At 33.4% G+C, this 71,658-nt stretch overlaps 7 protein-coding genes across 10 annotated transcripts; 4 read left to right on the forward strand and 3 right to left on the reverse strand.

The window, feature by feature from the left end:
* Window positions 1-15,541: 15,541 nt before the first annotated feature.
* Window positions 15,542-18,107, reverse strand: LOC115957561 (LOB domain-containing protein 1-like). Its single transcript, XM_031075832.1, has 2 exons — window positions 17,692-18,107; window positions 15,542-16,184 (listed from the first exon to the last, which is right to left on the reverse strand). Exons 1-2 carry the CDS (start codon window positions 18,037-18,039, stop codon window positions 15,861-15,863), a joined length of 672 nt encoding a protein of 223 aa, XP_030931692.1. The 5' UTR covers window positions 18,040-18,107; the 3' UTR covers window positions 15,542-15,860.
* Window positions 18,108-34,416: 16,309 nt separating this feature from the next.
* On the reverse strand, window positions 34,417-42,778 carry LOC115958538 (pentatricopeptide repeat-containing protein At2g16880). 4 transcript variants are annotated; one of them, XM_031076951.1, is made up of 4 exons: window positions 40,211-42,778; window positions 38,820-38,911; window positions 36,861-36,968; window positions 34,417-34,728 (listed from the first exon to the last, which is right to left on the reverse strand). In XM_031076951.1, the coding sequence occupies exon 1, from the start codon at window positions 42,637-42,639 to the stop codon at window positions 40,282-40,284; it is 2,358 nt and encodes a 785-aa protein (XP_030932811.1). In that variant the 5' UTR covers window positions 42,640-42,778; the 3' UTR covers window positions 34,417-34,728; window positions 36,861-36,968; window positions 38,820-38,911; window positions 40,211-40,281. The 4 variants fall into 4 exon arrangements, with proteins under 4 accessions (XP_030932811.1, XP_030932812.1, XP_030932810.1 ...); XM_031076952.1 differs by having other exon boundaries at window positions 36,861-36,997; XM_031076950.1 differs by having other exon boundaries at window positions 36,861-37,148.
* A 43-nt stretch (window positions 42,779-42,821) lies between these two features.
* Window positions 42,822-45,502, forward strand: LOC115958539. The gene is made up of 3 exons (XM_031076955.1): window positions 42,822-43,021; window positions 44,669-45,017; window positions 45,244-45,502. Exons 1-3 carry the CDS (start codon window positions 42,861-42,863, stop codon window positions 45,307-45,309), a joined length of 576 nt encoding a protein of 191 aa, XP_030932815.1. The 5' UTR covers window positions 42,822-42,860; the 3' UTR covers window positions 45,310-45,502.
* A 533-nt stretch (window positions 45,503-46,035) lies between these two features.
* Window positions 46,036-52,640, reverse strand: LOC115958167 (Golgi to ER traffic protein 4 homolog). Its single transcript, XM_031076555.1, has 12 exons — window positions 52,350-52,640; window positions 51,666-51,745; window positions 51,456-51,534; window positions 50,816-50,897; window positions 50,409-50,559; window positions 50,095-50,185; window positions 49,186-49,269; window positions 48,643-48,689; window positions 48,087-48,215; window positions 47,071-47,155; window positions 46,800-46,880; window positions 46,036-46,422 (listed from the first exon to the last, which is right to left on the reverse strand). Exons 1-12 carry the CDS (start codon window positions 52,395-52,397, stop codon window positions 46,405-46,407), a joined length of 975 nt encoding a protein of 324 aa, XP_030932415.1. The 5' UTR covers window positions 52,398-52,640; the 3' UTR covers window positions 46,036-46,404.
* A 1,524-nt stretch (window positions 52,641-54,164) lies between these two features.
* On the forward strand, window positions 54,165-56,479 carry LOC115957470. Its single transcript, XM_031075716.1, has 3 exons — window positions 54,165-54,317; window positions 55,316-55,570; window positions 56,003-56,479. The coding sequence occupies exons 2-3, from the start codon at window positions 55,349-55,351 to the stop codon at window positions 56,114-56,116; spliced, it is 336 nt and encodes a 111-aa protein (XP_030931576.1). The 5' UTR covers window positions 54,165-54,317; window positions 55,316-55,348; the 3' UTR covers window positions 56,117-56,479.
* A 3,194-nt stretch (window positions 56,480-59,673) lies between these two features.
* Window positions 59,674-60,018, forward strand: LOC115954736 (low temperature-induced protein lt101.2-like). Its single transcript, XM_031072664.1, has 2 exons — window positions 59,674-59,754; window positions 59,883-60,018. The coding sequence occupies exons 1-2, from the start codon at window positions 59,674-59,676 to the stop codon at window positions 59,964-59,966; spliced, it is 165 nt and encodes a 54-aa protein (XP_030928524.1). The 3' UTR covers window positions 59,967-60,018.
* A 2,306-nt stretch (window positions 60,019-62,324) lies between these two features.
* Window positions 62,325-64,287, forward strand: LOC115958617 (40S ribosomal protein S23). Its single transcript, XM_031077043.1, has 4 exons — window positions 62,325-62,432; window positions 62,901-63,056; window positions 63,155-63,281; window positions 63,798-64,287. Exons 1-4 carry the CDS (start codon window positions 62,428-62,430, stop codon window positions 63,936-63,938), a joined length of 429 nt encoding a protein of 142 aa, XP_030932903.1. The 5' UTR covers window positions 62,325-62,427; the 3' UTR covers window positions 63,939-64,287.
* Window positions 64,288-71,658: the final 7,371 nt, after the last annotated feature.

Genomic DNA, 71,658 nt, shown 5'->3' on the forward strand with positions numbered 1-71,658 from the left:
GTGCAGCACACGACATCTCTATTTTTCTTGATACTATTCGTAAACAAAGTAACAACTTTCCACACCCACTACCAGGTTTGTAATTGGTTAATCAATTATTCATTATAATGACATATTGTGTGTGTGTTAATACAATTGAATTTTTTTTTCTAGGAAAATATTATGTAGTTGACTCTGGATACCCAATAATGAAAGGCTATTTGGCACCATACAAGGGGATATCTTACCATCTTCAAGAATTTCGAAGGAGAGGTGGAAGCCCTAGAACTAGACATGAAAAATTTAATCATGCTCACTCATCTCTTCAATGTGTGATTGAGTGCACTTTTGGTGTGTGGAAGAATAAATGGAGAATTATCAGAAACATGCCATCTTTTCTATTCCATATCCAAATACTTATTGTATATGCTACTATGGCTCTTCATAATTTTGTTAGACTAAATGATAGGGATGACAGGGGCTTCATAAATGCCAATCGAGATTCAATTTCTAAAAGAGAACATAATAGTGAAGCAGGTAGTAGTTATGACCAGAACTCAGGATCTTTAATAGACCCTGCGATGGTGGTTCTTCGTGATTCCATTGCTAATTCCATTTGGGGGGATAATAATTAATAGTTGTCTTTTTTTATTTTATAATATCATGTAGTACAATTTAAACTTGGGTTATTGGTATGTATTTTATCATCTTTTTACATTTTTATGTTGTACAATTTAAACTTGGGTTATTGGTATGTATTTTATATCTTTTTACATTTTTATGTAGTACAATTTAATCTTGGAGTATTGGTGTTTATTTTATCATATTTTTACATTTTCATTTTGTGCTTCATGATGATAAAAATTATTTAGATTTAATTAATATTGATAAGAAGTCATTAATAGTAATAACAAATAATTATGGCACTAAAAAAGAAAAATTGCCCAAACATTATTAGAATAATACTAATAATATATTATTATTGTGGGGCCCGGCCCAGAAATAATGGGCTATTCCAAACTCAGGCCCGTCCGAGGAGCTTCCTATCCGAAGAGAAACCACGTATGAAGCATTACTCAAACCCATAAACGCCAGGGAAACATGTCCGAGGAGTAAATCCTCCTCGGACATCACGAAGCCCAGACGAGGAACTCTCCCCAGCCACTTCAGTTCATCCTCCCAACATATAAAATGAATAAAATCTAAAATATCCTAGGGAGAGCTACCACCACATTAATTGCGCCCCAACCACCCACTTGGCCGCATTAATGAGGAAATGACCCCTGAACAGTACCGCCTTGGCCTCTGCAACTCACATGGGGAGAGATGAAGGCGTCTGATGGGACAGCCACTCAAGTAGGTGCTTAGATAGTCAACAAGTGTAGGGTTGAGATAAGAGAAGGGAACTATATAATGTAGTGGAGTCCCTTAGAGAAGGGGACGAAAATTTCTGTATGAGAAACTAAAGAAACAAACTTATACGTGAGAGATCCATTCTGGTGTTTTTATTTTTTTGTAACAATGCTTTCCATGTATTAGACCGAACAGACTCACTGAGACCAAGTTCTTTGACCCATCCTCTACAAATATTTATTGTGGGTTGCGCTTTGGGCCAGGGCCTGATCAAACGAATTTGGGCCAGGAAAATCGTGCAACTACAATTATTATTATTTATTTATTTTTTAGTAAGTTTATGAAGTAGTTAATTTAAGTATGAAATAAACTCTCTTATATATACATTGTCCTTTTTGGCAATTTATCTCTCAAACTGCCACTTTTATAAGTGCTAGCCAAACACTCAACTTTTTTAAAAAGCACTTTTTAACCGTTTTTACCAAATACTCAGCTTTTTGAAAAATCACTTTTTCATTATGCACTTTTTGAAAACTCCACTTTTTCGAAAAAACACTTTTTTCAAAAAGCTGAACCAAACTCACCCTTAGTGCTTGGTTTCTCTAGGCATCATTATTTGAACAGAACAATCTTAGATGAAAAATTTTGTTTATTCAACAAATGCTTTAAAACTTGAATTCCAGTCACCTAAATAAAAAAGGGTTAGGGAAGAACTGTTTTCTCAAGCACAACAATGAGCTATTATGATCTCTATAAACCACATTATAAAAGATGTACATGACATGTCACTTGTTTCAAACTAAAAAGTAGTTAACATGTATTAAATCTAAAACTTTAGTAAAGTCTCAGTAACTTCAAGATACATGACTTCAATCCATCATGAATGCTTCAAAACCTTTTATTAGCAATGTGGCTTAGTTGGGGCTCTATCATCCTGCAACTTTGAAAAACAAATTTCAATTAGTACAGTAATATCCAAGAAGCCGAACCTCTATTTACTTGCAAAGATTCTATATGTTTCTTTGGTTTCAAGTGAAATAAACCAACAATTTGATTGGAACTTGAATTAGAGAAGTCAAATAATAAGCAATCAGTGGAGCAATAAGTATATAAAGCACATTCCTTGAAAATAGTTGCAAAGCATAAATGCTGTGGCTGCCTATGCTTGTAAATTTGACAAAAACTAAAAGTAGTGAAGTATACTCTTACACTCTAATGTCTTCAGGCCTAAGTATTTGTAAACATGTGCCAAAAAAAGAAAGGATTCTCAAGCTAATACCTAAAGGAAAAAATGCGGGTAGCAAAATTTAAGCCAATACTAAAAGAAAAAAGGGGGCATGGGAGTTTTACATCTTCATGATAAATTGAAGTAAGTAAAAACGATAGAACTATTAACAATTAATGGGTGCCAAAGCAAATTGCTCAAAGAACCAAGAACCTTTATTTTTTTGGTTGGAGTTCAAGAAATTCACATGACAAAACACTTAAATTACAAAATATTGAATAAATAAGAGCTAAAAGCACCATGTTTTATTGATCTTCTTTGAAGAAACTATGAGAGCAACAAGTGGAAAATAAAAACTAAATTGGTAATACTTGGCTCAGTGACATGAACTATGGACTCATTTCTTCATATATATATATATATAGTGGATTATTATGGAAAGGAAAAACAAGGGAAAAGCTCCTGCACAGGACTATTCTCAAAACAAAGGGTTCCCAGCGGGACGACCTTTTAAAATGCATGAAGGCGCATCTTCTGGTGTAAAACCCAGTGGATCAATATCCCTTCAAGGAGATGTCCCGGCAGAGGTGACATACTCCAATGGTGATATATTAATTGCTTTACAGGAAGTTTTGTCAAAAAATCTACAATTCCACAATGGAACCTATTCAGAATTACCAAATTCTATTAAACTCATCCTTGATAACCTTCAATTTGCTTTTATTGGAAACCACCATGATCTTTTCCAAAAAATTCTCAGAAACCTTGAAATCCATCTTGTTAACCTTATTGCTCAAAATAAAGCTTATGCGAGCCACCAAGTTAACCCTATTTCAGAAAATGATCTTGCTTTAGAAAATAACTGTGCTTCAAAAAATGACATTGTTTCAAAAAATGAGGCTTTTGAAAGCCATCCTGTTAACCACCCAAATATCAAAGATGAACCCAATACTAGTCAACTCTTTGGCAAAGAGGACATCCATTCAATGGATAAAAAGACTATTATGGGCACTGATTATGCAAGAATGAGTCTTAAGACCCAATCTTTGTTGAAAAGTGCTATTGCCAACTTGCCAACAGACATACAATCTCGTATTCTGGAAAGCAAGGCTATGTTTAAGTCTTCTGACTTATGGTTCGAACATTTCAAGATACTTGTTACAACTGCTATTCCTGATCCTGCTAATTCAGATGATTTTAGTGACATCCTTCAACAAGTTGATTGGAAAGAACACTTTGGGAGTAGTTTCAGAGTGTACGAAAAGAAACACCCGTTTCCCGACCTTCTAGTCAATTATGATTATGGTTCAGATGATGATAAGAGGAGTCCTGATTGGCTCTCCCAAATGTTTGAGTATGGCTTTATTAGGCTCATAAGACTAACAAGCCATGACCAAACCAACCAGCTCCCACAAATCATTCAGATTGCTATTAAAAAATTTGAAAGTCCTTTTGTTTCGATCAGATGCTGGAGCACTTTTCCTCAATGGGAAAGAGATAACTGGATGAATGTCCAGCCCTCAAAACATCTCATTCTCATTAATGGATACATGCATCAAGGGCAATGGTATGAAGGAGACTCTTATTTATCCTTCAAAAATCCTTGGGCTCTCGCAGACTGCTGGAGTAATTATTTTAACAATCAAATTCGTGAGGTTGCTCAGAATTTATGGAAGAATTATCACTTTATGGGGAATTCAGGCAGAATTTTTGTTTTTGGTCCAAGACCTTATGCTAATGCCATTCCTCGTTTGCGGATAGCAGATCACTATAATCCAAGAAGTTTTCTCACTCCAGGAAAAACTCCAGAGTTTGAACCACTTCTATACTGTGGATTTTGTAACCAATATGTTCTCTATCATGAGCATGAATGTAATGATGATCCTCCATGGGAACTCTACGATGACTACCCATCAGATGTTACTTCCACTGATTAATGAGTTTATTCCCGAGGTTACTACTATTACAAGACTGGTGCTACTTTATTTGTTTGGCTTGCACAAAAGCCAAAATATTTCATTGTCCATGACGGATATGAAAATCTGGAACTGTTTCAAGATACTCCGGATTTTGCGGAAGATTTTGATTCCTGTATTTGTCTGGCCTGCACAACGGCCAATGCTTCAATATTTGCTACTGTTGGAAACTTGTTTCCCACCAATATGATGCTTTCAAAGGTTCCCAAAGACCAATGTTCACGTGAAGACAGCAAAGTGCATGCCTATTAGTTCCTTTTGTTGGCTTCTTTCTTGTTGGCTTCTTTTGTCTCTAAAGGACACCAATAATGAGGCCTTGTTCCTACACTTATAGACCTATTGCTGATCTCTACGGAGGATTCCCATAATCTTGTGGATTCCTCACAAGATTGGGTCAAAAAAGAAGAGAAATTTCATTTTACTATTCAGTCACTATTCACCTGTCACTATTCATCTGACACTATTCACTGTTACTGTTCATCCGTTACTGTTCATGACACTGTTCACTCCGAATTTTGCCTATTTAAGGGGGGTTGTCCCTTATGTTTGGGGGCTTCTAAAGCAAAGTTTTAGTTCTGATTTCTCTTCTCTTAGAACTAGCCTTCTTAGAGAGAGAACCTACTTGCTTCTACTACTACTACCATCTTGTTTACTACCTTGTTCACCCTTGTTTACTACAAGCCTTGTAATCTTACGAACCTTGTAACTAGGACTAGTTCAAGTTTTGTAACTGTTAACCTGTAACTGTTGAGATCTTGTATTCACTACTACTACTGTAAGTGTTTATCCTACTTTCAATAAGAAGTATTTTCAGTTCTATGTTCATTACTTTACTTGTTGCTACCACCACCTTGGACGGATTACCGCCATACCGGATGGTTCTAAATTGCTTTCATTTATTTTGAACTATTGTTCTTATTTACTTTGAATTATTTTGATATATACTGCTTGGCTGGTTCTACCGCCTTATTATTGTTCTTACATTCAAGTTATTTACTTTCAAGCTATTTACTTTCAAGTTACGTACTTTACTTCCATTTACAATATTACTGTGCTTCCGTCTCCTTCTTTTCAGCAGTACTTTATTTCCATTTACATTCATATATATAAATATTTATATATATATATATATATATATTTTTTTTTTTTTCATTCAAACCCACCCAGCAGAAGCAAAAGCATAAAGCCAAAAGAGAAATGTCAAGCAAACAGGCATTTTCACAAACACCTTAAAGGCAATCTTTCATGAGGAAGCTCACATAAACCAAGCCCTATCAATTTGAACTTTGATTTACACAAATTCAATAAATTATAAACATCAATTGCATGAAATACTTAAAATTTAAACCCCTAAAAAGGCTGTGTTTGTTGCACGAAATCAAAGTCTTGGAATAATTAAAAAAAAAGGAATAGTATTGTAGAGAGAAAGAGCTAAACCCAAGAGAAGGATGGAGATCTCATCAAGCCTGAGCCTGAAGCGAGTTATCTGAGAGCTGAAGGAGTAGAGGTGGACTGGAGACAGAGCAAGTTTGTAAAGTTTTGATGAACAATGAAAAATGAAATTTGAATGCTTTGAGTTTTGAGATTGAAAATTTTCACTAACCCGCCCAATTCTATTCTAAATTTTGAATTTGCTCTTCAGATTTTGACGGGGTTAACAGATGTTAAGGAATAAGGTGGGTGGGGGTTTAACTTTAATTAGCTGATGTTGCTGATGTATGTTTTTGTAAGCAAAATTTAGTGAGTTGTCTTAAAGTTATTGGGACTACAAGATTAGCTTGCTGAACTTGTAGTCCCGGACCACCCAATAATTTCCCCTTTTCCAAAATGCATATATTGTTTATAGAATATTACTAATAATACTTGTTATGGTTGCACCTGTAGAAAGAGGTTTTTCAAAATTAAAATTAACAAAATCTTATTTAAGTTTTACTATGTCACAAGAAAAATTAAGTGGATTAACCATATTATTAATTGAAAAAGAAATGTTCGAGGAACTTAAATACAAAAACTAATTTAGTAATTTTGCATCTCAAAAAGTAAGAAAAATACATTTTAAATAAAAAATAAAAAAATTCAATAAATATTATTTAATTAATATTTAAATATAAAAATAAGATTCACTTAAAATTTTCACCTAAGGCCCCTAAAGTTCTTGAGCCGGCCCTACATATATAAGATACAATTTATTTTTGAAGTCAATAAGCTAATGAATTTAAGCTATCTTAAATTTACACTTAATCAAGTAAAGTGTTATAATCGACTAAAAAAAATTCCATTGTTTACAAATAATGTTGCAAGAAGTTTAAAATTTGTAAGAATATGTTCATTGCGTATACTACACTAGCACATATAAGATTAATTATAAATTATGTATTAAGCCCCATTGTTTTATGGTAGTTTCAAACTAAGACCTCATATGTTCAAAAGTTTTAAATTAAAACCTAATAATATTTTAAATCTTTTTGGATATATACCATTATCAGTTTTTTTTAAGATTTTCTTCTATCTCCCTGTGTGTGTGAGTGTTAAAAATATTCTCAAAAAAAAAAAAACCTCATCACATTTTGGACTATGTTTGGGTTGGGCTAATTTTTATTATTATTTATATTTGGGTCTGGGTCCAAGATATTGGGCTGGCTGAGCTGAACATGTTATTAATTGAGTCCAGACTCATTTGGTTTTGACTTTTGGGTTTTTGGAGAAAGACATAGGAATTGGACTGGACCGAATTGGGCTCAGGTGTAAAATGAATTGCTTTCCCAGGACCAACTTGCTATGGGCTGACGTGGCCTAATTTTTTTTATACTATCTAAACAAAAACAAAAAAACTATAGTATATTTATTAAAATAATTTGAAATAAATAATGAATCAATTTTTAAATTTTTATGTATTAATTGGGCACGTAAGATGATGTGTAATACTTACGTTGAACCATGTTATAAAAGCATGTGTAAGACCCAAATTTCATTATCAGTACAAAAACGTATATATTATTAAAATGATAAAAATGAAACAACAAGCTTCTTTGAATTTTTAAAAACTTTTAATAATATAATTATAATTGGAGTGGTATTTTTAAACTTTTTGAAAATTTTGGCAACAAGCTTTCACTTAGAATGGAACATTTTAATAATTTTAATCTACTTATAGTGTACCACATGACATAAGAAGAAAAATGAAATTAAAGTATAAAGTCAAATGTAAAAGACATACACTTGACATTATCACATAATATGAGATATACTTTAATTTTTAAGTCAAAAAGCCAATGATTTAAGCTATCTTAAACTTATACTAAATCAAGTAATATTACAATCGACTAATGAAATTCTATTGTTTACATATAATGTTTTAAGAAGTTTAAAATTTGTAAGTATTTGATAGTTCATCGTGTATACTACACTAGTACGTTACTATATATATATATATATATATTTATATATATATATAAAAGATAAATCGTAAGTTACGTATTAAGACTCATTGTTTTTGTGGTAGTTTCAAATTAAGTCCTCATATTTTCAAAAGTTTTAAATTAAAACTTACAATTTAAAAAAACGCCACAATTCAAGTTATAACTTATAAACCCATTATCTTTACGTGTAAAGTTGTTAATGGAAACACTTGAATAAAATGATGTAGTGTGACTACATGATATAATGCATATATGATATAGACATGTATGCAAATAACCGCACATCATCGTGTTGTTTAAGCAAATGTTTTTTTGTTTCTCCAAAAAAAAGAAAAAAAAAAGTTTTTTTTAACAATGCCGTATTTTAGTAAGTTTTGGCCAAAAATATCAAGCATGAATCACATGTTTTTTTTAGTAATGTTACGGACACAACAAATTTTACAATTTTTTTCACAATTTATTGAGTTGGCATAATATAATTGATTGCAACATCATTCTCATCTAGAACCACCATTATCATCACTTAATATTATACAAATTAGAGACTTTCAACTCAATATTATTCTCATCTAGAACCACCGGTATTATCATATAATGTTACACAAATTATAAACCGTCAGCTTAACATCATTTTCATATAAAACTATCACTATTTCCAATCAAAAAAAAAAAAAAAAACTATCACTATTATCATTTAATATCACACAAATTACAGTCTGTCAATTCAATCACTTAAGTTCACACAAATTACAAATTGTCAGCTCAATAGTCAATACATGTAAAATTTATTGTCAAATTACTACTTAGACTTAACTTTTTTTTTTTGGTAAATTATTTATTAATTAATTTTATTTTTTACGGTTTGTTATGCACGAAGCAAAAGTTGAGGTGGAATTTGACTTGGCATCAGTTGACTGTTTCATACTCGTCAGTCGGTCCAATAACATAGTCCTCCAAGAGTACACTTGGTCCCATATTAAATTAAATTATTTTATTTGGGACCTAACGGTACGGTAGAACATGCATAGAGTTCACCATAACTAACAACTTCACCATAGTAATGAGTAAAGCGTTAAAAAAACGAAGGTGAGTTAGGTGTGGTTGGAGATTCTCTTAACCAAAAAAAAGTGAGTTTGGTGGTTAATATATCAAATTAATAGATTCAAAGAAATTGATTTAAAGAGTTTTTGGGTTGGTAGCATGAAATCAAACCTAACCACAAAGTGAAAAAAACTGTAATTAACCCTAAAGCTTAGGGTTTGATGGTGAGTATTGGATGCAATGGCTCTCTACCCAAGTTTAATCCGGAACAATAGGTTGTGAGACACGGAACCCCTTCGTAGTTTCCCTGTGAGACACGGAACCCCTTGAACAAGAGGAAAATGACTAGTGCAACGGTCTAGGATAACGGTGCAGAAAATTTCCACCACAAAACCTTGCCATGATAAACGTGAAAAATGTTTGTGGGTTTTTTAGATTTGCAAGGACGACAATGGTTAACTTGCTAGGAAGAATATTCTGATATGAGCCAAAGGTCATGACATTGATACAAATACACAATACTTCTAAGTACACGTTTTTCAACAACTTCCAATCGTTCTCTGAGGGTGCATTTAGTGTTAGACTGACATCTGACAAATTATTGAACATGCATGTAATTAATAACACTAAATATGAATAGGAGTTTAACTCACGAGTATGTGTTGATGAGATTCTTACAAATATTACAGTGTAGGTTATTTTGACCAAGGCAGTGGCACAAGTATTGCTTGTAATTGCATGCTTCAGACTTTCAAACTATTTGAGTGAATGAGTTGATTGATTCTATGATGGGTTACTTCTAGTGGGTAATTAAATTAAATTAATTATTATTTCTAATACGTTGTTAGAATTTACAACATGTCTTGGGAATACAATTTTTCATAATTTTTTTTTCAAAACTGTCAAAATGTCATTTTTTAATTGGTGCTATTAAAAAATGATATTAGTAGTGGCCTACACGAGGATGATATTATTCTAATCAAAACTTGACTTGTGAAGAGTTGTTAAATATTTTGTGTTCATACTTCATAACATTAGTCCTCTAAAAATTATTATGCTAATTGTGTTTCTACCAAACTAATCAAATAAGTTGAGGGACACAATGTTTTTTTACATTTTTTTTTCTACAATTGCATGTGCATAATATTAAAAGTGAGCTACTAGTAAACCTAAGTGAAAGTAACGCAATTCTAATAAAAAGAAGTCATGTCAATGGTTGTAAAAAATAATGTGTCTCCGACATCACTTTAATTAAAGGATACTTATGTTTCACGGTTGGAGATTTTTGTCGTAGAAATTTACACTCACACCTACCTGGAAATGCTGATAAAACTCTATTGTATTCTGCAAGGAAGCTTTTGTTGATCACAATCGGACAAGGAAATTAGAGAGTCCATTTTAAAGTTTCAAAAAGATATTGAGAAGTATTTAGTACGGAACAAGAAGTCATGCATATTCATGCCAGTTGCATATACACACAAAGTCATTTTCACTCTTATTCTTTGCATACACATTGATATGTATACATGCAATGCAAGCACCCGTCAAAGAGGCCATAGATATGGATATTGAACCAGAAACGAAGTCTCTAGACCATACTCAAGATTAGTCATGATCAACTGACGAGACTATTTAGATTCAAAGTCTCAACCAAACCTGCATTTTACTCGTACAAAGTCAAGTCTTTCATGAAGCTGTTTCCCATTACCAGTGCTCAATTACTTATTAACTTTCAACTTTTTTTGAATTCTACTTCGTTTTCTTCTTCGATTGCCTTCCTAGAAGGTCAGGTGAAAACAATTTGAAAGAGTCAGACAGATATGAATTAAAAAAGCATCTTGCTGTCGGCTTTGATAAAAGTGAAGTGAATGAGAAGTTATAAGCATAATTAAAACTGAAAGTTACCCAATATGTATCTTTCAATTAATTAATTAATTGTCAGCAGGACTTGGATATAAAGTAATAAATGTTAATTAAAATAGGGGCTAGCCGTTTTCAAAGAAAATAGTCTCCTTGTTCCCATTACAGCTACTGCTTGAATGAATCTTCTCAAATATGAATGGAGATTCTAATCATATATTCTCAGTTTCATCATAGAGAAATGCCACTAGTATGTTTTTGTTTTTGTGTTTTTGGTTTTCCTTTCAATACTAATGCTCATTGTAGCTAATGCATACAAGACAAAGCAAGTATTCGAGATGCTGAAATTTTCAAGTAAGTAAAATTAATCTCATAAAAAGAATAAAGAATAAAGGTATACAAGCAAGTATGTTATACAAAACAATACAAATGATTAATTTACATTGATCAGATTTTTAATAAAATTTGAGTATTTAAAGTAAATATTCAATATTGTATGACAATTTTTGCCACCCATCAAATTAAAGCCGTAAGTCCTACAATAATCTTGCAAGTTGCAAGTCATAATTGCTCAAAAATTCCTAAAAGAAAATTAACGAGAAAACTATATCCAATCATAAATCGAATCTAAGTTCTAACAAAGTGAAAGTCAATCCACGATATTGAGGGGCTCATAAATTTTCTTAGAATAACCCATGTGATCATCGACTTTGTGAGTCCTATAAACTTTTTTGGCTTTTCGACCTTTATAAGGATCAGTATGAATTCTTTAAATTGATAGGGCACATGCGTGTCACAATCAGCATCACATACATTTTTTTTTTCTCTTAGCAAGAATTAAATCATAAATAGTTTCGTCTTTCTTACGTACATGATGACTATAATTCTAGTTATAAAACAATAAAGGAAAGACCACATGAAATTGTCATGTACTTCTTTGACGGTGCATTAATTAACAGGTTGTCTCTTCTTTAAAAGGAAAGAAAAAAAAAATTCATTGAATAAAAATTGTCATCATTTAATCAACCTCAAAAAGCTGACCCGCTATCTATGAAAAAAAAGCTGGCCCGCTATATGTAAAGATAACTTGTTTTCACAACTTCCAAACTACATGTGGGAACTTGGCTTTGACATATTTTTCTGCGTAGACTGTAACTTGAAAACTACAGAAACTACATCCACATTGATGTCAAGGAATCAAGAGGTTCACATTTAAGCTCTTATCCTCGACGTCTTTTTCTTTCGCTTACTTTCGGAGAAGCTAAACCCAGAGTCAATTTGATAGTGGGTACGATGCACGATTAATTGCGGCAGATGCCCAAAAAAAGAAAAAAAAATTGAAGAATGAGATAGGATTATTTGCCCCCAATGAGTGTGAACTCTAATGGTATGTTTGGTACGAGGAATTTTATGAATGAAGGCTCTAATGGCATAGTTGGTAGGAAGAATTTTATGGACAATGAAAAATAAGAAAGGGAAAATTTAGTATTTTTAATAAGGCCATAAACAAATATTTACTTTTTTTTTTTTTTTGAAGTTTTGAATGTCTGCTTTCCAATAAAACGAGTTGCATTCAAAAATTCATTATAGGGCAAATAAACTTGAAATTATTACAAGCAAATGTTGTGGAGAATAATGAGCCAAATAATACTAAAAACATAACATTAATTAAGATGTGAATACAATGGGTATATTATACTAGTAAATTCTAAAATTATTTAGATGAATTGAGCAAATCTAAAAGTTTTAGGAATTTGAGTGAGGGTACTAATTGCCCATCATGAAAATTTGCGAACCACATCATCAATAGGCACAAGACTAACACATAAAGAAGATAATGACATTGTAGGAAAATAAAAAATGGTTATATTTATCAAGATAAAAGTAAAACTAATTTCTCAACCATTTTTGATTGTCACACGTACGTGAGCTGGTTTTTATTAAATTTTATTTATTTTATCTCATATGGAATTGTATTAATCTGAAACTGCTTATTAAACTGTGGGGCTTATTTTTAACTTATATGTGAACTTCATAAGGCGGTCTGCTTAGTCATTAGGAAATAAGTGGGTCTCTCTGGTTATGTCATCAAGCAACAATCGCCATTCCAAAAATTTCTAGGGACCACACTCAAATTTTTTTGGTCCAGTTACTTCTTTGCCTTTTTCCTCATATTGGACCACTATTGCCTCAATGTGCCTAAATTAATTATAATAAAAAATAGGTTCCTGGTAGCTCAACTGATAAAATTTTTTATGGTTAAATAAGAGATTTGGGGTTCAATTAATTCCGCCTACATCACAAGCCGATTAGTATCTTAGTCTAATGATAAATAGTTAATATTAGAGTAGACGCTATAGGTTGAAACTCTTTAAAAAAAAAATTATATTAAAAAAAAGTTAAAAAATTGACCTAATTATGTTTAGTTAAGCAGAAGGATTTCCCTCAGTGTCGGCAAAGTACGAAAACGTGACAGGCAGCAACCCTTGTATCATTACAGACCATATAGAAACTAAAACATCGAGGACTCACACCTAATGCAATCATGGCTAGGTGCAAATTAACCACACAACTTTTCTTTTTCTTTTTTGCAGAAGGAAAAGAAATTAATTTTTATGGTTTGCACTTAGCCATGGTTATTGTACCTAAATTTTTTTTTTCCTTCGGGACATCATGAAACTTTCTTTCAGATGTTTTGTCATTCTCACACATGGTTATACTAGTGGTTGGGAGATTAATGAACAATCTTTAAAAGACTATTTCTCATTCACTTTCTTCTTCTTCTTTGTACAAGTGATCTTATATTTCATTTATTTAGGTACTTAAAAAAAAAAATCTTTGGTATATTGAAAGCCATTATATTAGGATTCATAATTAAGTTACCCTAGGACTGTTTAACTCCTATTACATAAATTCTTTAATTTTGGCTTTGAATTATTTTCACTTAATAATCATTTGACATTTTTTTTATAGAAAGAGAGAAATTCGTAGATAAAAATTTATGAAGTAAAAAACAATAAAAAAAAAAGGGAGTCCTTGGAACCAATCTTTATAAATTTTCCCCAACAAGTCCTAGACTTTTTGAAATGATTAATGATATATACAAAGCACAAAAGTTTAAACTAAACGAGAGTTGGACCTAAAGGATGTCATCTATAACACCAAGTTTAGTTTATATCATATATATATGGACAGGTGAGTGACTCAAATTGTTATTTAATTATCAAATAATTACGTTCACTTTTAATTAGTTATCCCTGTGACATAGACTTCCTCTCACTTGCATCTGGGGGATAAAAAGAAAAAGAAAACGTGTCTTCACATTTTCGTTGTAAAGAAAAAGTAGGCTACAAATATATTAAATAAAAATCTTTGTTATTATAGTGGGAAAAAAACAAACAAGTTTGGAGTGGTTCACAATTTAGTGTTTGACCTTGAGATTTATACACCACTTTTTATCCGGAGATGTGATCAGAGATTTGGTTCCCTAGATATGGCCCACGTTTTTGTTCTAACAATATTCCCCTTTTAGCTTGAAATTATATGAAAAAGGAAAATTAATGTTCTTATGAGATAGAGCACTTTTTATTTTTCCATTTTTATCAATTCCGCAAGCTAAATGAGAATATAATTTATACACTTGGCAATTAGATTGAAAAGACTGGTAATTTTCATATAAAAAATAAACATAAGCTAATCAAACATGAAAATGTGGGTTTCAATTAGTTTGGTAAAGTCTTTGATAGTTGAATAAAAGATTTTGAGTTTAATCCTAATTTACACCAAAAACTGATTAATGTTTTAGTCTAATGATAAAAAACTATCATCAAGAGCAGACGTCATAGATTAAAACTTTCTTAAAAAAAAAAAAAACATGAAAATTACTTAATTTGATTGAATGTAGGAAATTTCATTAACTATGATTAGCATATTCGTGGTTGATATGATTAGCATATATTGGTGGTTGATAATCCTGAATTAGTTTTGAATTCAGTCTTTGTCAATTGAATTATCCAACTTTTGATGAGAGAATTCAACCTCTTAATCTATTGGAAAGCCACCATAGATTGAGTTCCTATAGATAGAGAGAGAGAGAGAGAGCATATATGTTTATCTTAGCTGACATAATTGATTAACACACGAGGAGTGCACGTACGTGAAATGATGAAAAAGGTGGGAAAACGATAGAGCTCAAAACGCGTTTTTATGTTGGCAATTTGACATACTAATACCATCACATGCTGGATTTCCAACTTTGAACCAAAAGAAAAAAAAAAAAAAGTGTTACTCTCACAAGTCATACTCAATAATGCAGCCCTCATGCAGGTTAGGTCTAGATTAATGTGTGTATTCATGGCTGCCATGCAATATAGCAGCCTCTATTTTTGTAATTACACTCTTTGGCTAATTTATCTATTTATGCATCTTTTGGGGTTCCATGAAAAGCTAGCTTATTGAACTTACTATTTATGACGCTAAGGTTCTAGAAAGGTTAATTCTTACTTGATGCTATTTTGAAAGTTCAATTTTAGTTAGCTGTGACTTTGAAATTCCATCTCTTTCTAATATCCCTTCTAAGTGTTTTTATTTCTTTTCGCATGTATATTATATACATTCACAGAAGTAGTAGTACATAAAGAAAAAAAAATTAGGAACAAACAGGAAATAAGAAATTGGTCAAGAGCTGGTTTGACAAGGAACTTATAAATATCCATTTCAGAAGATAAGATTAGGTCACCCAGAAATTGTTTGACTCAAGAATTAGCTAGCACAGACATAGAACAAGGACATCCTTAATTTCATACATTTTTTTTTTCCTCTTTTCTTTGACTCTTTTTGTTTGTAAAATTACTAGTAGGGAAAAAGGTTCCACTTGTTAATTATGACTATAGAAACGAAATCATGATTCATATCTACCATAAGTCATCACTTAATTTATTTGTAAATCTTCATGATCTCATCCCCACTTGGAAGTTATAATTAGAAAATTTTTATTCTTCTCTCTGTTCATGTCCAAAGAGGTTCCCAAGTTGAGCCCAAACTGTTATCGTCTAAAAAACAGCTTGTATCAGTGTAAGAAGGTTGTTGCTGAAGGCTGCACTCTTGAGTTTGTGACACTTCCATGCAAAGAACGGCTAATAAATTGGCTTGTTGGCATTGCATGTTAACGATCTCAGCTTGAGCTCTAGCCAATTGTGCTTGGAGCTCACTAAGTTGTTTTTGAAGATGACAAATTGCACCAGCAGAGCCGTAGACCGGGTCTCGAATCCTGGCATTTGCTTCATAAACCATGCTGCTTACTGCATCAGCTCTTTGAGTCTCTGGAAGGTCCTGAAAAAAAAATTTGTGACCGTATTTGTAAGTTGGAAGAATTTAACCATGGAATCTTAGTAGTAAATAAAAAATGGCGATTAGTCACATAAGCTATATGGAAAATGGTTCCCAAGCTACTATTTTTCATATCCATAGCCACGCGCATTTAGCAACATTGTGTTCGAGAGGGCTTTTTTTTCATTAGTTTATCGGGTTTAAAAAATAAGTTTGACTAAAGTATAGTTGTACTTTGAAAAAAAAAAAATTAAAAATTAAAAAACTGTACATAAGCCAAATAAATTGAATAAGCTAAAAATAAAGCATGACAAACTGTGGTAAACCAAGCTAATTATAGCTATCTTGGAAGTACCTTTCATATTTTCTACAACTTTTTTTCTAGTGACAATACAACAATCTTGGAAACATGACTCAACACGTTGGAGTTAATTTTACAAGAATGGCCTTGATTTGTACTGATATGAACTCCAGCCTTTGACAACAGAAAACGTGTGCAACAGTATGAGAGGAACTTAAGAGAACGGGTTTAACTTCTAATTAAGCAGGCATCTATTGTGGACTATAAACCAAAACTTCGCTACCTAACTTTGACCCCCTGTCTATAAATCATATAGTAATTTATATTTGTGGCCTATTATAACTTTCTAAAGTCGGTATTCTCATAATTATTTTTTAGAAGGGAGGATATATAATAATCTCTAAGTGCCTAACTGCCTAAGTCATCTAAGAGTCAAGTATTCCTAATGAAATGAGTTAAAAATTTACCTTTATCAAAATCTCATCCTCCATTTTTCTCAAGTTAGTTAAAGAAAAAACAAAATTTGTCTTTGCCCCATAGTAAAAAAAAACAGTGATTCCTTATTAAAAGTCATGATTGTTTCAAAATAAAGCATGTTCAGTCTGATTAATTTAGAGAAGTTGAAAAGGCCCCACTTGGAGGTTAAAAGAGAGCCATGTTTGATAACTTTTAGTTACTAGCTAGCATGCCCCATCTGTTGACTTTACTTTTTTTTGTAGTAGGGGTTGGGGAGAGAAGCCTATGCTATTGGTTGTTTACACTCATTTTTCACAAAAGCACATGCATTACCATTAGTAGAGATTAATCTTAAAAATAAATCAAAGTATTTACTGTTTATTCACTTTACCTTAAACATAATAAAAATAAAAATAAAATGCCAAAAAGCTTGTAACTCAATTATTCTTTACGGAACTTTTTAACTGATGAATTGACGGAAACGTCATTAAATTAAAAAAAATTACTAACGAACTTTATAGTTCAACTGACACATTCTAGAATTTTTTAACCATCACACCAATGAGGATGTTAGGTTGAAATGACACCGAAAGCATAAGGATTTATTTGTATGAACTAGATTCTTCAAAATCCCAACTTATTTTCTAAGGTGAATAATCTAATAAACTGGCTATGAAATTTTGGTTCAAGCAGTGCTAAAAGGTAATGTGAGGTGAACAAATAAGAGATATATTAATTATTACACTAACAAACCTGCAACAACTTGATGATGTTGCTAGCTCCAAACACCCTATGAGCGATGGTGAATTTGAGTGGATCAGTTGGAGGAAAGTATGGAGCTAAGACACATTTCTCCACACATCGGCGGCGAAGAATCTTGCAGGCAGCACAAGGGCTGAGAACAACCTGAGGTGGTGGAGTAGGAGGAGATGGAGGAAGACTTGGAGGTGGAGATGATTTAGAAGGTGGTGAAGGAAAACTAGGAGAACATTGAGCTGCATGAGGTGAAAGTGAGGCGGCTTTAGATGGAGAGTAAGAGTATGCAGTGGGAACAGTATTTGCTGGTGGTGATGCTATTGCAGTTTGGCCTTTGTATTCCATTTTTTTCTAAGAGAGAGAGAGAGAGAAAAAGAGAGAGAATTGTGAGCTAGTAAGAAAGCAAAAGAGAGGATGGTGAGTTTGCTTTACATTGCATAGCACAAAGGCAAGACTATATATAGAGGGAAATCCAAGGGTAAGAGACTATGGGGTCAGCAAAATCTCGTCAGGTTAACCATGAGATGACATCACACTAGTTTGAAAACCCTTGTGGGCTTGTACATTTCTGCGGTGACTTTTTCTATTCAATAAGGGCTTAATTTTTCTTTTCCCTAACAAGAAAATTAATATAAGATGTTGAAATAGTAAAATTGGAAAAGTATTTTACACAGCTAGCTCTTTCTTAATAATACATGACTCATTTTGAAGACTGAATTTTGAAAATGACTAAAATGGATTGATTCAATTGACTACACAATGAGCTAACGTGCCGGTAGAGGGGTCGACCCGCCATTTGAGCATAATTTTAGGAAATACATATTGAAGCTTCTAGTAATATATCTAAGTATATGAATTTTCTGACCCAGAAAATAAGTCTAAGAAAATTTTCTTTTTCTTAAACCTGTGTATGACTAAGACATCTATTCTTGTAAAATGAAGAACCCATATGGTGCATGGAAAAAGTCCCACAAATCTTTTATAAAAAGAAGCTAAAAGAACTATATAGGACAATAAATTGCTTTAAACACTAGGAGATTTTTCATGTATTATAGTGAAATTGTTAAAATAAGGATTGTATGGAAGCCTCAAGATTTCACTTTTTTATTTTTTTATTTTTTTGATGAGACTCAAGATTTCACTTTAATTTTATTATTAGTAATAATGTTAAGAAAACATAATTCCAGCATCTGATAATAGTCTCATCACGCGCAAATGCATGATATTTAGCATTGCTATTTGCTAGGCTATAGAGATCGTTATGAATATTCCTTCCATAACTGAATAGTATCGTTGCGTTGCCATAACTGAATAGTCTTTGAATTATTGTTCGGTGGCTTTCTATCAAATTGTGTATTCTTTCAAAGATAAGTAGGTATTTGTCGTAACTTACTCTACTGTGCCATTGTCAATTCATACGATCCTATAGTCGATCTTGCCGATCTTAGGCCTATTGTGCAGTCACAGTTCTTTGGTTCTAATGTTCCGTCCACAAGTTTTCCTCGTATTGTCTTATCATTTCTACTTCTCCTTCTTCGTGTCATCAGGGAATAGGTTTCTTGATCATGTTTTATTTTATACTCCACAAGTTTGTCACGTGTCCTTTCTTAATTTCTCTCTTAGATTTTTTTTTTTTTTTTTTTTTTTTTTTTTGAGAAAGAATTTCTCTCTTAGATTAGAAACCAAAATTTAAAATAAAGAAAAATTAGACAGACACATATACTATAGTTAGTGAAGCATATATAAAGCGAAACACCCAACATATAAAAAAAAAAAATTATATTCGTCACCAGATTCCAATTTAATCTTTTCATTTCATTATCAGGAGATGTGTAAATGTTAGTCCTATATGTGTTATAGTTCAAAAAGATGGCTAAAATGGATATTTACTCTTAATTTGAAAGAAAACTATGTAGCAAAATGCTCATATTTTAAAACTATTTAGCAAAATTATCCTATTTTAAAACTCGAATTTAACAAAATTGAGTTCTGTATAAAATTCAATATCCTCAAAATCGAGTTCTATGTATATTTTTAAGTGGAAGTAGAACTCGATATTAGCAATGTCAAGTTTCACTTAAATTTTCAAAAATAATCTAAATGATAAAATATGCATAGAACTCGACGTTGCTAATGTCGAATCCCACCTGTAACTCGATTTTGTAAAAATAGAGTTCCAAAAACATGGACATTTTGCTAAATAGTTTCAAAACAGGAGTATTTTACTACATGATTTTCAAATTAGAAGTAAATACTCATTTTGGCCCAAAAAGATTAATCATAATCATAACTTATTGTATTTACTTTTATATATAATATAGTTCAATAAACTTAATACATGTTTGATGTGATATGTTCACATAGGCATATTCTCATACGACCCAATATAATTCGATACACATATGACATTCATCATTTGAAACAAACTTTTTATTTTAAATAATGTGAAAAAAAATAATCATAAAGTTGATTACCTACCTCCTAAAGAAAGAAAAAGGAAACCATTATGAAAATCTTGCAATTAAATTAGACATATATTGGATGACCACTTTGCAATCGGAATATACAAGCTAGAGGATTAGACTTACCTAGCTGAATTTATACTAAAAGTGGCATTGTAGTGGTTAAAAATGAAAAATCACAAGATAACTCAATTACTCAATAGAATGAATATCTCTTTTTATTTTTGGTAAATCACAACCCACATACCCCAATACATAACCCTAAGATCATTGTTTGATCTCCCTAATATAGTTCCTTGGGCTCTTTCCATACAATGTTGCTCAATCTCTTAGTGTTTCTTCAATTTCTCTCACCACCCAATCCCCCCACCTTAAAAGGGGAGGAGGTATTTATAGTAGCCCACCCCTCTCTCTCTTCTTTGGATAATGGGCGTAACCCATGATAAATGTTATTACGTCTCTGCTGATCCCCTATTTTGTCCCAAGCCTAGCTTGAGGAGTCTAATCCGCAAAAAGAGTCTATCTTCTTTCGGGTACTAGTGTGTTAATCAACATTCAATGTTAATTAGGTATCGAAAGGGAATATATGATACAATGTTGCACGTCCCACAGATATGCTTGATTTCAAGGTTTCTAACATAATTCACTATACGTAAAATAACTTAAAAAGCAGGACCCCTCTTGGAGAACAACCAAATCAGATAGAATATTCTTAGTGCTAAGTTATGGCAAAAGCTTACTAGGTAGGTGTTATAACCAATTTGTTCCAAAATAATGTCAAATGGACCAATTTCATTATCCGCAATAGCTCATCGGATACCGACCTTCTAGCAACTAGAACGAACTACATAGCTTATATATTGCTGCTACAATTGAGACAGTCTATCCTACCACAACCATATTTTTTTAACTTATTAATGATGTGGCAAAAGACAAGGGCCTATACAAAGCAGAAAAAAAAAATGGAGACCTTGCATGGTGGGTCACTTGTTCGGTGAGAGGCAGCTAGGCTCGTGGGAGGCAAGAAAGAATTCGATGAGAGACTCCCATTGTAAAAGTCCCATGGAATGTGACATTTAAAGAGACTTTTGTACGTTGTTTCTACGCCTAAATGCCATTCTTTTCCATAACTTAGAAAAAATTGGTCGATTTAACATGGTTTGTAGTGGAAGTAGTTGGACTGTATTTTTAATTTCTTGCACCACACTGTTTAAAAAACAAAATTATCTTCTCTTAACGTGGTCAAGCCTCTCTTTTTTCTCTATTGCAGTGCGTGTGTATAGGTTAAGTGTATGTGCAAAACTGCAAACTGGAATGAATCTATCATATATATTCATAATTGAGATGCACTGTAAGTTTCTTCTATATCTATTATAAGTGTCTGCAGATTGCAAGCACGTATGTCTAGTCTCATCATTTGCTAGTACTATACTACTATTATGTACTATTTGAAATGAGTATCACGATTTGGATCACAACTTACACAACAAATTTAATAACATATTTGATGAGAACCTAATTGATAAGTTGTGATTGATGTGTAGTAAATGTGATGACAATGGTGAATTGGTGTGTCAAAATGATGTTATATTAATCATAATTTGTTGCCTCAACATACTATTTAAAAAACAAAATTGTGAACTTTATTGTGTGTCATTTACATTGTTCGAATAATTACAATGTTGCATCACAACTTTCTTCAAAACCAAGTCAGTGTATAAACATTATAATATCTAACAGTCGAAGCTAATGTCAAAAAAGGCATGCCAGACTGGAGATTCTACTTAGTTTGCAATCAAAGTTCATCCATGGTACATGTTTCAGAATTAAAAAATAAAAAAAAGTTTATCCATACATCCTAGTCCTAGCATCGCTTCACTAAGCTAGCCATGCTCCAAATCCTCACACCATATTACACAGAGAGAGAGAGAGAGAGAGACAGAGAGAGTCTTTTGCGTGTGGACCTTAACAGGTTTAAAGAAATTGAACTACGAAGCAAGAAAAAGTTAACATACACTGGGGCCTCCGGCCTCCTTTACTCCTGACCTGAGTGTACTGAAACTCGTTTTTTAAAATTAGAATGATTAATGGGTTAATCATCTGACAAATGACAAGTGACAGCATTTTGCACTAAAGAAATACTAACCAAGGGTCATTATCAACAAACCCAACCAACATTAAGTTCACTCTCAGTTTGTTAAATATTTGTACCAAAGTTGATTAATTCCACCTCAATTTGGATCAAAAGTCAAATAAATAGAAAGATAATATATTGATGGATTTGTTTTTTTTTTGATGGACATATTGATGGATTTGTATTGTATAGAAAAATGAACCCTAATACTATTCCACCAAGCCAAGCATAGGAAATATACTTCACTAATAGCGCAAGTGAAACTCTTTGTTAACCTAAATTTAGGATAATAATAAAGAATAAAACTCAAGGACCTGGGGAAAAAAAAATCAAATATTATTAGTACACAAAATGGGTAGATTAGGCATTCTACCTATGAGAAAATTTTAAGTCTAAGTTCTTTCTAAAAACAACACCCCAGAAATTAGAAATACAAAGGCAACACGACAAAAGCTCCACAACCATTGACTTCTTATATGTTACGTACCGCACGCCAGAGGCACAGATGACACACTACTAATTACATCTGTTATAAAATATTCAATAATAATAATGATGATGATGATGGATTCAAAGTAATGATGTATTTTTAGATTATGCAAATGTTATGCAGAAAGTTGTTTACAATTTATTAAGGGGCAAGTTGTGATTGGATTATAAGATTTTATAACCAAAAAAAAAATAAGAAGTTGCGATTGAATATTGAATATTGAATATTGAAACAATATTACTTTTATACAGATCCATCATTAACAATATTTTAATATGCACTAATTAAAACAAATTTCACTAGTACAACATATTCATTGAATTTAGGTTTAATTACAATTTAAGACAAAATCTTTACGGTTTAAGTGATAATTTAATGATAAATTGATAATAGAAGTCTTTGTTGTGCCTCATGTCTATAAATCAAACTCCACGGGTCACGTCTCCTCCCCTCACTGTTTACCAATTACAAAAAAATAAAGTGATAAGTCATAGGGTGGAAATTCATTCTATCTATGTATAGGAATGTTCTACAGCCAAAAATGTAAATAAATTCTACATGATGGTCCTAAGTAGGAATGAAAAAAATTAATGAGAGAAGATCTTTCAAAATTGGTCAATATCTTCAGCCAACGATGGCTAATATACAGAACATATAGGTATTTGATTTCAACATCATGTGTAGCATGCTGATGACTAGATAGAGATATTAGCACAACTTGTGAGACTAATTATCAAAGATTGCAAACCCAATTAATATTTAGCACAACTCGTGGGGCTTATCAAATCCCAAATACATACCCAAGAAAAAATGACATATGAACACGATTGGATCCCTAAAGAAAAATTCTTAGACCACATAAAATGACACTAATTTGTGCCACAACTATTCAAGTGAAAGACTGTGAATAGTGGAGAAAAAATGGAGGTTCAATTGAAAGCGACAGACATCCAGTCACAGTTTGATACGTAAGATAGCTGTTATAAAAGTTGTGACAATTTATATGCTACTGGAACAACTCGATCCCTAAAAATTACGTGGCACTTTGCAAACTGGCCTCCATTTATATTATGGATTTAACATAATAATAAGGTCCACGCGTCGTTGCATAGTTGGACCTGGTTTGTGAAAGTTTTCCCACACGGTTTCTTTTCTTCTTTTCTACTTCTACTAGTTTACAAGTGAACCTTTTTTTTTTTTTTATGAAAAGAGATTGTGAAATGGGAGGCAAGGGAACCACTAATATGGGATCTCTCCCATAATTGTTGGAAATAAGGGTTTCTTATTTGATATTAGACATAAAGTTTGGCGTAAAGTTGAAACAAGATAATCAAAAGATAAAGTTGTCCGAATCATATGAATAAAGAAATTTTCAACAATTATATTATGGAATTTAACCAGAAACATAGTTGGGTGCATGTACTTCTTCCTATTTGTCAAAAAAAAAGAAAAATGAATTTTTGGTACGTAGCATATGGTACGTACAAGTTTGACAAGAACAATTTATTCAACTATTTTTAATTACTATTAAGATTTTTTATCATAAAATATATTAAGAAAGGCTAAATAGTAAATTACAAAGCACTAAATTCCACTTAAGTAGGAAAAAAAAAATCATCTTCTTAAAGTTTCTAGATGTTTGCTTCATTAAATTAATCTATTATTATTTTCCAAGTCTTTTTCTAGAAAATTTGAATGCTTGGTACTGTGTACCATAGCAATCAAAGGTAAGGTTGGATGCCACTTATATCCTGCCCAACTCAAAGGATATATCAACACCCATGACTCAATTTCTGAAAGATGCATGACATCGATCCCAAAATTCCAAATTCATGGTTTCATACTAGAAGAGGTTCCGGTCCTTGTGGGCTTCAAAACCCCAAGGAAACCCTCTAATTCCGGCACCCAAATGGTTCCAAAAGAATGCAAACCCCACAATTCAAGTTAAAGACACACACACATATGGATTAACATCTTTTTATACCGTTTATACTTGCCAAATTTCAAGATAATAGAAGATTAATAATTATATCATCTATCAAATGGTTAAATTTTATTTTATTTTTCTATAATTATGCATGAGAGATGAGTTTATAGATCGAATGGTAAACATTTGGTAGATACAAAATTTGACATGTGTGTAAAATGTGTAATCCAACGATGAGATTTTTATAATATAAATTCAATAATTAGTTTTAGAGAATGTAACATTACTTAAAATTACAATAAATATAACTTAACTTTAACTTATGTAAAATATAGTAAGAATGTTTGTCTTTTTCTTGACTTCTTTTAATGTTGCCATGTGAACTTTTGAAAGCACAAATTTTTCCAACACCTAATTCTAATATCTATTTTCTATTTAGATTTTTAGAGTTAAAAATATTATATCATTATTTTAATTTATCTTTTTAATTTGGTTTTTAGAGTTATAAATAGTCTTAAAGCTATGTTAGTTTAGGACTCTTTCAACTTGTTATTAAAAAAAAAAAATTAAGTCAAAGTCTCTTGGATAAAGTAGTCCGTTTCTCAAAAAAAAGAAGAAGGACAAAGTAGTCCAACACTCAACATTTTTTTATTAAATTAGGTTTGATTTTGATTAAAAACCCTAACTGAAATTTATAGCCTTTTTAGATAAAGTAACTCAACTAAAAACTTTTTTATTAAGTTAGGTTTGATTTTCTTTAAATAAGTTATAATTATTAAATTAGGTATATGCATCTCTACAAATTCTGTAATTAAATCTTTATTTATTAATACTTATTAAAAAATATATACCATATGTAAATTATTTTGTTGAATATTTTTATATTAAACTTCCAAAAATAATAGTAATGCTTTAGCTGTGAAGGTATTCTTTTTTTAGAAACAAACACACACATATAAGGGAGAGGGAAATGGAGTTCTAACACAGCTGTGAAGGTAATCAAAGTCTGAACTGAAGGTATTTGAACCTAGTATTATTAATGTGAAATGTGTAAGATTTTAAGAAAACTTTACGTGGCCCACAGTTAAGTGAGTAATGAAAACTCATGTTTTAAGAATTTTATTTGTGAAAGACATTATGGTGAATAACAATTTTTAGAAAACACTTAATTGGTATAACCCATTTAATAAACATTTTTTTATAGAAAAAATTAATAAACACCTTGAAGTTATTAGTTTAAACTCCTTGATGGAAGGAGGGTTATAAAACAAAACTTAATTTAAAAGAGTTTATAGTCAAGCCTATATATACTTATATAGTCTGTCTCTATCAAAAGAAAATGTGTGAAATAAAGACCATAGACTAGAAGACTCATTAATATATACTATTATATAGTAAGTCTTCTTTTTGTTGACTCATTAATATATACTATTATTTAGTAAGTCTTCTTTTTGTTCAAACATTTAAACAACTATGGCTGGAAGTATGTTTAATTTATTCCATAACTCTAAATTTATCTTATAAAATGTGGCAAGTGAAATGAAGATTTAAATTAAAAATAAAGCAAGGGAACAAAATTTTTAATCTTCATTAAATCTTTAAATATTGCTGAAGAACACTGAAATTATCCCAGGTTAAGAGCATCCACACCAGTTCGTGTAAACTTATCGTCTATTTTACACTAAAAAAACTATTTTTCTATTTTACACATCTATTTTTACAAAACACTCACATCAGTTCATTTATTATACACTATATTTTGTATAAATAATATTTTTATATTCTTTTTTTAATATTATTTTACACATCCATTAAACTTATTCTTCTCCTTCTTTCTTTTTCCTTGTCTCTGCTGTTTCCTCTTTCTTTTCTTCCTCTTTCTCTCACGGTCAAAATCCAGATGCACCATCACAAGCACCACAACGCCTCTCCAATCCAGAAGCACCAATCAAAACCCACATCACCGATCAACCATTCAAACCCATATCACTGATCAACCATCAAATCCTACATCATCGATCAAACCCATATCATTGATCAAACCCAAATCACCGATCAACCATCAAAACCCACATCACCAATCAAGCCCAAATCACCCCCAAAACAAAAAAACAATGAAAATCTTATACCTGTACTCTTCTTCAGTCCACGGGACACCTCTCCTCCTTTGTGTCTCTTTAGACTTGGACCCAAAATCCACAGCACCCTTCGAATACTTGGAGCCTTGACCCACTGAGTCAAACTCATCCTCGTAACTCAGCAACTCAACTCGAAGAGCTTGTCCTGGACACGAGACTAGGACAAGGCACCCTCTATGATCATTTGTCTGTGTGTTTGTGTTTGTGTGTGGGTGTGTTTGTGTGTATCTGAGGAAAAAGATGATGAGCATTGAGGAGAGAAGTCAGTTTGTTTTGCACAAAGAAGAGAGAGAGAAAAAAGGCGCAAAACGTGAAATTTATAAAATATGGTATAAACGAGCTACAATAGCCCTGTATATATGCACGGTTATTGTAGCAAATGTGTAAATTTGCACAACTTTAGAAGGACTAATGTGGAAGATTTTTGGAGTAAAATGTGTAAAAATGATTACTTTTTGTATTTTGTAAAGGTTTATACAAGCTAGCGTGGATGCTCTTATCATCACAAAAAGAATAAGGAAATGAGATGGGGGTGTGGGAGAAAAGGTAAGTAATAATGGTAGTGCACAATGGGGACACAGATATTACTTAAAATAATGAAAATCATTTTAGGAAAAAGTTTTAAGTGGGTGATTTTGGCAACTAAAAAGTCTAAAACAACAAGGTGGGTGTCCCTACTCTCTGGTGTCGACAGGATCTAGATTCTCCTCCTGACGAGATAGTGCTTCATTTCGCTCGACCTCTCTATAGTCTCTTTTTTTTTTTTTTGATGAACCGACCTCTCTATAGTCTATTCACATCATAAAAGCAAAATAAAATATATCAAACTATTATTTTAAGTCTTACATAATATTTTCTAAAGAAAAAAAAGTCTTACATTATATATTATAGTTTAATTTTGTTTTTAAATTATTAATTATTTCAAATTAGACCATGAAAGTTTGAAACAGTTTAGTAGGACTCGTGTCCTGACTCATACCAAAGTTAACTATTATAAGTTGTATAAATAATGTAGCATGTTTAATTTAAAAAAAAAAATAGTTTCAATCTATGGTATTTGTTATTTGTTTATTGTTCTTTAATCTTGTAAAGTAAACAACATTAACTATATAAGTTACAATGATTATGAAAAATCTAAAATTGATTCGAACATTCAAATAACAGAATGATTTGGGTATAGCAATTTAATAGATATCACGATCACCAAAATCGAAAGCAATTAAATAAATAAATAAAAACAAAAGAATTTGGGTGACAAATGAAAAGTTTTTCACTAACCCTTCACAAGAAAAACTACTCCAATGATAACCTTTCTTGTACGAAATTTCACTATATATATAAAAAACAATTACAAGTAGTCCATTGTTATGGACCCAAATTTTTTAGCGGTTGTTTGGAGGGAATTAGGATCTCTAAATTGATAAATGGACCACTCTGAGGGAGTCCAAACCTTCACTAGCTAACAAATCATAACATAGAAATTCATAATTGTTCTTTATTCATTGTTAACATCTTAATTTATACAAGACGGATTTTCAAATGGATAAAGATAAATAATGACTTCATCTAATCTATCAATAAAACTAATTTTAATCCAAACTAATATAATTAATTAGTACCATAACTTTTGTTATAATTTTGATGTAATTGACTGTAAGTAGTGAAGAAAAAATGATGGGATCTATATAAAAGTGTTAGTCTATCACATCAAAATTGTATCACAAATATTGTTAGTCCTAGAAGAACTCATTTACATTTTAGGAAGTAGTTGCATTGACATAACGAAAGGAACCCAACGAGCAGTGGCTCCAAGGATAAGCTAAAGCAAGTGTTTAAAAAGTATTGGTGCAAGCACGATAAGGGCTTCAAAATTATTTTGTTAATGAACAAGCTCACAAAAATATGACTCAAGGTTAGATGAATCATCCTCATGTTCAACTTAAGCTTGATAATAAGGCTTGTTATGGACTAGATACAAAAAAAATTACAAATATCTAAGCATGTAACTCATTTCAGCTTATTTACAACTTCTATTAATGTGGAAATTAACTTTATATTTTATACCCTTAGATCTATTTTTTATTTTTTATTTTTCCATTTAACATGATTTTTTTTACACAAGATAAAGGTTGGTCGTGAAATTTAGTTTAATTTGAGTATGTGTTCAACTTGATGGCTTAACTAATTAAGCATGTTAAGCCAGGCTAAGTTTAAGCTACTTGAATTTCTAATGAGCCAAAACTTCAAAATTATAAATGAACTCAAACCAAAGCTTTGAATACTCTTTTAATCTTACCGAGTTGAGTTCAAACATTCAATAATCGACTCAATTACAACCCTTACAGTGTGTTTGGATTGAGAGGGAGGAGAGGGAGTAGAGGGAAGGAATGAGATGGGCTTAATGGCCCTTGTTTAAATGTTTTTTAAAGTAGAAGGGGAAAAGGTTTGGTTGGATTTTGAGGAGTAAAATGCCTCTCCAAACCCCTCAATACATTTTTAATTCTCTCCCAAAGTGGGATATGTAGAAAGGATGAATTACATTTATATAAAAAAATTAAATAAATATTCAATTTTGTCCTAATGGTGTCAATTTATATATCTACTTAATTAGAAAGAAAGAAATAGAATGGTTTTCAATTTATATGACATCTTATCATTTTCTCTCATTCTAATTTTAAATTTTAAATTATCAAAAAATGGAGGAATATTTGTTCCATTTATTTCTACTTAATTTTTAAAGGACAAAATTTAACTACAAAATTGGTTGAATTTAAGGCAACAAACTCACTCAATAAAATAAATATTACAGCATATTTTTAAAATCTAACAATTGAATTGCATGTTCTTTACGCTCTCAATACACATGTCAAATTTTATATCAATCGGATATTATTTATTATATAATCTATAAGCTTATATTTTAAGTATAATTTTAAATTACAAAAACTTGCAATTTAAAATTTTATTGGTGACATAACTATTGATCTTTAATTTTCTTGAAATTTTGCAAGCATGGAAGATATAAGAAGAAGATGTAATCCAATGGTGGATTTGTCAAAATTTATCTCCAAGAAAAAGATATTGAATGAGTTTGTAGTCTTAAGTTACAATCAATTTTGTAGCTAAACTTTGTCCATTTTTAAAACATCCAAAAAGGGAGAAGGTGTAACCATTTCCTCCATCCTCTCACCCTCCCCCTCCACCTACACTTCCTTTCCCATATTTATCAAGGTAATAAATTGTGATTAGCGTAGATGTGTAATTATTTTCACGTATAAACATCATTAAAATTACTTTTATTGTACACCAGTTACAACCTGCCATTTCAAATCTCAATAGCCATCAAAAAATATTGAAATCTGTCGGGATTAGATTCATTGAATTCTCAAGGGTCACAAAATAGGAAATTAGTATCTTTAGTTGTACGAATACGATGAACCATTTGACAATCCAGAAATTAATCGACATATGTCTTGTTTAAAGTCTACGGTTACATGAATTGGATCTCCACCCATCTGTTCACCAGAAGACAAAGTTCCTTTCCCCGTCATAGAAGCTCAGCACGCCAAGTAAACAGTGTAATGTGTATATTACTCCAAAAATTGCCAAAGATTTTGGATTTGATACCTGAATTGATCACCGAATGAATCTTTAATGGTTTGTCCCAAGAAAACATTTAGAGATCATATATATATATATATATATATATGAGTTCAAGTTATACCTAATGCAACACTAAGAAACACATTTTCTAAACTATTAGATTTAAGTAGATCTAACAGTAAAAAAAGACAATCATTAATATTGATATTATGGTTGATCTCATTTATTATCCCTTATTTATGGCATTCCATACTTATCTCTAAACCCAAAAAAATGTCTATGTCTCTCTCTCTCTCTCCTCCATTGCTCTAGGGTTCCACCTCCACGGCCAGGTTGCCGGCACCAAAAAAAGCCACAACCCCACACATACCAGGTTATTACATATGCCATTTTATTTATTTATTTATTTATAGAAACAATGGTATCCAATCTCTTTGAGTATTTAACTATTTTCTCGAGTGTATACAATCCTCCCATTCCACATACACTAGGTTATTATAGGGAGGAATCCCTTGGAGATATCTAGATCTCTTCGAGTGTCTAACTATATACTTGATCTTATACATGTGTTTATATTAAACAACAATTTCAAGACACACAATAATTACCAGCATTTCAAGATAAGGCCATTCCCACTTATCTTAGAAGCAGGTGAACCTTCACTCACCTTTTGAAATCACCCCCACAGTAAAAGCTTGATGTTATGCTTGCTTTACTTTTCAGAAAACTATTTCAGAGAAATCCCTTGCTTTACTTATCTTCGAGTGTCTAACTATATACTTGATCTTATACATGTGTTTATATTAAACAACAATTTCAAGACACACAATAATTACCAGCATTTCAAGATAAGGCCATTCCCACTTATCTTAGAAGCAGGTGAACCTTCACTCACCTTTTGAAATCACCCCCACAGTAAAAGCTTGATGTTATGCTTGCTTTACTTTTCAGAAAACTATTTCAGAGAAATCCCTTGCTTTAGTTCGATTCTAAACTAGTGCAAAGAGGCAAAGCTGTATGATCCAATATATAAATTACATTACAAGGTTCATAAGAATCTAACCATAAAGTATGTCCTTAAAGTAGCTTCCATAATATAGTAAGTCTTTGTCTTTACGAAATGTGTCTGTTTGGCATTTTAATATTAAACAAAACTCTAGCTCTATCTATAGAGCCCGTAGTAGAGATTTTGTGATATTAAGTTATGAAAGCAATTTATGGTGAATAGTACTTGAAATATTTGGATTTATAGAGCACATCTAGTTGTCAATAATAATTGCTCTTTATCATTAGTCTAAGATACCATTCGGTTTGTGGTATAGGTGTGGTTCAAACTTCAAATCTTAAATATCTTATTTGACGATATTACAACATGCTGCTAACCCCGTAACTCGAACCCTTTCCCCCCTTGACCCCCAAGCACTTTGTACATAGGGAGGTGCCAATTCAACTACAAGACCTTTGGCCATGTAAATAGTGCTTTAAATAAACACATGAAACATGAACAATAAATTATAAAGTTCTTTCCTAAAACCTTTGACAAATTTGAAATTTTAATAATAAAAAAATATATAACAGTAATAAAGAACTTTATGAGACCTAAAAATTCTTTTCATTCCTGTCTTTTCTTCTTTTCCATTCTTTTTCTTCTTTTTTGGCTGAATTTCTATTCTTTTCTATTCTTTTCTTTTCTTCTTTTTCCCAAAAGAATCACTTTTCTTCTTTTTCCCAAACGAATCACTTCAGATTTAGTAAAACGTTTTAAATGCACAATTATATGAGCTCTCTTTTTACTATTTATTTTTATGAATCATATGAGCTGTTTTTTTATTTTATTTTTTTAATTAAGAATAATTGTATTAAAGAAAGAGAGGAAGGCCCAGACCCATATTTACCTTCAGGATAGAAAATTCAATTAGGAAATAAAGAAATGGTTAGGGACCTATCGCAACTACAATGAGCAACCGAGTTCGCAATATTATGGGATAATACAACCAAGTTCCTGGGCATAAAGCAAAAAATCCCAACAAGAGAGGAATCTCAAAATAGAGTAAAAAATTGGCATTACAAATTACAATCACTAAATTATTTGGAGAAGCTAAAGAAGATTGTTGCATATTTTCTATGACAATTTAAGACCCACTGGTTGCATAAAATAACTTACCAATTAAAAGAAAGAAAAGTATAATGTAAAATGACTGCCCCAAAGGCCCCAACGAATTTGATTGATTGATATTAAATATATACAAGAATAAATAACGAAATAAATTAAGACTAATTTCAATAAGAAAGGAAAAAATGTCAAAGTCAAAGTCTTGAAAGCAGACCAATGGCTCTAGTCATTTGAAAGTGATCAGTACCTAATTAAAAATGCACAAGGAGTATACAATCACACTGAAGTCAACAACAACAAAAATTGCATTGGTCATGGTAAATATATACAGCCACTCCATGTACATATATTTTTCTAAATCGGAGTATATTGAACACAAATGCACAAAAATCACATATACTAGGCATATGATTGATGCTTTTGTGTGTATTCTTCCGCATTTCTTTTTTAATTTTTTTTCCTTTCCTCTTTCCAAACTCAGAAATTTTACAAAATACAGAAATATTGCAGATAATAAAGTAAAAAGATAAACCAAACAAAACCAGAAAAGAAAAACTACAAGATCAATGCATGGGAGTACCACAATGGGTTGATATTTGGTACTTCACTGCTAGTTCCATCACTGTGCTCCACTGCTGTTACAACTATAAACAACATGTACCTTCGAGCCCAACCAAGTTCACGTTGTTCGATTGTTCTTAACTTGCCCCTTTTCAACCAAGAAAAACTATAATATGGTTGTTTTCTTGGACCATTTTTTCAGCATAGGATTCTCCTTTACCTTGAGCCAAACCATGGTAACCTGAACATCATGCAGAAGTTTCTCCACTAACACCACCTAGCAATAAAAGTTCCCATTTTTTTGAGCTTGTCACATTCTTGGCTAGGTGTTCATCAACATTTTCCATCTCAACGAGGCAAACAATATTGGATAACAAGTTTCACCTTCAACATAAGTTAGCCTTTAGTTTAATTCAACGGAACGTCAAAATCACCCACTGTTAAGAACATAATCCTTTTGTCAAGTGAACCTGTGACACATGGAAGTTGCCTACTTAATTACAATTATTCATCACTATATCATCTTATAACATTTTTTATTTACTTCAGAACCCACTATTAGCGCTGCATATATATAGGCCAAGAATCCTAGAGCCCAAAAATTGACTACGCAGCTGAAGTTAATTAGCATAGAACTTTCTAAAAAGGAAAATGCATAGATTACTATACAAACTGATAAAAGAAGAAGCCAAATCTCCATGAAATCTTCAGATCATTATCTCATTATAACACCTCCCCTGAAGCTTACATTGCCCTACCCCTTGCAACCAATGTACTAACCATAAACAAGCAATTCCCAGGACCACAACAGCATGGATCATCCCCTCAGGATACCAGTGGATTACTTTAAACTAAACTATATTTGGTAGGAAGGAAACTGGGAGGAGGAAGGGTAAAGGGAGTCCATCTCCCCCTATTGTCATTTGATAGGAGGGAAGAAAATGAGAAAGGAAGAAAAGAATAACATTCCATTTGTTTCGATGTAAAATATTTGCTAAAAAATATTTTCATTTTACAATGTTTGGCAATGTATATGAAAATACTATGTAAAGTATTTTCTAGTGTTTGGTACAATGTAAAATGGGAAAAAAAAATCTATTAAAAAATTAAAACATTTTTTTTATTAACTTCCAAAAAATATATATAGACGGACGAGGGATCATTAGAGCTAATAAAAAATAATGTTCTTCACTTAATTTTGAACAAACTTTCTGCCAGACTCTATAAAAGTTTTTGCTCACTTTACAAAAAACAAAATTCCTTTACTTTCTAAAGTGAAGCTGACGATAATTTCTTATTCAAAAAGTTGGGCAAGTAGCAATATGGAATTAGATTGTCTTCAGAAAGCTGGGCAAGTGCTTTGCCGTGTGACACAAGAATAAGTATACGATCATCCACCATCCCACATACAATAAGATGCTGAAAAATCCCAAAATATGTTTTATTTTCTACACCGAGCTGAAATGATAATCAGCAGTTGGAACAAATAAATCACTAACTGTCGCTCAAAAATAATACAACAATATGAACTACATCTGTTTTGTCAGAATTTCTTTAATATCTTCTCACTTGATACGCCATCTGCTACAAGAATTGAAGTAACTTCCTGCAGCCAGAATCAAACATCACTAGTGTTACTATAAAACATTAAATTGGAGTACCAAAATTAGTAGCTTTGATATTACTGACTGCAAATAATGTTATGCAGCATATACCAGCAACGCTGACAATTAAGATGAACCAATAAGATGAAGGTGATAAAATGCAGTAATCAGTAGGCATCTAAACTAAAACTAGTGTCATGTGGCGTACATGCTAACAATTAATGATGTATAAAAGCATTGAGCATATCATGCTCTTTCATATGCTGATGCATTCCTGCACCAATGCCACCACAAAGACATACATAGAACAAAAATAATAGGTGAGCAACAGTAGGGCCACAAGCAAAGAATTATGGTATGACTGTTACAAGAAACAGCCTAGATTTTGACAGGTCCAAACAGAAGAAAGAAAAATCATGTAGTTGACACAAATTGCTGGTATTTAAGGCTTTCCCTAGCTAATATTTTTGTGAGGAGGGGGGGGGGGGGGGAATCTGAAAATTTTCCATAAATCTTACTAAGCTAATAACAAACTAAAGATTGTTGGAAACAATACCTATCTCCATAACAGAACATTAGCTTAACAATTATTGTTGTCACATTTAGCAGCTTATACTAAAGGTCCCAAGCCAGTGGCCTGGGCCTCTCACATTTTCCATTCTGAACCAACAACCCATCTTGACTCTTCCAATCAAGAGGTAGGGGTTCACATTTCTCAACCAAGATACAGCAGAACCTGCAAAATATTTCTGGACAAAACCCAGAACCAAGCTTTTTTTTTAATTTTTTAAATTTTTTTATAAGAGCTTGATAGAGAATGAGTACAGCAAAGCTAGCTTTTTTCTGACCCAAATCTTGATTTGCATGTATTCTTGTCTGACTTATATTACAGGTTTTACAGAAGTTTGATACCTTTTGGGTCCAAACATGGAAAAAAAAATTAAATCTCCATTTAAAAAAAAATAATAATAATAAGAACACGTAATCAAAACTATAATGTTAATGTCATTAATGTATGAAGTCAACAAGACAATTTTAGTGTCAATCTCAAGACTGCTTAGGTAATTAGCTTGAGCACAATGTGTAGCTCGTCAAAATTTTAAAGAATAGCAATATTTGTTGGTATTGTGCCCAGTGGAAGCCTATGATGTTCCTATTCAGCTAGTTCACACAATTTGAAGTCTCTAGGTATATAAGGCAACATTAGCCGGATATTGTGTAGTGTCCAGAAATTACAATCAATATGCTTCCCAAATGCATTACTCAGAGGTTGATATAAATAATTAAAAATGAATCAAAAGCCTAGTTTCCTTATTATCTTCTTTGAATTTTAACTAAGCTTGGGCTATTTGGAACGCAAGAAACAAGTTCAAATTTGAACAGGTTCAGTTGCATCCAAGGGTGATTATACAGGGTGCTAGTGGATTATTGGAAAACTACCAAAGCATGATGGCAGCACAGGTCTAATCTGATAGCTAGAGGGTAGTTTTTGTCTGGCCTCATGTTCTTTTGGCCTTATTCAATTTCTTCTTTCTCTTTTCCTGGGGATATCGCTTTGTTGGGCTGGTGTTCCCCCTAGCTGAGTTTGCTCTTAACTCGGTTTTTACTTGTATTATTCCATAGTATCAATCAAAGTTTCTATCGTTTTTAGCTCCGAAAAAAAAAAAATGTTATATATATCACAAAGAAACACTGAAAAAAAAAAAACAAAAACAAAACAAAACAAAATAGGGACAACAACAATCCAGAGAAAAAGAAAAGAAAAGAAAATCATAAACTAGTATACAATAATTTCATCACACAAATATCATAATGCCACACATAAATAAAACCCCAAAAACAAAACCCAGATCTGAAAATCATAAATCCTAACTCATATCAAACAACCAATGTCAAAATCATCAAAAAAAATAAATAAATCTCACAACCAAATCAACACCAAAAAACCCATATGAAAAATGATAAGAAATCAAACATGTGTAAAAATTATGATTCATCAAAAATAAAACCTGAAACTTTGTCCAGCAAGGAGTAGAAATCGAAACTAAGAAAAACCAGAGAAAGGATAGAGATGAAGAAAAATGAAAAAAAAAAAAGAAAAAAAAAAAGAAGAGAAATCTAATCAGAAAAGTACCTGGGTTTCGCCGGCAGAGGGTGGAGCTTGCATATGGTGCCTCAAACCTTGGAGCCAGTGATGGGTGGGAGAGAGGGACCGGAGGTGGCTGGGTTTTTGGAGAGAAATCTGAGAGGGAGAGTTAAGCGTGAAAGTGACTGGGAGGGAGGGAGTGATAAGTGTCAGGGTGTGAGGGAGGGAGCAAATGTAAAATGTTTTACCAAAATTTTAAGTGTAAAATATTTTGCATAAATTTGCTTAGGTTGATTTGGTTGATTGAAAATATTTTACCTTTGACCAAATATTTTACTGCAAAACAAAAACCGTAAAATTGAAAAATATTTTACATCGAAGCAAACTGAGTGTGAATTACAATTTTATCATTATATCCCCATTTGTAAGGTTTAGAGCAAGGACAAATTAACATTTCATACTCTTTTATTAAGTAATTCGCTCTCCCTACTCTAATCAACCCATTTTTGGTGGATTGATTCGGCGGACCAACGAGAGTTTTACCTCCCTTTAAACATATATATATATATATATATATATATATATAGCAAATTTAACACAGCCCCTAAATGCATGGAATGTTATCCATGGAGGGAGGCAGTAGGCAGTAGACAGGGCTTCCATTTTCTATCAATTATGAAAAATATGGGTATGCTTGTACAGCCTAAATTTGAAATTTTCATAATATCTGTAGTTTAGACGATAAAATTAACCATATAAGTAATTCATTTAATTAAAAACAAAAGGGTATATTAAAGTTTTGGCACTCAAACATTTTATTAGTATTTCTATTTCGTCCTTTTTCTTCTAACTGAGGCAATGTTGTCATCCAATTTTTAGCATTGTTTCAATTTCGTCCTTTCATCAAAATTCGTAAAAATTGAGATAACAGGGTTAGGCAGATGCAAATCAAATGACTAAATTTGATGTGGCTAAATTACAGGGCAGTGCCATATGCCATGTCTACTAAAAAACTATCAAAAGGAAAAGCTCTCCACCCTCTCCAACATTAACTCAAAATGACTTTTGGGGGTAAGAATGGGAGGGGAAGTGTAAAGGAGAGCAATTCATGATTCAAAACTTCAAAGTTTTTCTGGTGATATTAGGGAGGCAAAAACAGAAAATCTCTCTTCTGAGTGCCACAACCCAGCTCCTTTCATGGGCAGCAGTTGACTTGAAAGTGCCCTATCCATTTTGGTAATTGGGTTTTAAATCCTTAATTTTGCTTGTTCGGAAAGGCTATCCTTTTAAGTGCAAAAGTTTGAAACAGCATTGGTGTTCTGGGGAAAAAAAGTGTTAGGAAAATAACAAGCAATGGTGTTTGGCTACATGGGTTATCATGATCAAGGATCGTCCATCATCAATACTACCTCAAACCACCACAAGCATAATTCCAAGAAATTCCACCATGGATCCATTTAAATTTGATTCAAGCATTTTGATGATGTCTTTGTTACCAGTGGTAGTGACAAAATGTCAACCTTGGAGAAAACATTTTTTGAGGGTTAGGGGAGGGGGGAGTCTGAAATTGCTTCTTTCGTACTTCAATTCTCAACGTGAGAGAGAGAGAGAAAGAGTAAAGCTCTTGATCTGCAGTGAAGGTTGGGTTTTTTTTTGGGGGGGGGGGGGCGCTAATTTGGTGAAGGCATTGGTGGGGATGGTGATGGTGGAGATTTTTTCCCCTTTTAATTTCAAATACACACACACACACACACACACACACACACACACATATATATATATATATATATAAGTTTTTTAATTGACATGGCACATGCCACTGCCACCTAAACTAGCAATGTCAACAAATTTATTCAATGTGATTCTGTTATCTCAATTTAATAAATTTGGATGAAATAACAGAATTGAAATGATAAAGGGAAAAAAAATGTTGCAATTAAAAGGATAGGGGAAAATAAACATTAATAAAAGTTTACTTAACACAAAATAAAAAGAGAAATAGCTCACTTGGTATCATCAAATATCATCATATCACTGAAGCACCTTCTCTTACGTTGCATCGCCTTCAGATCTTGAGTCAACAGTACGGAAATCATTTCCTGCAAACCAATTTCAAATATAATCCTCTCCAGGTCATTGACAAATCCAACTTATCAAAAACAAATTTACTTATCCAAAGGTCATTGAAAAATCCAATAAATATACGATTAATCTATCATCTTCCTTAGAAGTATTAATGTTTATCAGGGGTTATGGATACAAAATTAGAGGAGGTTCCCAACTTCCATAAATCTTGCATGGATATTTATACAGAGTTGCACTTGTATCACGCACTTATAAGATGGTCATACTTTATGTATGCAGCAATGACCTCAAATACATAGCTGCTAGCTAATACTTCTTGGTTTTAAAAGAAAAATATTTGGAGATAAATGCTTCTACAAAATGCATCCAATACTTCTTGCATTCTCCATAGTTACACAAACTGTATCTGATACTTCTGCATTCTCCATTGATACACACCACTATTCATATCAACTTTTAAATAAAAACCATCACGTCTCTTCTTGATCCCTAAAACTACATTCTTCTAGGCCTTTTATCTTTTTGCAAGCCTTCAACTTAAAACAAAACACTCCTATGTTTTAACTTGAATTTTGATATTAGCTTCTCCTGTGTAATTCCTCTTCCATCTTAACACAAAGGTATCTCCAGCAAAAACCCTAGGACTTTTCAGTTTCACAAAGTTTGGAATATACTTTTTTTATTTATGCAGGTGTGGGAATTTATAAATCACTTCATGTAAGATGGAAGAAAAGAAGGTGTTTGAAAATGCCAAAATAGCCAACAGATATCATCTATATTACCTCTGCTTTACACCATTTTATGTTTTTCTTTTTCATCTTACTATGAGATTCAACCAGACAATATACGATTCAGTGCAGGTACACCAATAAATTATTTAAAAAATTTATGTGTCAGAAGTCTCAATTTCACTATTCAATTTCAGATTTTTTTTTTTTAAGTACTATTTTTTTTTTGTCAGTAAAAAGTAAATGATATTATTGTAAAAGTACTATTCAATTTCATATGTATGCATTTGTACATTCAATCCATGCGCTAATGTGTAAATTACATGGACATTCTCATATGGTATGCAAGTGATTATGTATATATGCCTCAGCCAGTTGTTCCAAACTATTGACTGTTTAGGTACAATTAAAAATCAAAAGCACCATATGAAAAGGGGAAAATAATAAAACTGATAGCAACACTAAATCCTTTAAAAAAAAAATAACTAATAGAATAACTCAATAAATAATTTAGGCAACCATTATCAGATGATAACCATGCACTACCATTCCTCTCTCAATTCCAAGCAGAAGGAAACATCTTACCTTAAATCCTTATGTGTGATGCCATGTAGAGCATGTTGATGACCATGTACTTGTCCATGCTGAAAAATTCGCTACAACCGGGCAACCTTTGATATGCTCTTTCGCCTCTTGATCAGGCCATCCATCAAACTAAATACAGTGGATTTATTTACAGAGACACCTTTCTGAGTGAGTTCTTCATAAATGCACATTGCTTCCTTGTATTTCCCTTGAGTACACAGCTCCTTGATCTGTTCTGAATGAGCAATAGAACTTGAATCAGACCCTTCTGGATTATCATGGGTTCCATCATCTTGCTCCTTGCCTAGTTGTGATGACTGATCAGATAGTTTTCCCATTTCAACCATTTTTGACATAAACTCCTCTGCTTCCTTAATTCTGCCTGCATCTATAAGCGCACCAAGAATGGCATTATATGTATACTGGTCAGGACCTAATTTCTTCTCTTCCATTTCTTCAAGAAGATCAAATACATCCTCAAATCTCCCCTCTTTGCATAGGCTTGAAATCAATGTGTTGTAAGTGACTGTATCAATTGTTTTCCCTTTTGAAATCCATGTGTTGAAAAGCTTAAGAGCCTTTTCTAGCATACCCTCTCTACAAAGCCCACAGAGAAGAATATTACACGTAAACACATCCGGCTTAAATGAATTCTCGACCATTTTGTTGTGGAACTGAAATGCTTTCTCAACATCCCCCTCCTGGCAGTAACCATGCATAATTGTGTTGTATGAAGTTTCATCTGGGACAAAACCACTCTCTAAAAGCTCATTCAATTTGTCTATTGCTTGATCAGTTTTTCCAGATTGGCATAGTCCTCCAATTATAGAGTTATAGGTGACAATACTGGGAAGGACCCCTTTCTCCTTCATCATATCCCAAACCTCCAAGGCTTTGTCCGGCTTTTCATCCTTAAAGTATCCCATCATCAAAGTTCCATAGCTTACCTCATCAATAATATAACCTCGCCTAGTGGCACTATTGAGCAACTTATAAGCTTCAGCAAGCTTCTTCTCCCCACAAAGAGTGTGTAGAATGGTATTAAGGGTAACAGTATCCATCTTCAAGCCTTTCCTACCCATCTCATCCATCATTCTAAACGCTTCCCCCATGTTCCCTGCTTTACAATACCCATTAATCAAAGTATTGTAAGTAACGCAATCCGGAGAAAACCCAATTTCTTCCATCTTCCTCAAAGTAGTACTTGCTTCTTCCATCTTCCCCTCCTTACAAAACCACTTAACCAATATATTATGAGTAACCGCATTCATCTTCACTCCTTTCTCACTCATTTCCTCAATCAACTTCAACGCATCCGAACTTCCCTGCCACTCAAAACACCCGTCAATCAACGTATTATACGTAACCACATCTGGCAACAATTTCAAATTCTCCATCTCATCTCTCAACCTAAAAGCTTCCTCCATCCTACCCTCCTTACACAACCCCCAAATCAACATATTATACGTCCAAATATCAGGCAACAAATTATCCCTCGTCATCAACTCCATCACACTCGCCGCCTCCTTCAACCACCCCATCTTACAATACCCACAAACCAAAATATTATATGTGTTCCTATTTGGCAACAACCCTCTATTCTTCATATCCAACAACAAATCCCTAGCCTCATTCAACCTCCCTTTTTTACAAAACGCGTCCAATATTGTATTATAACTCACATTATCAGGCGAACAACCAAACTCACTCATTATATTAACCAACCCTAAAGCATCACTAAACTTGTTCTCCAAGCAATACCCATAAATCATAATATTAAAGCTATTAGTATTCAAATTCACACCTAACTTAACAGCATCCTTAAAAACATCTCTACACAAAGAAATCGAATACGTGGACGGGTGTCTTACCAGAGCATTGAGGAGTGTGTTGCAAGTAAGCAAATTCGGGGTGAAACGAAGGCGCTTCATCTTGTGGAAAATCTGCATGGCGAGGTGGGGCTGCTTGGATTGGACATAGGCGCCAATGGAGGTGTCAAGAAGGGCTTTGGAGGGTTCGGGAACGAGGCGAGGCGGGTGGAGGAGGAAGCGGTGGAGCTCGTGGTGGCGGTCGGAGGCGATGAAGGATACGAGGAGGGACTTGGCGTCGGAGAATTTCTTGTGGGCGAAGAGGGAAGGGAGGAGAGAGAGGAGGGAATGGGGAGAGGAAGTGAGGGAAGGAGAGCGGGATTGGACGAATTTGAAGAAGGAGAGGAGGGTCGAAGGGCGTGAGGATAGGGTTTTGGAGGAGAGCAGAGAGACGAAGAGGGGTTGGGTCAGGTTTGGGAGATGTGGGGTTAGGGTTTCGAGTGGCGTGTTTGGGGTTGTGAGGATTTTGGTTATGGCTTCGAGGACTTGAGGTTTGGTGGTGTTGTTCATGGTGGTCACAATGGCTGTGTCTGAGTCTGTGTGTGTTAGGGTTTTAAGCATTTGGGGGGGTTTTGGAGGTGCTAAGGTAAACGACACATCCTATTTGGAAGTTGGGACTGACTGACACTGTGTGGGAAAAACGGTATGTCGTTTATGTGGTTCTTATCATGATGATGAAATGGAATAAGGACGTGGGTGGGTTGCGTTGTTTGTGTCGTATTATTATTATATATGGATATGGTGTGGTTTGAGACAGACTAATTAATAACTTCAATTTATCAATGGGTGACTCAAAGGCTAAAGCAGAGGTTGTAGAGGTGAAGGCGATGGAAGCAACAGCAGAGAGGTTTGAAGAGTATGGTCAAGTCATAGAGGCTTCACCTGATGGTGATGAGTTCGGACCCCAAGATGCTCAGCTTGACCTCAGCCGTGGCATCCCCAGGTATATATATATATTCTTTTCCTCTCAATGATTCTCTCTCCGCCTTAAAATAATACAAATATAACTCGTTAGAATAATAATAATAAAACCAAAACAAACACAACCACCAGATTATGGTGCCTTGGATCCACCCTCAAAACCCAACAGATCTAAGCTTGATTTTATACCAAGCGGCAGTTGATCGAGAGAGAGAGGAGAAACAAGACCAAGAGGCACAAAAAACCACCATCAAACCAGACCAGCCACCACTGCACTCACCATCGGAAACCGCCACAGGCACCGCACGAATATAAAAAAAAAATAAACACGGACTATCAACCACTGAACCCACCACCAGAAACCATCACACCCACTGCACAAATCAAACCAAACCCATCAACCACTGCACCCACCGTACAAATCAATGCAAATATCAACCACTGCCGGTGACGTTAAGCTTCGGGTGGGCCGGCGGCGGTGAGACAGAGAGGTGAGAGTTTGAGAGTTGAGAGGCAGAGTTGAGACAGACGGAGAAAAAGAGGAATGAATAAATAATATTTTATATGGAGGAGAATAAATTTTTTTTTTTTTTTTTTTAAGTTTTCAGCTACGAGCCGTCTATAGTTGTGGACTATATTAATGTAGGTAAAAAATATACCTATACCATTATTATTGTAGCACTATTTTTGTATATAATGGTGTTAAAAATAGTTTTTTAGCATCACTATTGTGGATGCTCTTATATTCAAATGGAGCTAAAATTATAACTGTTCATTCAATTGAGTATGCAATATGTGAAAATACTATTAATTTTGTTAATATATTGATAAAATATTTGTAAAGATATTATAATCAAAAATTTTAGTTTGAAACATAAACAAGTACTTATGTGTGTTTTGATTTAGTGTTGACAAATTTCATATGATACATTGGGTGGGTTTGTATAAACTGTTAAAAAAAAAAAAAAAAAAAAAAAAACGAGAAATTGTGTTGCGAAATAGAGTTTTGGGTTTTAAAAATACTCTTCTAAGCTCCAAAAACGCCTAACCAAATCAGACCCATTATGTGTTAAAAAGAATTGTAGTTAAATGTTGTAAAGTTGGGCAAAAGTTAGCATAAGAAGTTGTTTGAAGACATTGAAGAATGAAAGATTCGGCCGAGCAAAAGATGGACTCCAGAGTTATGAGGCCACTATAATGAGGAGGCAAATGGGTCATTTGCTGGAGTTGCATAAAGAATTTATTGTGACTGTTTCTTCTCCAGTAAATTTCTTATGAGTTTGGGTATTTTGGAGTGGATTTTAATTTGAAGAGTTTTTGAAAGGTTTTTTTCACTTTGTCATCAATTATGTGTGCGCTTTTTACTGTTCTTGTTATCTTTATTGCTTTTAGATTTTTTGTGATAATTATTGTATTTGTGTAATCTATAACAAGTAAACTCTAAAAATAATTAGCTTTTCAATCTTCTGCTTAAACTTTTGGAGTCTAAATCGAATTTTTCAATGTAAAATAACAGAACTAATTAAGAAGCTGTCAATTTTAAAGAGAGCGAAAGCAATGACCATATGGAAACAATTCACAACTTTTTTCTAAGAAAGCTAAATTCAAGTTTATCTCCATTGATAAAAACTTTTCAGAGGGATTTGTGATGTTATAACTACGATAACAGGTTTTACATCATGCACATTGAAAACCGACCACTCAAGTTCTCCACAATCACACATCATGCAAGTGTGACCCAATGCCTTGGTTCAGTTGGTGGTAATGTTTGGTACCTGGGGGTTGCTAAGCCATCCATTGTGGACGATAATGAAGTTAAGGATGACACTGGCGGCAACAATGAAATTGTGCAGTCTCATTGTGGTCATTTCTACGTGCCTCCGGCTGTTGAGAGTGTCCGTGTTTTCAGAGTTGAGGGATCGAAGTTTCTGAAGCTGAATCGAGGGACATGGCATGCAGGACCATTGTTTAAGGCTGATACAATGGACTTCTACAACTTGGAATTGAGCAACACCAATGTAAGCTCTCTCTCTAAACTAGTTCTCAAGTTTATGTATGCCTTTTGGTGCATTTGCAAAGCAACCCTGGAATTGTGAAGTGATTTGAGCTCTCCAGCAACCTTTTTTGAATCAAACACTACCAGGGAAGGCCTTGTGCATATAAACATGACAAATATGCATGTGTGCTGTTCTATGTAATTATCTTTTTGGGAATTTATTTTAATGTCTCTCTCTCTCTTTATAGGTGGTTGATCATACCACACACAACTTCAAAAGGGAAAATGGAGTGGCCTTCTTGATTAATGACTAGCTTGTTTTCAGCATCAACGGCTGTGGCTATTCCAGATACTCAATTGTATCAGTATAATATAAATTCTCATAGGGTTACATGCCCAGGCATACTTTCTGGATATCAAAACGATACAACAAAATGCTCATCTTGCATTAACTTTGATGTTAATTTACTGAGTTTATTTTCTACTGGGGTTCCAACTTCTAAATTCCCATTGAATCTTTAGTGAACTTAATACAAAAGTGGTAATAGTAAGGATCACATCACCTTCTTAAACTCATCACAAACAAACGTGGTTTTGTAACTTCTTCATCGATGAAACTACATTGGATGCATGTGTTACTTTTATCTGAGGAGTTGCTTCTGGTTTTCCTGTTTTTGCAGTCTTAGAACAACGAATGACAAATAAGTGTGAGCAATGATTTGTGCATGACTCGACCAAAAAAAAAGAGAGATTTGTGCATGACCATCACAATTTTCTGCCTGTCTTTCATCAAGTGGAAGCAGTGTAATCTTCTTCTTCTTCTTCTTCCTTTTTATTTATTTTATTTTATTTATTATTATTTTTTTTCCTCCTGTTTTTCAAACCATTGTGCTAGGGAATTCTCATCGGTTGAATTGCCAAAATATTCTTAGCCTCTGGCAAAGGATTAAATGAAATCTGGATAAGCCAAACATGGTGAAGGTGATCCGGTATTTAGCTATCACAAAATAACAAGCAGCAATGCTGTTAAGAGCATGAAGACAAACTCAAATATTGTGGGGATATTAATAAGACAGTGCTAAACACACTGCAAAAACAAAGTAGCAGCACATTTCAGATCTGGTGAGGCCATTTTTAATGAAAAATGAAGAAGAAATATAATTTGGATAATCCAATAATAACAAAAGCCCAAATTGAGGATTTTTTACAGTGAACAAGGAAATAGTTGTGTTCAAAAGACCAGGAGGTCTTCCCAGTCACTGAAATTTAATGAAATTACAATTTTCAGAACCACCATATATGATAATGGGTAATAAGTACCAAACTGATCAATTACTCCTTTTGAAGCAATAACAAATGAAGCATCGATGGATCCACAACAGTGGAGAGATTGAACTTGTGTCACGTTGCTATTCACCTCCCATCATCTGCACAATAAATCTCAAACATTTTAAGAAAGAATTCTGCTAATACTAAATGTATTATTTTTCATTATTCAAAAGAATTCGCATTTTAATTGTTTAACATCATAAAAAAGAAAGAAAAAAATGTAACAAAGTATTAAAACAAGGACATCATTAACGCATGGAAGAATGGGGGGATGGAAAGGAAACCCCTGCATGGCAGTAGTCAAAAATAAATTGTTTACTCAAGGATCATTAAATTTTATGAACTATCTTCATTATTTGAGATTTCAAGACGCGCTGAAGATTTGAATATAATCAGCCTCAAGTGCTCTAGTAGAGGAGAGGCAGTAAAATCACTCAATAGAAAACCCAAATCACCGTTAGGCAATGAATAATACCTTGAAGATATCCCCAAACACCCCTTGCAGGGGATTTCTACGCCGCACTCCATAGAATTTTGCCACAATTTCATCTAGCAACTAAACCATAATATTTATGTTAGAATCAACACAAATTTAGGCCAAAAGATATAATATTAACAGATGGCAGAGTGTAAGAAAAACTTTTTTATATGTTGTAGCAGATGTATTCTTAAACAATGAAGAAATGTGCATCAACAGCAAAAAAAATTTGTTTTTTTGGGTAAAATCAACAGCAAAAATTGTACACCTCATTAAATGCAGGTTCCCTTTCTATACTTGTCTTGTAACTAGCTCCCAACATATTAAAAAGAGGCAAAGCATCTCTTTGCAATCTGCAGTGAGAAAATTTGGATTAATCAATGATCTTCATTTTACACATTTCCGACAATGATACAACCTACCATCAGAAAGGATAATTTCTAAACAGAAAGTAATGGCTAATGCAGAGAAACAGATGTTAACACTTAAGCATGCATGGCAACAATGTCTACAGTTCGAAGTAAATATGAAAGAGATAATATTTATTATAAAATAAAAAAAGGACTGGCTATATAGATTAATTCACAAGATAAATTGATATCATTTTATTTGGTTTCAGGTCCATAAGAGGAGAAATCTTTGGAGCAAAAGTAGGACAAAGAGTTGAAGCTTCAAATGTAAAGTCACACTATCCGAAGGATGGAGGCACTAGAAATTATGAATTTAAGCTTCACATTCAGTTATAAATTTTGGACTTGTGAATTGTGATGACCTAGTAAATATTATATTAACTTTATTTTTTCTTTATTTATTTGTTTTGTTATTCCACAAGCTAGTAGGTCCCCACTTGAACACAAGAAAAGAAGAAAAGTTCCTGAACTTATCCCACTGTCATTATTTTATTTTTATAATTTAATAGTTGGGGGTGGGGGGATTAGAACTAGATATTTCCATTGGGAACTGAGGTGCCAACCAGTTGTACTACAAGGCTCTTGGCTTTCTCCCACTATTCATATCTCAATTTTTAATTATTTACTTATTTATTTAAACACTTTCTATTTTTTGAGGAAGGGAGGAGGTTAAGAAAAATAATTATCACAATTGGCACAATTGAGCAATATGCCAGCCTTTGAATAACATAGCAGTCTTATTAACATACTCCAAACTGCATAAAGACCCTTGCATTGCATGTGAATTTAATCCAGCTGGCCCTAAATGAATGCATCCATCCTGTGCAGCTGGTACCAACACAAAAGATTATATAAAAGCAAAACTGAAACTTACGTTTGCAAAAGATATATGATGAACTGGATTAAATCTGATTGGGGAAAGTCAAGCTGATTTGATTCCAGTTGTTTCTTTATCTCATCCATGAGATAGTTAGCATCTCTCAGATTACCCATAGCTAAATACCTATCATGGAAAAGAAAAAAACATTTAATAATTTATAAAAAATAAATATATGATAAAAAGGGAAAGGGACTAGCTCAGGGAAGAAATCTATATTATTTTTTGATAAATATATGAATCTTGCTTTCCTTAGATTTCCTCAATTTTTAGTATCTATTATCATTTTCTTTTTTCTTTTTCCCTAATCATTTGGAAAGTGGGTATTGCTAAGTAATGAGTCAGCTAAATTAAAACCATAGAATTGGTTCACATGCCCTGAAATTCTACAAAGTTTATACTGGAGTTAAAGAATTGCAAAAACCAGGGGTCCAATTGGAGCTAAAATGAAGGATCAAGAACAGAGAGTTCTATGATCCAGATTAAGTTCAAAAAGGATACTGATGATAATAGTTAATCACTATGCAAGTACCTACTTCTTGAGTGTTCTTACATTAAAATTGCCCGTGCAATGGCCAAATCATCTTCACCTGGATAACACTGCAAAGTTGAGAAGTAAATTAACTGAATAAAAGACTATCTGGAAAAACCCAAAAAAAAAAAGGAATGACTCTGGCGAAGCTGTTAAAGATAGTAACTTGGTCGAGAAATCCAAAATATTAAGGAATTATGACCTATGAATTGTACTATTTTTTTGGGTTTATTTCATATTTTGCTTATTGGTTGCAGCATGCATCACTTTCTTGTGAAGAACTCAAAATTATTAGTTAAGAATAACATGACATTTCTTAAATTATAAGTAATTTCAACAGTAAAACATAATGGCTTTAGACATCAGAATTTGTTTTTGACCAGAAATAGTAGCAAAAATACTACATTGATTGTACAATCATTGAAACTTGCATAAGGTTATCCTTAATGTCATATAGAATCTTTAAGAAGTCAACACAATAGGCATGGATATGTAATCTTCTGTACCTCTGCAAGTTGATAATCATATTAATAAATATGAAAAGTATAGAGTAAGAAGGCTAACCTTCCCCATAAAATTCACTAGAACAGAAGCAAACTTCTTTGGGCTATTTCCTCTAACAAAATGATTTGATACTCTAGCCATGTCCTGCAAGGAAGCAGTGTATTGATACATATTGGGCACTGAAATGAGGGCCAAGTGTATTCACAGACTAAAATGTACATTCAAGTTTCATGTTACTAATTAAAGTACATTTCAAAGACCTGGATATTATAATAGTTAGAAGGACACTTAGGACCATAGAGACTATCAACTCCCAAAGGATTTAGAGAACAAAAGGATTCCACCATGACAAGCTTAAGAAGCAATGATGCTGTCACTGAAATAATACTAGTAGGGAATCAGCATTATGAAAAATCTGTTCCAAATGGGCAAAGCACATTGGTCCAAGACACCAATGTCTTATTCCAAACTAGAGGGAAGGCGAGTGTAATAATGGAAAACCTTAGGGGATGTTAGTGCAATTTTCCGCCATTCCAAATGAGCAAACTATTGTGTTCCGGTACTAACATAGCAACTCTCTGAAATCCAGAAAGCTGCTCCAATGTAGGATTGATGATTCTGTTTGGCATCTTCCCCTTACATGCTCTTTTTTTTTTTTTTTTTTTTTTTTTTTTTTTTTTTTTTTTCAATTCTTCTCAAAAGTTTGTTTGCATCTAGCAACTAACACCACTTGGGATTACTTATATGGGTATATGCACAGCTGTGCATTTCCCTTCACTTAATAACTGGGAATTAAGGAAACCTTAATGAAGCTTAATCAAGAAAAAGCTAGTAATAAACTGTAGGCTCAAAGTTATATTCACAAAAAGGAAGAAAAAATATATATATATATATATATAGCCCAAACATTAGAGAGAAACAGCACAACCAAATACTTCAAGAAGCCTACATTTTTGCTGTAAGACCTACCACTTCAGGAGATTCAGAATACATATATTCAGCTAGCATAACATGTAGTTCAGGAGATCCACTCCTATGCGCTCCAAACTCCACAGACCACCTGAAAAACAGAAGATCTTAATTTCCAGAGACATATACCAGCAAGAGGTACAATATTGGCAGCTTTAAACAATATTTTGAAACACATAAACAGTCACACCATCAAAGAGATTTGGAGAAAAAATAGAAATCTTAAAGTACACCAAAAGAACAGGAACAATTGGTAGAGTAAACAGAACCATAAAATCTTTTCCAACCAAGAAAACAAGTCCATAATGTCTCACTTTAAAGCAGCTTTTAAGAATGATGAGCAGCCATCTACACGTATTTTTGCTGCCCCAAGGGCTTCAGAAATTTGTTCCATTTCATCATCATCTGGCAAGTGTTGCGGCAGAGGAATCTGAGGAAACATCTTGTAAATTTTCCTGACACGGTCTAATATAGAAATTTTGTCATAATCACGAAGAAAGGCATGCATCAAAATTATCAGAAAGCTATAGATGGCCAAGTAACTATAGAACTAGTTAAATCACATCACATAACAACAATAGTTATTGCACATGTAGAAAACAACAAAGCTAATTTAGTGGAGGTGGCCCAAGAAGAGTCGATAAGCAAAAAAGATCACATGAGAAGTAAGGAATGACCAGCATCAAAAATTACATGACAAGTAAAGAATAAGTCAACTGACCAAGGGCATCACTGTCGTAAGGAATTTTCCCTTTAACAAGTGTCTCCACAAACAACACAGCAAGCTCCGCCCCACAAGTAATCTGAAATTTTTTTCCAGTGTATCAATGGACTATAGTTAAAAAGATGTGGAGAACAACTACGACTTTATGACAAATCAATAATATCAATCTTTAAAAACAAAATTATAATAAACCACATTAACAAGGATTTGGACAAATCCATAAACATTTGCCCAACAGGCCATTTATGGGCTGGCATAACTTTCTATTGGAAAAGATTGTGCTTCAGTCTTGGCCAATACAAAATTACTAAATCCCATGGTTAGGTCCAGTTATTTGCAACCCCATATCTAAATTATCTAAAGTTCACTGGGCAATAGGAAAAATGAGCGAGATCTTTATTTAGTGCCCTATTATTATCTGTATCAAGCATTGATAGTATCATAATCAATCCATGGCCACTAGACATAAATATAACCCAGTTTCATGCTTGGGATGCAAAATCAGTATAGTCTCTCATCCAAAACATTAACATGCTAATTATCAAATCCCATGCCTAATGTGATTACTTCTAACACACATTAAGTTGAGAAAAGTCTACTCAACAACATAGGAATATAGGACTTTCAAGAAAACAACCTGCCCATGTTTCAATTGGATGCATGCACCAGATTGAAGGATGTCCAAGGCATCAGAATACCGCTGAGCAGATACGTATCTGTGAATAAGCACGCATATTTCATCAGCACACATGCCATAAATTGACCAACTAGAGTAGCTCACTTTATATGATATAAAGCTACTGATAAGCCTTTAAAAACAAAGAAATCGAGTTCTTAATATCTATACCTTGCACTAATTGATTTGTACATTTGTTGAGCTCCATAATAATTACCCTCCACTACAACTTTCTGCAATTTCTCAATATTCTGCATTTAACAACAACAAAAAGGTAGCAGAATCAGAATCCATTATTGCTAACCCATTGAAAACCAACTTTGACAAACAAAATGAAACCCACAAATCAAAATATTATATTAAATTGTGGAACATGATTCGCAGTCCCAGAATTTTCAAATAACTCTTTTATGTGATCTAAGACATTCAAACTAGACAACAAAACCCGATTATACTTCATAATTACTCCATTTTCTCATAGACCAAGCTCAAATGACACCTCCTCCCCTTGTAAGAGTAAGGTGAATCGGGTTCAAGACCCACCTGGTGGGTGTGTTTATGCATAATTTTTAATCAAACAAATGAAAACATAATTTATCTATAATGCTGCTTTTGTCTAACACTAAAACAGTTGGAATGAAAGAAACATATATGAATTACGAATCAACCAAATTGCTCATATAACTTGTGTAGCTTATTTGATACCAGAAACAACAGCAAAACATGAAGATATTCAAAAAAATTGTGATCTTTGATAACTTTTCCACTGTCGTTGCCATTTTCCTTTTTCATATATATAAAGAAAACAGAGAATTGGGGGAAAAAAAAAAAAAAAAAAAAAAACTAGTTGGGTACCTCTTGAGCCGGAGGTAGTGTACCTCTCTTGAGTCTCTCACGCGACATGACCTTACTGTTTGTTTCTTCTTCGGTGGCAGAGAGATCTGTGTGATTCGGTGTCGATGAAGATCAGAGAGCAAGTGACAGTTTTTAAGGACACACAGGTTTTGGGTTTCAATCTAGCAACATGGCTTATGTGGAAAACAAGGTTTTTTTTTTTTTTTTTCCTGAGTTTTGACCCGTAACGAAACTAAAACAAAGTCAGTCCAACACTAACCCGTAACAAATGAACTGGGCTTACTACTCCCTGTCTCGACCGATACCTTAATTATAATAATTATTTATTTATTTATTTTTAGATGTTTTATTATCATCCTCAAAATATTTGTTTTTTCTGGCTTTTAGGAATGGCAAGGGTTTGGCTTATCTTCCATATTGGAAGAGACACGTGTACAAATATACAATATGTGTCATAAAATGACCATATGTCGATTCAATGCAAAGAAATATTGGACTAAAATTTAACTTATATAACAACTGAGCATTATAGAAAGGAGTTAATTTAGAGGTGTCTTGTCCCTTCTTTGGACGAAGAAACCCTACACAAGATGAGTTTGAGATACTTTACTAATCCTAGTAAGATAACTTTGACATTAATAAGCTAGATATTAAGGAAAATGGGGATAGGTAGTTTATTTAAGAGTGCCAAAAGCAAGAAAAAACAAGTAAAACATGTCGCCACCTCATCACTTCTTATTTAATGATTATGAGGAGCAAATCCCCTAATCAATTTGTGAGATGTTTAGGTCTAAACCATTTTTTATAAATAATTATCCCATGACAGATTAGCAAAACAATATAGGTTAGGATATCCATACTTGTGTTAGAGAGGGATTAACAATAAAAGAAACAAGAAAATTTAATGAACAAACAAAAAATTTCAATGGCTTAGAGGCATGATTAACTTTGCCATTAGACAATATTCATCCCCACACAAATGTTGCTAAAAGGAATATTTCAAATTTGTCCCCATTATATAACTAATACCCACGAAAATTTGTGTATTTCTAAGAGAAAATAATGTTTTGTTCTATATAAAGAATGAGAATCTAAACCATATATATAGACCATGAAAAATCACAAAGTAGAGTGTTATATTTATTAGAAACAATCTCCCAACGTTTGTGAAAATGTCAAGTGGTGTAACTCTTGGCCATAAATTATGTAGAAATCAATATTTTGCATAATTTCGTTTCAAACTCGTTTGACCCAATTTTAAGCAAAAAAACTAAATTGTTAGGCTGAAATGTTCATTTGAAATTCACTCAAAAGTTGATTAATTTAGTTTTAGAAGAGTTTCACTAGCCTAATACTTAGTTTACCCAGAGTTTCAAGCTAATGTCGCCAACAATAGTCCACTTTGTTTTTCGGATTTGGATTCGGTGCACCATGTAATTGCCCTTTGTCATGCGATGGAAATTTAAAAAATGAAAATTTTAAAGTTGAAAGGTTACAAAATTATCTAATCCAATGGTTGAAATTAAAAGCAAGTTTTTTTAACTTATAATTTCAGCCATTATTTTATATTTTATAATTGTGCAACGAATAGCTTTAATTGTTAAACAGATTCCAATCCCTTGTTTTGTCGTATTGGAGGGAGTGAAACATTTTTTTTTTTCAATAATTTAGTGATAACAAATTATTTTCTTAAAGTGTAAAGAGAGGTAATGAAACATTTCTAATAATTTATGAACAAAAAACAGACCTTTTAAAGGTTTTTTTTTTTTAAAGAAGAAAACCATTTTAAGTATATAGCAAAACAAAAAAAACACTTGATTTAGAAAATAATATTTTAGCACCTCGAAAGTGTTGAGAGTCGTTCGCACGCAAAAACGACGTCGTTTTCATTCAAACACTCACTCCCTCGTTCTTCCAGTAGTTAGCAATTCCGACCGTTCTTCATCAGATTCCAACATTACTATCCAGGTAAATTCAATTTGTTTTGCAATTATAGGTTTTTCTACGTGTGATTGTAAATCGTTGTCCCTTTTTTTTTTGGTCCTGTTTGTTAACATAGTTAATTGCAATCAATCTCTTTTCCTGGGTTTTTTGAATTCAGTTTCTTTTGAACTTCACAATAATAAGAAGTGGGTTAAGGTCTCATTTTAGTCTCAGATATGTTACATTTTGTTTAATAGTAGTTTGGCTTTTTTTATGATTGTTTTAGTCAATTTTTAACGATGTTTCATTTATATACATGCTTAGCCTACCACCCATTTGATAAAATGTCACTGTGAAATTATTGTAATACATTTTTGTTTTTGTTTCTGTGACTGATGGGCTTATGTGATAATCAGCATAAAACATACTTAGTTTTGTGTTTATGTTTCCCACTCTATCTCTTTGTTATTAAATGGGCATGTCATGCTGTGTTTTGAATCTTTTGAAACTGGCTGCTACACTGATTCTTAAGGCTGAGTTATTGAATTTTGGCTTTCTTAAGCCAGGTTTATTTGCAATCCACTTTTTGTTAGTTTTGGGGAATGGGAGACCGTGGCCTTGATTGGTGGATTTGGTAAAAGTGACTCAAGATGATAGAGGGTTCAGATGCTCTAGTAGATTTATTATGAAGAAGTCATGAAGATTAAAAGGGTTTGACGAGGCTCTTCTGCATTTAACCATCTAATACAGAATGAAAAACTAGCTAATTCATTGTTGTTGAAAGAATGCTAGGCTCCATAGTGGTTGGAGAATTTCTTCAACCAAAATAGTTGAAATCAATGGTTTATTTCTACTAGGATATAAAAATGTAATAGTATTTAGGTTGGATGATTTAATTCAATGAATTTCGTTTTGGATCATTTTGAAAGTTTTGGCATGTATACAAGCATCATGTTTAGGGGCATTTTATTACTCTTACAATTTTGTTGGAGCTTATTTTCTTTTTGTTAGTATTAATGAGAATGATTTGTATTGTGACGCAGGAAGAAGGAGAGAAGTAAGTATTGGATTGGAGAATGAGCAGCTCTGAAGCATTGCAAGCTGCCAAGGTGTATAGGGAGCTTCTCAAAGCTGTCAAGAAGCACATTCCCAAGGAGGATGGCAAGAAGCGTTTCAAAGAATATGTAACCAATGAGTTCCGAAACAACTCCACGCTTTCAGACCCTTCGTCTGTCCACCAGAAAATCAAGCTCGCTAATGACTACACCCTTCTACTTAATAGCGTCCACCATCACAAGGCACACACTTTCTCCATTTCATCACACTTTTTTTTAAATAAAACACTGTTCATTTTCAAAGGGTGCTGTGCTTGTAACAGTAGAAGTATTTGATACAGTTTTGTGTAGCCTTTTTTTTTTTTGGTTGGGGGGGTGGGGGTGGTGGGGTTGGTGTACTTATTAGGTTTTGAAACTATGACCTTACTCTTTGTCCATTCTTATGGGAGGAAGAAGTGCCATTTGAGTGAGAGCTCATTGGGTGAAGGGCTAATTTTGTTAATGGTGTGAATATGATGTAGTACTTTTCTTGGTTATCTTCTTTTTGCTACGGAGCTATGAATTCAGTTTTGTCTGAATAATATTTCTGTTTTTCCATTTAACAATTTAACTTTTATTATAGAAGAAAATTATAACATAATATTCTATTTTTAACTCTAATGTTGATTGTGGCAGGACCTACTGTTCTCTTACAACATTGCTGTGGATAGATCAGAAGAAATGAAAAGAGTATTGGGAAAATCTGCAGCAAGCGTTGGTCTTCAGCTTCCTGACGTCTATCAGCCGTGATGCTCTGGTTCTTATGTTATTTTTCAATTTTCATACCATTCATCTTTACTAATTTCTTTGAGAATAGTTGCTTTTGTTGTAGTATGATTACTTGGTTGTTGCATATTTCGATTCACTTTGAACTCATCTGCTCCCAACCAAGTCGATCTGAGATTTTATACATTGTTTTCTACCCTCGAAACAGAGAAGCTCAGTTGTGTTGTTTGTGCTGGCTGGTGAATAATGAACAAATTTATAACTTTGATGTTAAAAATAAGGACAGAGAGAGTTTCACGAACTCACTTTTCTTGATGTAATCATATAAATGACTTTGTGGTTCTTGAAGGGCATTTTGAAAGAAACTATCCACATTATGATGTTTAATTTTATGTGTGCTTTGGCTCTTTGTAGTTGATTACTTTCATTGAATGAAGTTTTATTATTTAAAAAAAAAAATTATGTTTGCAATTATGAATTCTTAATAACCCATTAATAAGGTTTGCTTTCAAGTGAGGGGGCCATCTCAAAGTTACAAGTGTAATTTTCCAAGCTAAATATTGCTTGGAGCTTGCAATTAGTTTCTTTTTTTAAGAGGCAATCATGAAACCTTACTCCTTAGACACAATGTCTTTAGAATTTCAAGAATTTGTTCGAAACTGCAACTGTCTCATTTCAATCTGCTTGTTTTCATTTCCCCTTTTTTTTTCTGTGAATAGATGAAAATTAGGGAAAAGAGTTTCTCAACTTTATAATGCGTAGCTACAGTAAGCAAAATAAAGGAACTTATCCTTTTAAAAATGATGCTATTTGGTGGCAACAAATCAGCAGGTTAAGTTTATTCATTATCTGAATGAATATAATAACTTAGTTTTAAGGGTTGGGATTGCCTTGGCTAGCATACTACCTCTTTGTATTATCAATGTCAGGTGCCTCAGAGAGGCACAGATGCATCATTATCTTTGACATTACAATGGTATAAATAATTTCAATGTACATAGGTTATTTTTTAAATTTCTTGGGCTGATCTTTTTGTGTAAGTGTGTGTTTGTCGATATTCAGGCCAGTCTAGTAATTCTGGTGATTGTATTTGAATATTTACAGAGTAAACTATACAACCTCAACTTGAATTTACATATAATGGCCTCATTTTCCCAACACCAAATTTGAAAAGGATTATATAATTAATCATATAGAGTATGGCTTTTGATGTTTACTAGTTTGGCAAATGGTACTGGTTTCGCTTGGGGAGCCGTAGACTAGATTTAGAATTGGCTTGGGTTGGAGTAAGATTGGTAAGAATTGCTAGACAACCACAGCGGCTATTGGCTTGGTTTTCTTACTGACCCAAGCTTTTGTATAATGCTGCTATGGTTGGTGTAGGTTAAACTTGCCTGTGCTGGGATGAATCAAGCATAGCATGCTGAAAGATTATGCATATCACTTGGTGACTAGTACTAGTTGTTTTGCTTTTGCATGCTGTACTAATTATAGCTGTTTTGACTGGCTTTTGCTTTGATTCATAGGTTGCACAAGATCGTGTTGATCAATGATGCAGAGTCCCTTTGTTCCACCAAAAATGAAAATTGCCAAAAACAAAATTAGTTTAGTGTTGATCTAAAATAGAACTCCATTCAAGTTTATTAAGCACTAGATAAAAGGAGATACAGACAGTGCAAGCAAAGTTTTTTAAATGCCATACTGGGTGAGTAAACAAAGCAAGGAAAAGCAGTCTCTTAAATTTTCCACTTCCTCTCAATCGAACACGAAAGAGGAAAAATGATCTATATTATCTTTGAATAACAGGAGATAATCTAACACATCATACTTCTCATGATTTTTTGAGAGTTTTAGAGTGCAAAATTTGGAGATTTAAAAATTCATACAAAGTCAGATTTGGGACAAAAATGTATTTCTAAACTCAACCCCTCTAAAATATTAAATATCTAAACCATATTAAATTTAGGAATTTTATTTATATTTGTAAAGCCTAGAACATCCCAAAGCAGTTCGTTTATCCAACCACCAATCAAAGTCGAACAAGTTAGATTAGATAAGGTTACTCTAAAATTAAACATCTAAAACGTTATTTATCTAAAATGAGAATAAAGAATTACTTTTATTCGAAATTAAACAACATTTTAAGGGGGGAAAAAAGATAGGCAAACTTATTTTTGTTATAGATATCCTAATTTTGTGTAAATAAAATTAAGAATGGGGTATTTTATTAATTTAAATACTACATAATTAAGTCATATTCAAGTACCCCAAACCATTTTCAGACCTTAACAAATTTAGAACTTTAAACTGGAACCCATTTAAAAATTTCAAGCTTTTACTATTACATAAGATAAATCAAAATGCTCATTAAACTCAACCAGATCCATTGCCACCCTAGTGAAAGAACAATAATTATTTTGTGTATACAATATATATATATTCTCTCTCTCATAACATGTGAACTCTATACACATGAATCTAAAGGTGGCAAAATCTGACACGACTTGTGAACCCGATACAACTAACCCGTTTATAAACAAGTTATGGGTTGAAGCTAAACGGGTTTGGATCATATTCGGGTTGATACAGTTAACCCATTTAATAAATAGGTCGTGTTCGTGTTTAACATGTGAATCCGTTTGACCCGTTTAGCTTATAAAATTATTAGTTATTTTGATATTATTGCTTAATTAATGGTTATTTTTATATGCTTATTACTATATTTATAATTATAATTGTATTTTAATTTTAGATATATGGTAATTAATAAAAAATATATAGGTTTGGTATGACCTATTAATCAAATAGGTTATTAAATAAGTCATTTGTATTGACCTTTACAAGTTTACATGACTTGTTAATTAAACGAGTTAAAAGTGTTGGGTCGGGTCAACATGTTTAATAAACAAATCGTGCTTGAGTTGAAGATTTCTGACACGTTTACTAAACAAGTCGGATTTGGGTCAACCCATATAGTTGAATACTAATGGCTCAACACGACACGAACCTGATCTGCGAACATGAATTGCCACCCCTACATGAATCCCACATATTATGAGAGAGGTGTTGCATATACCGGATGCATAAAATACCTTATCGGTAAAGAAGATTGAGCAAATACACTTGTACTTATAACAAAGATTATTTAGATTATTAGTGTAAAGTAATTATACAGTATTCTTACAATAAAGTAATGTGGTGATTTCTCTTCTTTCATAAATGATGAGTTTTGGTAACTCACCTTTCATGTGAGAGGAGAAAGTATTATATCACTATACTAGTACTCTTGTGATGCAGCACAAGGTTGTGTGGATTAGATCTCATGGATCAGATACAACAATTTTTAATACGAGTCAGAAGGAAAACACTATAATATTGGTAGAAAAGTTGCACGTCGCAAAGTATCCTCACTAACGTGGCACTCTCGACCCCTTAACTGTGACACCTATCCTAGCTGATTTTGTATTTTTTTTTTAACACGATTTGAGTCTTATATCTCCCATTGCTTCAGCATTATTATTACTGTTAAATTCAGCACATCCAGGTCCAGCCTCCTCCTTCAAATTCAAGCAAAAAAATTCATGGGTTCAGAAACTTTCATGGAAGTTATTCTAGCAATACTCCTACCAGCTGTTGGGGTTTTCCTTCGTTATGGCTGTGAAGTAATTAACTTAAAATCTTCTAATAAACACCAAATTTTCCTTAACATTTATGTTATATGTGTGTGTGTGTGTAAGTTCTCTATGGTTAATTTCATTAACTTGTTTTTTTTGGATTGCTGAAAATGCAGGTGGAGTTTTGGATAGACTTGTTGCTGACAATATTGGGGTACATACCAGGAATCATATATGCTCTTTATGTGTTGGTAGGATAATGTGAAAGAGGTTGATAATGTACTGGGAATCATATGTGACATGTACTTGTTTAGTAGGATCGTTGATGTTTGAAAAAGAGTTAGCAACTTATGTGGTTTTTTCATATCATTGTATGCTTAATTTAATTTGGGATCAGAGACTACTTGTTTGTTTATAATTTACAATAATTTGACCAATTTTGTTCGTGTAGTATTGTCATCTTTCAGTTTTTACTAAGAATATAGTTTCTATATGTTTTGATTGATTGCCAATGGTAACTGCAGTATTATTCTTGGGTATAATGAAAGGCAAGGGGTGGATTTGTTGGAACTTGGAAGTATTTTTCTTGACCTGTTAGCTGAAATGATACAATTGTTGGTGTACAAAGCGAGAAGATAGGTTCCCCCCCACCTGCCCACCCCCCCCCCCCCCCCCCCCCCCACAAAAAAAAAAACCTTCTCAAACACTCGTCGTGATTAAGACTATTTTGCGGGTTGAGTGAAAAAAATTCAAATACATATGAATGAATTGAACCTTTTCTTGGTTAGTGCCTAATCCGGAACTGTAGCCTGGCTTCTGGTTCATTTTGCATAGTCAATTTTGCTCATTAAAAATGATTTATTTGGAGTTCTTGATTCCTTGGCGTGGCTTAACAAGTAGCCTTACCATGCACCGTACTGGTACTTATTTTAAAGTTTGAGAATAAATTTGGTTGAGTCATAAAATAGAACTTTTTCAGCCAATTCTTTCTTTTTTCAAGCATTAATACTTAAAAACTTTTCAACATTGGTAATATACTTTTGATCCCTGCATTACTTATAATATGTAATCACATAATTATTAAAATATATAAACCTTATAATTACTAGAGATCCGCAACACAACTTATGATATTTAATCATATAATTATAAAAATATATAAATCTTATAATTATGAGACATCCTCAACACATAATATGATATACAAGGAATGCATGAGATATCCTCAACATATAATATCTCATGTTAATGTCATATATTTTTAATATGAGATATCCTCAACATATAATATCGCATGTTAATGTGATATATTTTAAATGTGAAATAGCTCGTGAATATGAACTTGATTTAAGTATGTATAATGATATATGTGTATATGCGTACATATATAAAAATATACTTATATTGACTGGAGAATGGAGATTGGAGATTGGATTGTGCAAGTCTATAAATAAGTTCATAAGATATCAAAATATCATTTAAAATTTATTGATAATATAAATGGTCCATTTTGTAGTAAAATTTCTAATAATACAAGATTGGTAACTCCATTTTGTATATTTTCATAAACAAAAAAAATTAGTCTACTTGATTAACTCAAGTAACTTGTGACACAAGTTCAAATTTATTCAATAAGAAAATGACTAAAGTTTGGACATATAATCTAATTTGGTAATGAGCCCAGCTCGTGTTCTAAACAAATCATAAACTTGTAATACTATGCTATGCTCGATTCATTTACAACCCTGCATATATTATGCATGTTATTAGTACTCCTCTAGTCCTCTCACAGTGTGGATCCTAAACAAGTATGGAAACCACATTGAGGAAAAATATCATAGTTATTAAAGTTGATGACTTGACATATAGACTGGTTTAGGTGTTTAAATGAATTGTTTACTGACAAGACTTGGAAAAACCCAACGGGTTTGTAATGACCTGTGTAATCCGGATGAATTTTTATCACGAAGCTGAGCTTGTGAAAACGTAAAGAATAAGTAAATAAATAAATAAGAACCACTTCTATGTTTGTTTACCTACTTTCAAGGCCCCAACCTATCAAAAGACCATTCTACTATTGTGAAACCTTAGTTTTGAATTATAATGGACAGTTTAATTTAAACATATGCCTCTTTTTTTTTCTTTTTTTCTTTTTTCCTTTTCAATTTATGTTTTGATTTGTTAAAAGCATATATATTTTAAAGTTTTTTATTTGACCATGCAGTTTAACTGTTGACCTATTGGTTGAATGAGTGACCCAACAGTGATCTAACTCATAAACCGGGTAAATATCTGAACCGGTTTAATAACTATGGAAAATACCTTATCAAAAAAAAAAAAAAAAACTATGGAAATTACATATATTTATATGAGAGATGCATGAATGAACCATGACTGCTCAAAGACATGGGTCCCCATATGTATCATCCAAAGGCCGTAATTTCCCCAAAAGTTAAAAAAAATTCCAAATTCCCAGCCGTTGGATACATCAGAGACAGAGATGCACATACTTGATCCTTCCGGGGACAAATCCGTAATATTCCGCATAACACAACACCATTTCCGTCAAAGAAAATTAACTTAAGCAGCCAAAGTCCAAACAGTCCTATATATAAATAGACGCACATATACGCTCTCTAGGGTTTTGGGTTTCACAAGGCGGCACTTCCTCTCTTTTCGAACTCTCAATCTTCATTCAAACGAAACTCTCACACTGCAATCATGGGGTAATCTTTTTTTCTCTTCTCCGATCCTCACAATGCTCTTTTGCCTTTTTTTTTTGAATAATTTGTTACAATGTTAATTTTAGTTGTTTATATATTCATTTGTATGAGATCTGGTTTTTTGCTTTGAAGTATTTAATTTCTTGTTTCCTGATTTATTTTATATTCATAGCTTTGGAAAAACTAGCTAGCAATATCTTTAGCTTGATTTTACAGTACCCATATTTTATATATCGCTTTTGACGTGCTATGAATCAATAAATCCTGAAAAATTTAAAAAGCAATGTTGAATATTAGTTATGTGGGTTTTAGTGTTTCAAGGGGTATTCAATATTAGTTTGTGTGCATAGGACAGTGAGGATGTGAATAGGGTTGAAGCTGAAATTTGAAGCCAATGTGGGTATTTTGGTATATGGTGTTTTGATGATGGGTGGGTTTATTGATTTGAAATTACATGTGAATGCTGTGCAGGAAGACTCGTGGAATGGGAGCCGGGCGTAAGCTCAAGTCCCACCGTAGAAGGCAGAGGTGGGCTGACAAGTCATATAAGAAGTCCCATTTGGGAAATGAGTGGAAAAAACCATTTGCTGGTTCATCCCATGCAAAGGGCATTGTTCTAGAAAAGATGTAAGATTGAATCTTCTTTCTTTATCTTGATCTATGAAATGTTTCTGTGGATGACACCAGTGTACAATTGGGACTAACGGTTTAATGATGTGATGCAGTGGTATTGAGGCTAAGCAGCCTAACTCTGCTATCAGGAAATGTGCTCGTGTTCAGCTGATCAAAAATGGAAAGAAGATTGCTGCTTTCGTGCCTAATGATGGTTGCTTGAATTACATCGAGGAGAATGTAAGTTTGAATATTTGTAGAGGTGGAAAGTTCTTCAAATTAAATAAATAAATAACAGGCTGAACATGTGAAAGTTTTTTGAGTCCTAGTACCCCTAAATTATTTAAAGTTATTCTGTATCCTAGAATTTATTTCTTCATGTATGTATGAGTGAACATATTTCGACAATTTAATCTTAAATATCATTTTAAATTTTGACAACAAGCACCTAGCTAAGCAATAACCAAATCCTTTCAAATTGAACTTGTGTGTGTAGTTGGGGCATTCGGTTAGGTTCTGTGAAAGTATAATCTCAATATGAAATTAATGTTCTGTGGTGGAAACTACTTGTGAGCCTTAAAAGTAATAGGTAAAAGGACAAGTTCATTTTTCTTTTCAATACATAGGATCTTGCAGAACATATGGCCCAAGGGCATATGAAAGAGGATTTTGTGTGAAATATCATAAAGTGCAGTGACTATCTCTTTCTCTTCTCTGTATGCTCAGGCTTAATAATGACTGGTTTGTTTGGTGCAGGATGAGGTGTTGATTGCAGGATTTGGACGGAAGGGGCATGCTGTGGGAGATATTCCTGGAGTCAGGTTTAAGGTTGTGAAGGTATCTGGCGTGTCTCTGCTTGCTCTCTTTAAGGAGAAAAAGGAAAAGCCAAGGTCTTAGGCTTATAGGGTCAAGGCAGGCTCATCTCTGTCTGCTCTCTCTCCTCACCCCAGCTTGTTCTTTATTTAAATGATACTTGTAGCAACCATTCAGTAAGATTGATTTTTGTGAGCAAGTCTTTATTAGCTACTGTAGAACCCGGTTCTGTTTGTCCTAAAGAAATGAAATTTTGGAAAGTTAGGGTGGTGATATTTTTAACAGGCATTCTCTATGGTTCTCATGTTGCTCAACTTGGGATACTTTGTTATTTTTAGTGTTTTAAATATGGCATGTTCTTCTTTCAAATGGGTTGCCAGCCTATCATCCTTAGGGGATTCTCCTACAATATGAATGGAACTAGATTTTTATCTTTTCTAGAACTTCCACTTTGGATCTAAAATTTTTGGTTATATGATGCTGCCCAAAGTTGTGGTTATGGATGCATATACTACGTTGCAGACGACATTGTTTTAGAGCTGTAGATGCCTATATTAGTGGGCTTTCTAGGCGCAATTAAGTTCGGGATTTGCAATATACTAGCATGACAATCTGTTTAATGTATCTCTTAAGAAAAGAAAGACTAAAAAGTCTAAAATGTAAGTGCATATAATTCTCCAAAATGTAATTACAACTCATTATATTTGGGTCATTTTAGATTCTGATATCTGTTCTTTTATATCGGCCTATCATCCATTCATGTTTACAATGAGACAACTCCTCAGAATTTTGAAGTCTTCTTGGTAGCAGCTGGTGCCGTTGCAACTACTTGCAAGTACCTGAGGTTGTTGCAGTACTCTTTCCAGTCTCCGTTGACACCCGCTGCTCAAATTTAAGCCCTAACACCATTTTCCTCCCCTAAAATTGAGACCTCAAACGAGATGTCGATTGACAAAATTGTCTTTGAGAACTCAAATCACAATACAATCACAATGCAACAGGTATTATCATTACAAAAACCCAAATCTTCAAGCTCAAGACGTAGTAAATGGCGGAGACCTTTGAGACTAAATCCTAAACAAACCACACGATTCACATTTGGCAAAAGCCCAAAATTTTCCTTCTCTTTGACTGCAAATGACTCCAGCGCTCACAAACGACTTGCTTTTCTATAGTAGAACATGGTGGATGGATCGAAGGGTTCGCCCCCATCTCTTCCCAGGGTTTTTAATCAATGTGTGTTGACATTTACGGCTTGATTGGGAGAGGGAAATAAGATAGAATGGAATGCAAAATGAAATTATTTATAAACCCATTTTTAATCTTTTTAAATTAAGAGGAAGTAGAGAAAATGGAACTCATACGTATATTAATGAATTTTACTGAAGTTGCTGTAATATCTTTTCTTCAGTTTTTTTTTTTAAGTAGATGCTTAAAATCATAATTTTATTAAAGAGATGAAATAATGATAATGCATTTATAAAAAGATGACCTCAAACATCATTGGTCTCTAAAGCTTACATATTGAGTGTTTTTAGTCAATAATGTTTCTGTAAGGACTCAATTTGTAACGACTCCAAGATAGTATTGGGTTTGCATGTTAAAAACCCAAACAATATAATTTGTAGAGCGTGAATTTGAAAGGCTAGGCCTTGGTCACCGGACCGAGGTTAGTCATGGTGCTCATGGCGGTTACATAGAGACGAGCTAAAGTTGTCCATGGATCTTGTCCATGAAGCTTAATGCTCCTAGATGTTTGCTCAAGAAATATTTCTCCTTGGCATGGCCTGGGAGGCTCTTGTTCTTGGCATTTTTCCCCAGCCCCCTCTTTTTGGATTGCTTACCTCTCTTTTTATACTCGCCTTTACCCTTCCTCCAACATCCACGTGTAGTTTCAACTTTCCAAGGCTGATACTTGTCCCATCAGTCCATACCCAAAGTGGTTGGGGGTGGTTGTAAAAACTAAAAGGCATTGCTCTGTTTGGCGCGGAGTATTTAATTGCAGAAATGGTAGCCTTTCCTTTATTCTTTGTCACTAAATTGTCCAAGGGTTCTTTCTCCATCAACATGGATGTATTCAATTTTTCCCTAAACTGTTCCTATACCGTTCTTTCCCTTTCTTTTAGGAGTGCTTTGGAAGGCCGAGGACAGAATCATCCTCAACTATGTCTCAAGGCTATTTGGACTTTCATTAGATGTCCTCGACAATGCCTCTCCTCGGCTCGGGCCTTGGGCCCTAATGTAAAGTGGGTCAGGGTCACAAATTCTCTAGCCAATAACCCCTCAAAATCCTGTTGTCCCGACCTCTTGGTCGGGGAGGAGGGTTTTGGTGATGTCCGGCCTACATCATGGCTTGCCCGGCTTTGCCCTTCATTAATATCGGTGTCTTTTTGTTTGCCTGGGAAATGCTCCCGGTCATGAGACATTCCTTTAGTTTTACTCACGTTGCGCTTCTGTCGTTTTAGTGTTCGAGGCATCTTTTTAATAAGCTCCTTTTACGAGGCAATGCCCATCCAATGGTTATAGATGGCGTTGGGAGTTAAGTGGAAATTATCTCGTTTGTAACTTTTTTTGGAAATCTGTACAGATTAAATGCCACCAGACTTGCCTTCCATATAAGAAGCAAGGTAGGAGGTCACTTCCTTTATGTACAGACCCTACAGTCTCTTCAAATTCCTAAACCCCTAGCTGCGCTCAAAGTTTTCATTACCAGAGCAATTTAAGCCTTAGAGAGTGATATGTTTGAGGCAAAAGTGGGGGTGAAGGGACCACACTATTTCCAAAAGCACTGGGTCTCTCCAAGACTTAAGATAGCGCGGTCAGGGCAAGGGAGACGGAGACTTAAGATAGCTCTCCCCATTCACAAGGCGGGGGAGAAGCCTCCTCCTCCTCCTTCAACCAAAATCCGAAACAGGTGCTAGCCGCGTCAGATTTTTGACGCGGCAGCAATGGGGTTTCTCATCGTCGGTACCATCCGCTCTCTCTCGAGCGCCACTAATATGACACCAGCGTGTTAGGAGTCAGAGCTGATGCAGGGATTGGGTATCCTCGCTTCTTCCTCTCTTCCTTCACTAGTACCTCCTTTTGCTCCGCTTCTTCTTCTTTCCCATCACCAGGGCCACCCTGGTGTTTCTACTTCTTCTTCTGCCTCTTCCACCCTTCCACCAATGGGGTCATCCTGACACACGTAGTCGCCATAAGAGCATAATTTTGAAGGATTTATCGTTCCCTTGTATCTTTTTCCTTTTTGCTTTTCTCTTTACTTTTGTAGTTAGCTTCTGGTATAGGCTTCCTTAAGCCCTTTATTGTACGCTGTACTATTTCTTTGTATTAATAAAAGATGACTTTATTTTATTCTAAGTATTCTTTCTTTTCTGCAATAGTTATATTGTGAATGGATGTGGTATATATATATTATTTTTTTATTTATTCTGAACGATACTTAGAGCCGAAACCCTTGTTAATAAAAAGTTATTATTTTGAATTCATTGAGATTAACAGGCATAATAATGCCGACCTGAAAAAGGTTATGCATATAAGACTAATCGAGATAACAGCTGAATGCTATGTATTGCGTATGAGGCGATCATCCGAGGATGGTAACCCTAAATGAACTATCAAAGAGAGTCACCGAGGAGTAGGATACTTTGCATGTTCCTAACAACATTCATAACTTTAATCATTTTTGGCATCCGGTCCGAGAACTGAGGTATGATCGTACCAGGCCTAAATACTTGTTTACATTAGTTTCCCTAGAGCTGGGGATCCGAGGATAGGACGGGATTTCCATTCTGTCTGAGACTTAATCCATTTTCTAATAACTAATCTCCCCATAGGCTTGAGTCCGAGGACCATGCAATACCTTGATTCTGTCCAAAACTTAGATATTTCTTTAAGTAGTTGGTTTTCCCTATAGGTTTGAGTCCGAGGACCATACAATACCTTGATTCTATCCAAAACTTAGATATTTCTTTAAGTAGTTGGTTTCCCTATAGGCTTGAGTCCGAGGACCATACAATACCTTGGTTCTATCCAAAACTTAGATATTTCTTTAAGTAGTTGGTTTCCCCATAGGTTTGAGTCCGAGGAACATGCAATACCTGATATTTCTTTAAGTAGTTGGTTTCCTCACAGGTTTGAGTCCGAGGACCATGCAATACCTTAGTTCTGTCCAAAACTTAGATATTTCTTTAAGTAGTTAGTTTCCCCATAGGTTTGAGTCCAAGGACCATGCAATACTAGGTTCTGTCCAAAACTTAGATATTTCTTTAAGTAGTTGGTTTCTCCATAGGCTTGAGTCCGAGGACCATGCAATATCTTGGTTCTATCCAAAACTTAGATATTTCTTTAAGTAGTTGGTTTCCCCATAGGTTTGAGTTCGAGGACCATGCAATACCTTGATTCTGTCCAAAACTTAGATATTTCTTTAAGTAGTTGGTTTCCTCATAGGTTTGAGTTTGAGGAACATGCAATACCTGATATTTCTTTAAGTAGTTGGTTTCTCCGTAGGCTTGAGTCCGAGGACCATGCAATATCTTGGTTCTATCCAAAACTTAGATATTTCTTTAAGTAGTTAGTTTCCCCATAGGTTTGAGTCCAAGGACCATGCAATACTAGGTTCTGTCCAAAACTTAGATATTTCTTTAAGTAGTTGGTTTCTCCATAGGCTTGAGTCCGAGGACCATGTAATATCTTGGTTCTATCCAAAACTTAGATATTTCTTTACGTAGTTGGTTTCCCCATAGGTTTGAGTTCGAGGACCATGCAATACCTTGGTTCTGTCCAAAAATTAGATATTTCTTTAAGTAGTTGGTTTTCCCATAGGCTTGAGTCCGAGGACCATGTAATACCTTAATTCTGTAAAAAACTTAGATATTTCTTTAAGTAGTTAGTTTCCCTATAGGTTTGAGTCCGAGGACCATGCAATACCTTGGTTCTATCCAAAACTTAAATATTTTTTTAAGTAATTGGTTTCCCTATAGGCTTGAGTCCGAGGACCATGTAATACCTTGGTTCTGTCTAAAAGTTAGATATTTCTTTAAGTTTGGGGGGATTAGCCCCTCGGCTAAGGTATGGGACGTTGATATGACGTTAAAAGCCCCTAAAACCGTCCGCGCTACTGACACTTCGAAACGTAGCCCCTAGTGGGACTTTATGTTAGGGCACAACAATGAGCTGCTGGAAGTGATGGAGGGACTTTCTCTATCCACTGCCTGTGCCAAAGCACAAGCCTTTCCCACAGACGGCGCCAATTGTAAGGACTCAATTTGTAACGACCCCAAGATAGTATTGGGTTCGCACGTTAAAGGCCCAAACAATATAATGTGTAAAGCGTAGGCTTGAAAGACTAGGTCTTGGTCACTGGACTGAGGTTAGTCGTGGTGCTCATGGCGGTTACGTAGAGACGAGCTAAAGTTGTCCATGGATCTTGTCCATGAAGCTTAATGCTCCTAGATGTTTGCTCAAGAAGTCTTTCTTCTCGGCATGGCCTGGGAGGCTCTTGTTTTTGGCCTTTTTTCCCAGCCCCCTCTTTTTGGATTGCTTACCTCTCTTTTTATACTCGCCTTTACCCTTCCTCCAACGTCCACGTGTAGTTTCAACTTTTTAGGGTTTATACTTGTCCCATCAGCCCATATCCAAACTGGTTGAGGGTGGTTGTAAAAGCTGAAAAGTATTGCTCTATCTGGTGCAGAGTCTTTAATTGCAGAAATGACAACCTTTCCTTTGTTCTTTTTCACCATATTGTCCAAGGGTCCTTTCTCCATCAACATGGATGTGTTCGATTTTTCCATAAATTGTTCCTATACTGTTCTTGCCCTTTCTTTTAGGAGTGTTTTGGAAGGCTAAGGACAGAATCATCCTCGGCTATGTCTCAAGGCTATTTGAACTTTCATTAGATGTCCTCGGCAATGCCTCTCCTCGGCTCGGGCCTTGGGCCATAATGTAAAGTGGGCCAGGGTCACAAATTCTCTGGCCCCACAGTTTCAAATAAGCGTTGTCCGTTTCTATAATTTTTTTTTAAAAAAAGAGTATTGTTGATTATCTATCTATTTCATCAGCTTTCTTGTTTATGTATCTAACAGAACATTATATGACCATTTTTAATGATGAAAACTTAGATTTTTTTTAAAAATCTTATACAATATCCTTCTCAAACTTGTATCTGTTTGGTTCTTTCACGAAATTTAAACTCATACCCCTCTCTCAGAGGAATAGAAAAGAGTAAATATCTATTTCTATCAAATTGATGTGTTATTGATCTAAAAAAAAAAAAAAAAAATTATTATGTGATGAAGTGACAACGATTACAATTACCCTATGTCTCAAATTGTTGGCCTTGTATTTCATTTTGAGATATTCCCAATTTTTATCATATTTCTAAAATTAAAATCCATTAATTTACCGAGTTTCTTATTATGCCCTTACCAAATACAAGCATTCTAAAAAATTTTTTTTTTTTTTGAACTTTGTTTAAGGGTAATTTTGAAAATGTCTATCTTTTTAACTAAAAAACAAGATAATAAATGATATATATTTTTTTTGTTCTTATCTTCTTCTCTTATAATTTCTAGGTTGATAAAAATCTTAATTTGATTGTAATTTAAATTCTTCATCTAATCATTTTCTTATTATAATTTATAATTTGATTGAGTTGTTGAGGTTTCTGTTTGTAGTACACCTTAAAGAAAAATAACAACTACTTTTAGTATTTAAATAAAACACTAAATTCTTTGGATTTTCTCTTCACATGCCAATACCATGACTTTTTCTTTCTTTGGATATCCTACTCTCACGCCACTTTTTTTAAGATTTATAAGTTGATTAAGCTGTTGGGGTCTCTGTTTGTAGTACACGTAAATGGGGTTTCTATTTGTAGTTCACATAAAAAAATAATAGCAACTACTTTTTGTGTTTAAATGAAAAAAACTAATTATGTTGATTTCCTCTTCACACACCGTGACTTTTTTTTTTTTTTTTGGGATTTCCTGTTCACGCATCACTTTTTTAAGATTTAAATTTCAGCTACACACTTTCACAAATTAGACTAACATTAAACTTTTAATTCATATTAATTTCTTCAATGTGGAGTGATATATATATCAAATAATTCATAATGAATAACTACCATATGGCTATACAAAATATATTTATAAAGTTGTATACGGCTATACACGACTCAATGCCATGAATGCTTCTAAAATTTCGTATAGACATTTTTACCTTTTAAAGTAGTTAAAATTGGAAACCTACTGTTGAGGCGCTAAAGTAGGCACATAAACATGGTTCTCTTTTTTTTTTTTTTTTTTTTCAAAGTCCTATTTAGTATCGTTTTTTTCCAGTCCTATCATTTTTTTCCAGTCCTAGTTGGCAAAGTAGTGTAAAAAAAATTGTACTATTAGGTTGGACTCATTATTATGTAATAAAAGTGTTGCTGTGTGAATGTAAAATTGTCTTCTTATTGACAAGCTAATACATATAACTAGTAAAAAGTAGATTGCTTGAGAATTTTGCTAATACATATAACTAGTAAAAAGTAGGTTGCTTGAGAATTTTGCTAATACATATAACAAGTAAAATGTAGATTGCTTGAGAATTTTTGAGTAGGTCAGGGGGGAGGGGCTACTTTTATATATATATATATATATATATAGAGTACCATTTTGATCGTTCATAACGTTCGATTAAAAGAAATATTGTCCCTTGACAATGTAAATAGGCCTACGACAACATATATTGATTTTGACGTGAGTTCAATTTGTTTGAATTGGTTTGAAAACCATAACAATGTAAAGTATGAGATTTT

Source organism: Quercus lobata, chromosome 8, assembly GCF_001633185.2.
Source record: "Quercus lobata isolate SW786 chromosome 8, ValleyOak3.0 Primary Assembly, whole genome shotgun sequence".
Taxonomy (NCBI): Eukaryota; Viridiplantae; Streptophyta; class Magnoliopsida; order Fagales; family Fagaceae; genus Quercus; species Quercus lobata.

Bases quoted from the DNA above. Each gene is read 5' to 3' on its own strand.
- LOC115957561 (XM_031075832.1), bottom strand. From the start codon at position 18,039: ATGGAATACAAAGGCCAAACTGCAATAGCATCACCACCAGCAAATACT. The intron at 16,185-17,691 runs GTTTGTTAGTGT...TTTTTTTTTCAG, and splicing joins ACATCATCAAGTTGTTGCAG to GACCTTCCAGAGACTCAAAG.
- LOC115958538 (XM_031076953.1), bottom strand. From the start codon at position 42,639: ATGCTTAAAACCCTAACACACACAGACTCAGACACAGCCATTGTGACC.
- LOC115958539 (XM_031076955.1), top strand. From the start codon at position 42,861: ATGGGTGACTCAAAGGCTAAAGCAGAGGTTGTAGAGGTGAAGGCGATG. The intron at 43,022-44,668 runs GTATATATATAT...CTACGATAACAG, and splicing joins CTCAGCCGTGGCATCCCCAG to GTTTTACATCATGCACATTG. The intron at 45,018-45,243 runs GTAAGCTCTCTC...CTCTCTTTATAG, and splicing joins TGGAATTGAGCAACACCAAT to GTGGTTGATCATACCACACA.
- LOC115958167 (XM_031076555.1), bottom strand. From the start codon at position 52,397: ATGTCGCGTGAGAGACTCAAGAGAGGTACACTACCTCCGGCTCAAGAG. The intron at 51,535-51,665 runs GTATAGATATTA...GCTTATTCACAG, and splicing joins TACAAATCAATTAGTGCAAG to ATACGTATCTGCTCAGCGGT. The intron at 50,186-50,408 runs GTGAGACATTAT...TCTGTTTTTCAG, and splicing joins TTCTTAAAAGCTGCTTTAAA to GTGGTCTGTGGAGTTTGGAG.
- LOC115957470 (XM_031075716.1), top strand. From the start codon at position 55,349: ATGAGCAGCTCTGAAGCATTGCAAGCTGCCAAGGTGTATAGGGAGCTT. The intron at 55,571-56,002 runs GCACACACTTTC...TGATTGTGGCAG, and splicing joins ATAGCGTCCACCATCACAAG to GACCTACTGTTCTCTTACAA.
- LOC115954736 (XM_031072664.1), top strand. From the start codon at position 59,674: ATGGGTTCAGAAACTTTCATGGAAGTTATTCTAGCAATACTCCTACCA. The intron at 59,755-59,882 runs GTAATTAACTTA...CTGAAAATGCAG, and splicing joins TCCTTCGTTATGGCTGTGAA to GTGGAGTTTTGGATAGACTT.
- LOC115958617 (XM_031077043.1), top strand. The intron at 63,057-63,154 runs GTAAGATTGAAT...GATGTGATGCAG, and splicing joins GGCATTGTTCTAGAAAAGAT to TGGTATTGAGGCTAAGCAGC. The intron at 63,282-63,797 runs GTAAGTTTGAAT...TGTTTGGTGCAG, and splicing joins TGAATTACATCGAGGAGAAT to GATGAGGTGTTGATTGCAGG.